The following is a 72,089-nucleotide window of genomic DNA, read 5'->3' on the forward strand; positions in this document are numbered from 1 at the left end:
TATAACTCAATTTTCCTCATATCTTCTCTGAAGATAGAATGTATGATTCACTATTTCTTTAGCAGTAAAAACTCCTGAAATTTAATTTAGCATTATCCAAAATCCATTGCGTTTCTTTATTAGGGACCTGGGCATGCAGTTTTACAGCTACATCTAAACTCTTAGGATGCTCAGTATACTGCCTTTTTTTGCTGTCTACAAGCTGCCAAGAATGAAATTGCCTGACCTCTGAAAAATGCCTTTAGAGCCTCCCATACTGAGAAATCGGAAGCTGTGTCTATGTTAACCTTTAGAAATTCTTTTCATCTGTGTGTTCCAGATATCTTTGATAAGAAGTGTTTTATTAAAGCACCATCTTGCTCTAGGGGTGGGTGTTGCTGTAAAAGTTACTGCTAAGCTGATCAGTGAATGATCTGAAAATACATTATTATTAAATATAGCAGTTTCTCCGCATGAAAACAAATGTGAGATTAAAAATAAATCTGACCACGAAGCTGTGCCATACCGTTTCGAGTAACACACAAATTGAGACGTCAAATCATTTTGTGCCTGCCATGGATCAATAAGAGCAAAGTTGCAAATAAGAGCTTGAGTGCGCAGGAAGATTTGGGCTTGTTCTGATGTTTGTTTATATGTGATGTGTCTAGCGACAAATCCTGGATTAAATTAAAGTCCCCACCTATTATTAAATGTCCCGTCTCATGTTGTAAAAGAGAATAAAGGTCATACACTGAAGAAGGTACATCCTCTATAGGGCCATAATAGCTCATACAAATATATAATTCATTTCCCATATGTATTTTACCCAAAATCCATCTAGCCCCTTGTGATGCTATTAATTGTGTTTGACCAATGACTTTGTGTTTCACCACTGCGCATATAAGTTGCTCAATGTTCACCAGTAGCACATTACATGTTGTATTCAGTTTAGCTGCCTATTGGCTTTAACATGGAGTTAGCCATTACATTCGGTATTCAGGTCAGTTGCCTATTGGCTTTAAAATGGCATTAGCCATTACATTTTGTATTCAGTTTAGCTGCCTATTGGCTTTGACATGGCATTAGACATTACATTCTGTATTCAGTTTAGCTGCCTATTGGCTTTGACATGGCATTAGCCATTACATTCTGTATTCAGTTTAGGTGCCTATTGGCTTTGACATGACGTTAGACATTACATTTGATTTTTAGGTTAGCTGCCTATTGGCTTTAACGTGGGGTTAGACATTGCAGTTGAGACATTGCAGATGAGCTGTGTTTTTCCAAGCTGTGTTTTTCCACAAGATGGACCAAGCTGTTTTCTTCACACCAGACCTTAGCTGATAAGAGCAGGTAGATTTTGTGTTTACCTCGCAATCCAGTCTGAGAGCGAGTGAGCTTGTGAGAATTGGCCACTCTCCAGGGTTCTTCGGTTCTCACACTGAGTTTGCTTTTAAGGATGACTCTGGGCTACAGCAGGGGTAAATTGAATCTCCTTGACTTCAGACAGGAATGGAGACGTCAGTTGCCTGTCTCCCGTTTGGGTAGAAAATCTCTTTCTCGCAGTTGACCGGAGTCATCAACTTGCAGACCCCAGAAAGATTAATCTGAGCTATAGGCCCTACTGTGATGAATTTTGACTTTTATGCTTTGCTTTGAAGTTATGCTATAATATAATCACATATATTTGCTAGGTACATTGCAACTGAGAAGTACTTTGATATATTTTGCTTTCATTGCTGCGACTACTTTTGAACATGTGCTTCCAATCTAATAATTTTGTCTCTCAAGAACCTTGCGGTGAAGAAATAATAATAACAATAAATGTCTTCTTTAAACTCAGAAGTGCATTCCAGAGAGGTTCTGTAAGCTCGGTTATGAGATAAGAGCATGAAATCAGAACACCCCTTGATCCCGAACTACCTTGAGAACTTCTGATTGGCCTGTATGCACAATTAAAATTGACACTCCACGATGTGAGACCTGTGAGAAGGCAAAGAATGTGTTTTGTATATTTGAAGGTATACGGGGAAAGCAACCACTTTCTTTTAGGTGTGTTTCCCACAAAAATATTATGGGGGTCATTCCGACCCTGGCGGTCCAAGACCGCCAGTGCTGGGGACCACGGAAGCACCGCCAACAGGCTGGCGGTGCTTCCCAGCCATACCGCCGCGGTCAGAAAAGGGAATCCGGCGGTTTCCCGCCGGATTTCCCCTGCATGGGCTGAATCTCCATGGCGGCGCTCCAAGCAGCGCCGCCATGGAGATTCCGACCCCCTTCCCGCCACCCTGTTTCTGGTGGTTTTTACCGCCAGGAACAGGATGGCGGGAACGGGTGTCGTGGGGCCCCTTGGGGCCCCTGCACTGCCCATGCCACTGGCATGGGCAGTGCAGGGGCCCCTAACAGGGCCCCATAAAGATTTTCACTGTCTGCATTGCAGACAGTGAAAATCGCGACGGGTGCAACTGCACCCGTCGCACCCCTGCAACTCCGCCGGCTGCATTCGGAGCCGGCTTCATTGTTGCAGGGCCTTTCCCGCTGGGCCGGCGGGCGCTCCTTTGGCGGGCGCCCGCCAGCCCAGCGGGAAAGCCAGAATGGCCGCCGCGGTCTTTTGACCGCGGAGCGGTCTTTCGGCGGTCGCCGCCCACCAAAGTCAGAATGAGGGCCTATGTCTGCTTTTAAGGATCTAAACCAAGTGAGTATACCTTGACATTTAACTCTATTGCTTAAGCCATTCACATTGCATGACACTATTCACAACTTATAGCAAGACATTGCAAACTATCTTTCCATCAGTCTACTGCAAATGTTCCTATTACCTTTGCCCCCAGACCTCCCACCACTGTGACCTACCACCCCTGCCTTCTTCCATTGAACCCTGAAGCACAACCTGTCCCAAGCTCCCTCCTCTCCTGTCACGACTGCCCACCTGAACCCCTATGCCACAAACCTCCATCCCCTTACCCTTAGCTTGGTGCATTTGACATAACATCAAGGGTCCTCTGAGGCTGCCGAAGTCACCTGAGAAAGAAAAGAAAGAAAAAAGCACAAGAAAATACCCCTCAGAGAGGGAAACAACCTAGCATACCAAATTCCATTCTCCCCCCAGTAGCAGTGGGATATTTAATTTATCACTTTCACATTGTCATATCAACTGACATAATAAATACCCCTCTAAGAGGGAAACAACCTAGCATAGAAAAAAATGTATTCTTTACTCCATCTACTATGCCCAAAGTAGCAGTACAATATCACATTATTATATCAACTGGCTTTTTATTAATTGCTGTCCCCGGTGCTGGATGTAATGCTAGTGCTCATACCCTCACTCTCTTCCCAACCTGACTGCTGAATTGGTTGTAAAAAATCCTGTGCTTGATGTACAGAATGAAAAAGTTGACAACGGCCTTTGTAAAGAACTTTCAGTTTAGATTGCTGGGCGATACCAGCAGGTTCCCCCACTTGCTGAAAAGTACCAATTAATCTTTTAAATTATTTTATGCAGCGTGCTGCCAAAGCGGACATGTCAGAAAAAATCTTGAAAGAAAAATTGCCTCAGTATCTGATACAATTGATCTTTTATGGCTTTTGAAAGGATCAGTTCCTTAATCCGATAGTCCCCAAAGTTTACTAGTATCGTCCGAGGATACTTCGCATTTGAGGGTTGTATATTAGGAACACAGTGTACTCGCGTAATAGTTACTTCCAGTTTTTGAGCCTCAGCATCTGGATAGACATTTTTTCAGTAAATCAGAAATCAGATTAACTACAGTTTATGCATTTTCTTGCCCCTCCGGAATACCAGTAAACCTTAAGTTTGTGTGGCAAGACCCATTCTTTGCATCACCAATCTTAGACTGTAAATCCATCAGTTCTGTTTGAAGCTTAGCAGTGAAGGTGCCCTGCTGTACTCTTACATCCTCTAAATCTGATACCCGTTGCTCAACCTCTGCTTTTTCTGATTAATGAGGGTGAGCTGTTGTTCAGTCTTTTTATTAGCCTCCTCCTGTAAGACCTTTGTTGTCCTTAATTCGTCTAGAATTTGAAGAAGTGCAGTATCATCCTTTCCCCTTCTACCCACTTACATTGTTGTCTGGTGACACTTCAGATCGGATATACTCATCTTAGCCCGTAGAATATCCTTGCTCGCTTCCAGTTGGTTCTTCAGCCTCTTTGGTGACTTGGGAATGAACTCCGTCAACAGTGCCTGCTGACGTTTAAGATTACAAATATATATGGGCAAAGATAGAAATTGCTCTGCGCAGGGTACCCTACTTAACTGGCACCCACCCAGTTTATACAAACACAATAAAACTTAGGATTTGTAGGGAGCCCTTGTAGGGAGCCCAACCATCAAATAATTTTCAATTCCCCTCCATCAGTTACTTAATTGCAGAAGCTGAAATATATAATTGGTTTACCAACTATTTTTATTCCAAATGTTCAAAGGACACAACTGATAAACAAACTCATTCCAGCAGATTTGCCAATACTACATCAGTACTACAAGAAGTAATTTCCATCCGTTCCTACCTTTTCTTGAAAAGTAGCAGTTGTATGCTTGAAACCAAGAAAACAAGAACTTCCAGCCAACATGTTTTGCTGCGAAAAATGGTGCTCCTTCAGGGCTGAAAACACATGGAGATCACATTTTCAACCATAAGACAAAAAATAAATTTACTCTCACATTTTAACACAATACTGTAATAGGAACAATAATTCCATTTGCAATCCACCCCTACTAAAATAAAAACAACCCTTGATGTTTGTTGCTCCTCATATACAAAGAAAAGATGACCATGTTCCTAACAAGTTATAAATAGAGCAATCATTATATACTCTTTAAGTTCACACACTTTGATGATATAATGATATAATGATACCATAATATAGTATGGCAAAACAGGATGAAAGCATACATTGAAACTATAGCAAAAGGCAACACATGTTCAACCATAATTATGATATGACCTCACATCACAAATAATTAATTCCTACTCATATTAATGAAATATGCATATTTTAATGCTACATTGTCACAAAAGATAACACCCTGACTCATTAGTTACACATCCAAATGTTATTTCATTATCATATGCTAATGTCCCATTGCACTATGGAGTTCATCCTTCCCTACTACACAGATATTTTCACTCTGTAAGCATCTCGATCCCCCCAGAATATAAAATATTCTCACCTTTAGTCAAATGACATATCTAGAACATCACAAAATCGAGTCATCCACTCTTGATGTAAAACCTCATGTGGTTTCGCAAGATCTCAACTTTTCTCTAGTGCTGGGTTACTATTTTTCGTATTACCCTTAATCACATGATCTATATGTGCATTTCTAACATTACCCTTCACATTTTAAATGGAAAGCCCATAATTTAAAAGCTATGTCAGCTTCTTTCGAAACAAAATTAATTAATTGCTCTTAGCAGCACAAAACAGAAATCTGGAAAGGGGCTCTCCCGACACAGTGGGAGAGCCGATACTACAATATTCACTGCACTCGGGGAAGTTGCCCCATAATGCTCTGCAAGAATTTTTTTCAAATCATTTTTGCCCATAACTCAGCCTATGGTGGTCCTACAACAATGGGACCTCCACCAAAATGTTCAGCATGACACACACTTTCTGTTTAGGTCATCTCCGGGTCCCCACACTAGGTTTGAGGGGACTCCAAAATAATAACCCCTCCTACCATTCAGTCCCTTTTTAAATTCTTCTATGGCTAGAATGTTTGTTTTCTGGTTTGGAGTTGTTTGTGTTTTAAGGGCCATAGTATTGCAGTAGGACTGCTAGGCCTGAAAATGTGTAAGGCACTATGCCCTGCAAGGGCTAAATATATGGTTGCACTACATTACTTTGTACCATTCTATTTTCATGTGGTTATGACCTCTAGGGGCTAATTATATGTTTACATGCCCATGTTTCTTACAAATTCTATTTTTAATGTGGTGTCCTCTAGGTGCTGTTCTTTTTAAGTTCAGAAAATATTTTTATTCTTTTATATGTTAACAGAAGGCGTAATAATAATAATAATAATAATAACTATAATAATAATAATAATAAAACTGAAACAAACAGCAGATCGAATTGGTAGGTAATATCACTGAATTACATACATAGTTTGTTTGTCTTTGTCCATGACGTAACAATGAGTAAGTCGACAATGTAATGTAAGCAGACATGGAACATCGTACTGGATATGCTAATTAAATAAAGAAGAGAAAATAAGAGAAGAGAATAGATGGTGTAGGAGAGAAGGTGAGAGTTAGAGTAAGATATATGGCTAATTTCTGTAGGGAGTAGTTGTTTTGGTTTGCTGGCAGGTAAGAGGATCGAGCTCTAGGTATTGAGGATGAATCATCCAGAAGAGATTGTTCATGGGGGTTTACTGGAAGCAAAAAAGTTATCTAGGGTGCCCCTTATGTTGTGTGACTGAGTTTTCCATGGGGAATGTTGGAGCGCTGTATTGTCGGCACCGCGTATCTGATTTAACCAGTTCAGCCAGGATTTAAAATTATTTTTGTGTGTGGTTTTCCAATTTGCGGTAACCGATTTGATTGCTGCAGTGAGTATATGGTCAAGAAGGAGGCGATCTGATTGTGATTTGATGTTGTTATCTAGGAAGCCAGATAACAACATGAAAAATCTTTCTTGGAATAATGTGGAAGAATGTGGAGAAAAAAGGAATACTTCAGACCAAAATGGTTGAACCTGTGTATTAAAAAAGATCAGATGAGGAAGATCCCCAGTCTATTTTTGGCAGTTCCAACAAGTGGGAGTATCTGTTATATGTATTGTGTGTAGGCGAGAGGGTGTCCAGAAAACATTATGTAATCGCCAAAATTTAGTCTGCGAAAGAATAGGGGTGACTCTGTGTAGAGTCACTGATCTCCAGATTTTTGTCCAGTCTGAGTCTGTAATCACCAACCCAGATTGGATATTCCAGAAGGCTAGGGTTTTCTTCAAACAGTTGGTAGTTGATGGTTGGAGGAAATGGTATAGCTTAGAAACTAACTGTCCATTTTTTAATAATTTCAGGGTTAGGGGAAGAATTGCCGGGTCTTCGTGAAGGGAGTGAGCTTCTCGACAGTTCTACTTTAAGTTTGAGGAAGTTATACAAATCCTTGTCTTCAATATGGTATATATTTTGTAGATTTTCAAATGTATGAGGGTTGGAGGGCGTACCTAGTTGCTTTGGATAGAAAATGCCCTTGTTTATCCATGATTGCCAATGGAGGGTTTGTCCTTTGTATTTGATATTTGGATTGTGCCATAGGGAAGCGGAGTTGGAGAATTTCAATTTAACTTATAGTTTATTGTTAATGGAGAGTAGTGCACGTTTCATATTCCTGAATATATATTTAGAATATGGTATATGTTTGTCAGTAGAAGAGAGTAGGGTTGCCAGGTCTAGGTTCCCTAGTATGGCTTTTTCTGCTTCAGAACCATAGAGGGGTATTATTAGAGACTGGTGAAAGCCAGTGAGATCCTTGTTTGGCAAGACATGCTGTCTGGTAAGTTCTGAAGTTAGGTAGGTTAAGACCTCCCAGATTTTGGGGGAGTTTTAGTTTGTGTAAGGCTATCCTAGGTTTCTTACATTTCCATAAAAAGTTATTGATTATTTTATCTATTTTAGGGTGGAAGTCATCAGTGAGGTATAGGGGGAGCATACTCACTAAATAGTTTACTATGGGAGATAGCATCTTTTTTATTGTTTCAATGCGACCCCACCAGGCGATGAATGTAGGAGACCATCCCTCTTGGAGTTGTTTGATTTTTTCCAGAGTTAGGTGTTCATTATGTATTAGGGTGTCTATTAGATCTGATCCAAACTCTAAACCTAAGTATTTTATGTAATTTGGTTGCCATGTTAGACCTGAATTCCCCGGTAGAGTTTGTGGGCCTAGTGGGCTTAGTGATTTTACGTCTGATTTACCTCTGTTTAATTTATAGCCGGATACATGAGAATATTGTTCAATTGTGTCCATTAAGGCCTGAATGGAGGGTTGAGGGTCATCTGATAAGATTAAGATGTTGTCAGCGTAGGCGGTCAGTTTAATTGTTTTAATATAGAAGTCTATACCTGCTATCTCTGGATTATTATTGATATGTGAGATTAATGGGTCAAGTGCTATCAGGAATAAGGAGGGTGAGAGTGGGCAACCTTGTTTTGTGCTTTTTTCGAGGTTGAAGGGCGTAGAAACCACGCCATTTACAGAGATCGCAGCTCTAGGGTTATTGTATAGTGCCATGATCATTTTTATAAAGACATCTCCAAGGTTAAAGTATTTAAGAGATTGTTCCAGAAATGTCCATTAGACCTTGTCAAAACCATTTTCTGCGTCTAATGCAATAGCCACTGAAGGCGTGGATAAGTACTTGGCTTGTTCTATGGCATGGCAGAGAAGTCGTGTATTATCATTGGCCATTCTGTTTTTTAAGAACCCTACTTGTGAGTTACTAATTAGTTGAGGTATGAAGGGATTAAGGGCCACATGTAGGTAGGTTCCGATTTGCGACTTGCAAATTGCGAGTAAGAGCGACTTGAAATTTGCGAGTCGCAAATCGGAATTTAGGATGGTGTCCCTGACACCATCTGCGATTCGTAAGGGGCTCGCAAATGCCCACCTCATGAATAATCATGGACAGCAGACCACCATGTCTGTGACTGCTTTTTAATAAAACAGTTTTTGTTTTGTAATGCAGCCATTAAAGGAAAACAAGATGCATTACAAAAACTAAAAAATGAAACGTTTTCGATTAATTTTTTCAGAGCAGGCAGCGGTCCGTAGGACCACAGCCTGCTCTGAATAAATGTTTATGTTGACATTCACAATGGGGAAGGGGTCCCATGGGGACCCCTTCCCTTTTTCGAATGGGCTAGCACCCACTTGAAATGGGTGCTAACTGCGATTGGTTTGGGACCGCGTTTGCGGTCGCAAACCAATCCTACATTGCACTGCAAGTCGCAATTAGGAAGGGAACACCCCTTCCTAATTGCGAGTCCATATCCGTTTTGCGATTCGGTAACGAGGTTACCGAATCGCAAAACTGGGTTTGTGCATCCGGATGTGCTTCTTGCACGTGGCAAACAGCAAAATTTGCTGTTTGCGACGTGCAAAGAGCTTCCTACATCTGGCCCTGTGTCTTTTGGCAAGGATTTTTGCATACATTTTGCAATCAAGGTTTATTAGCGAGATTGGTCTATAATTCTTTGGAGTAAAGTGTCTTTACCTTCTTTCGGTATGACAATAATATGTGCGTCAGCAGTTGTGCCGGTAATTTCCCCAGAGGAGGCGTATGTGTTAAATAGTTTTAAGAGAGAGGGATGGAGGGAATTTGTAAATGTTTTATAGAATTTGGCGTTGAAGCCATCTGGTCCAGGAGCCTTATTATCCTTTAGTGTGTTAATTGCATCTGCGATTTCTTTTGTGGAAGATGGTTTGGCTAGTGTCTTCTTATCCTCTTCTGATAGTCTGGATACGTTTAGTTTATGTAGGTATGTCATACATTGTTCAGGTGTAGTCTGGTTGTTTTTGGAATATAACTCTGTGTAGAATTGTCTAAAAGTGTCTATGATATTTTGCGGGTCGGTGTGGACAAAATTTTGATTATCCGTAATGGCAGATATATTCTTTTGGTTTTGTTTATGTTTTAAGTATGATGCTAACATTTTCTCTGCCTTGCTGGATTCACTTAGTTTAAGGTCCTTAAATGTATTAATCGACACTCCAGCATGTTCGCTAAGTATTCTGTTGTATTCATATTTCTTAGAGGTAAGTTTATTGAGGATCTGTTTATCTAGTGTTATGATATGGGAGGCTTCTAGGAGGCCAATTTCACGTTGTAGCTCCAAAAGGGATTTGTTCTTTGCTTTGTTGATTCTAGTTTTCAAATCTATCAAAGTGCCTCTAAGGGAAGCTTTAAGAGCATCCCAGAAGGTTTCAATATGGACATCTGTGGTAGCGTTATTTGAGCAAAAATCAGTAATGGCCCCTCAATTTGTTGTAAATTTTCTTGGTCTATTAAAATCTCGTCATTAAATCGCCATTTTTTAGTCCGGTTTCTGGGATTGGACCCAGTTATTAACATGTTGATGCATGCGTGGTCAGAGATCAGTATTGTTGAGATGTTTGTTTGATCTATGAGGTGAGTGTGGGAACCTGAAATGAGGATATCGTCTATTCTTGTATACAAGTCATGTGGGTGAGAATAGAAAGTGTAATCTCTCACAGCCGGGTGTTGGAGTCTTTAAGATCGTGTTTCAAACAAATGTCCTTTTGAATTTTTTGTGCTTTGGGAGGGCGAAAGTTACATCTGGATTGTCTGTCTAGTGTAATATCCAAGGGAAGTCACCCACAACTATTATGAGATCGTTATTTGGTATTTGATCTATTTTTCTTGAAATCATGTTCCAGAAGTCACAGTCGTCGTTATTTGGGCCAAATATATTAATTACATGTATTCTAGCTACATCACTCTTTAAAGTAGAGATGACCCATCTGCCTTCTGTATCTGCGTTGAGGACTCAGTAGTTAGACTGGTGTTTCTGGAGATCAAAGTGATCACACCTCTTTTTTTGTGGGTTGCCTCTGAACAGTGCATATCAACAATCCAATTAGTTTAAAGTTTGAGTGCCTCTGATTCAGAAATTCGCATTTCTTGAAGGAGAACAATATCGCCTTTAGATTTGTAATGATGGCTCATTATTTTCTTGTGTTTTATCCGATGATTTATGCCTTTCACATTCCAGGAAATTATATTAATATTTTCTTTATTAGGGGAGTTAGCCATCATAAAATGGGAGGAGATAAGTATGTGTAGTAGTATGTTGTAGAGTACTTTCTATCAAGGAAGGACACTTTCGTGGAAGCGGAGTCGTCTTAATATGTATTTGGAGACTGCAAGCGTGTGTGCTATACCTAAAGCTGGGTTTAGTATACCATTATTCAGTGTATGCATATTAAATTGAGGTCTTGTTAACTACGATCCTATGAGATGGATTTTTGGATAATTTCATATCATCTATATACTGTTCAATGGTGAGTTTCAAAAGGGAAATAGAATAGGAAGACGAGAAAAAAGGGAGAAGGAAGAAAAGAGATGGAAAAGATACAAGAAGAAAAAAAAGACCAAACCACCCTCACCCAAAAAACCCTATCCCCTCCCCCTTGCTTTGAAATAGTGCCATGGAGATGGCGACAAAGAAGATCAAGAACGTCTCTCGTGGCAACGCGGAGTAATAACAGCTGTAACATATATATGCCGCTAAACAATTAATATCCCTGGGGAGACTAAACAAAGGACCAACTAGTCCTCTAACTCAGGTTATGATATATTTTTGTCAACAAGTGTTAGTATTTAAACAACAGCACAAAAATATTATAATATTCTCAACATATTCATTGAGTTAAGTTATTCTAGGAGTGATAACCTAATTGTCTAGCATTATGAGTGTACCAAGAGATAGCCTCATGTATTATGTTCTACTTTTAGTCAGCAGGTTGGAGTGGGACTTCTTAGTTGATGAAGTGATACAATGAACATAGCTCTCATATTAAGCCCCGACAAAGCCTAATAGCAGGACAGATTCCAATCGTGTAATTTACATAAGTCTGTAAAACAAAATTACAAAGATTACAAGGTTTTGTCCAAGGTAAAGGAAGTTACGGTTTCCTTTTGTTTGATAATGATCTATTTACGTCCATTTCTTGTTCTGTCAAATTATCCAAATAAGATTTTAGTGCATTATGGTTGTCGAAAAGTTTGTATTTTCCTTCTACTATGATCCTGAATTTCGCTGGTCCTGCAAAAGAAAATTGGATTTTCATGTCTTCAAGTCTACTGCGTAGCACCAATAATCCTTTCCTTGTTCCAACTGTTGTTTTGGAGTAATCTTGTGAAATGTAGATTCTAGAGCCATTCCAGTTGATGTGGTTATTTTTGCCCATATAGAGTAAGATTGATTCCATATGTCGGAACCGCAGAGGTCTGCAGACTATTGGTCTGGGTTTGGATAAAGGGCCATAATGCTGTTTGAAAGATGGGACTCTGTGTGCTATTTCTAGTTCGGTTTTCTCATCACATTGAAGACCAGTAATTTTAGGTATCCATGTCTCAAGAAAGGAGATGCATTGATGTAGTGAGTCTTCTTTTGACTCAGAGTCTTCAGGAAGTCCAAAAATTCTTAGATTGCCTCTTCTGTTACGGTCTTCCAAATCAGCAATAGTCTTCCTCATAGAGGCATGGAGTAAGAGAAGTTCCTTGTCTGTTATGATTTTAGTATCTTCCAGGTCGCTGATTCTTTGTTCTGTCTCAGATATTCTATTGTTGATGTTATTGATATCCGCTCTAATGGCTGTTAGTTCAATTTGCATTGAGTCAGTGTTAGTATTGGTAGATTTGGCCAGGTCATGTACATCCAAAAGTTTTTTCAGGATCATATTCATCGAGCTGTTGATACCAGCTTTACTTTTGATTGGAGAATCCAGAAAAGTTGGTTCCGCTTTGGAACGTTTAACATGTGGATTGTTATCCTTCTCAGCCATTTTGAGTATTACGTTTGGTAGGGCTTGGTGCAGTACTTTGATAGGGCTTGGTGCAGTAGTTTATTATAGTATTTTATTGTACATGATGATAATGCCTTATAGGGGTCATTGACTGTCTTTAGGTCCTATTTGCGCACAGCCGTGAAGTTAGATGTGATCAGTGTCTGATCTGATGAGCAAGGCCCCTTTGTGACCTACAATATGGTGAATTATATTTCTGTTAGCTTTAGATTTATGACCTGGGGAACATGTAGAGCGTTTTAATTGTATGCCAGGAGCTCTTTCAGCTGTCTTTTAATATTCACATTGAGGAGCACTGTGAAACAATGAAAAATTCAACACATGTCTAAAATCTGTTCTGACTTGCATAGGCTCTCTATGTCCGGTACTATGGTGAGTTATAGATTCTGGCATCAGAATCCTATGTTGTGGAGGTCATGTAAAGCAAATTAATTGAGTTCCAGGAAATCTTAAAAGTTTTCCTTTATATCCAAGCCATGTAGCAGTATGAGTAAAACACGAAGCCGGCACATGTACGAGGTACGAGCGCCATTTTAGGGTCAGGCAGAGCTAGAACGATCCATACACTTGAGTATTTTGTGTGCTTGATGAAAACAGGTAAGGTGTGCTTAGTCAAACTATCTATTGCTATATTTTATGGGCCATTGACAGTCTATACACATTTGCCCTCTCCTCGTGTAATTTGGGATCGGTGTGCTGGCATTTGGAGCAACGGGTGATCTGAGCTATGCCAGAAAGCTAAGTTGGAAACCCATCGATTTGGCTGCTTCTGACCTTGTTCCGAGTACGTATCTTGGGGTCGGAAGCGTCACACAGCAGAAACTTCTAGTCTTCAGTCAAATGAGGGTCTGAAGGCGGCGTAATTGTTCACTTTTTCCGCCTCATCACCGGGAGAGACGGAGTTATCCACCCATGTGTCTCCTCATCCAAGCCACGCCCCCCTAGGTGCTGTTATGAGCATTACAGTCAACATACTACAATATTTGCTGCACTTGGTCATCCCATAATGCTTTGCACCTTCAAAACGTCCACCACAACCTGCTCTTTCTGTCTAGATCATCGCTGGGTCCCCCCATTAGGTTAGTGGGGACTCCAAAATAATAACCCTTCCTCCTTTCAGTGTCTTTTTAATCTCTCTCGTGGCTGGAACTTTTGTTTTACAGCAGAGAGTAGTTTGTGTTTTAAGGGTCCTGATTGTAATATCATTGCAGTAGTCCTGATAGCCCTGAAATTTTGTAATGTACTATGCCGTACAGGGGCTAAATAATGGTCGCACTGCAGTACTTTCAGTTGTTTTCTTTCTATGTGGTTAGGCCCTCTAGGAGCTAACTATATGGTATCATGACCATGTTTCTTACAAATGCTGTTTTCATTGTGGTGTCCTCTAGGGGCTGTTCTGAGCATTACAGTCTAATGCCAAACGTTTATTTCTGATAAAGGTTTTTATTGGGTTTATATGATAATAGCATATGTTTTATTAATATCTCCTTATTGCAATTATGACCATGATTCAGGCCATCTTAACATCCTTATTACACTATGACTCTTTGAACACTTTTTATGAGTTTGAATGACCCTTGTAGTTTAATTTTCTTGTTACTCCTTCGTGCCTGTCTTGTTTTAGGAATTTTGTTTTGGGAACCAGCAACTTTGATGGTGGGGTGGTAAAAGTGGTATTCTTTTTTAATTAGAATGGCAAATTTAAAGTAGGATGCTAAATGGCAACATTCTCATTTTTGGCTGCAGATAGAGGAACTGAAATTATGGCAGAAAAGACCATATTATGAGGCAGGGTTGACCAATTTATGTGGCAAGAAAAGTCCAGTTATGAATTTACAACACGAATAGCTCCAAATCAAGTAAATGCGGGACCCATTGCATTGCAAATGCTTGTTTTCTTTTTAGTTTAGTTATGCCTGTATAAGCACACTATAGAAACGTTGAGTTCCTGAGAAACCACATGAGGTTTTATATCAGGAGTGGATGACTCGATTTTGTGATAATCTGGATATGTCATTTGACTAAAGGTGAGAATAGTTTACATTCTGTGGGGATTGAGATGCTTACAGAGTGGAAATTTCTATGTAGTAGGGAAGGATAAACCTCATGGTGCAATGGGACATTAGCATATGATAATGAAATAACAATTGGATGTGTAATTAATGAGTCAGAATGTCATCTTTTGTGACAATGTGCTATCATAATATGAGTATTTAATTAATATGAATGGGAATTAATTATATGTGACGTGAGGGAAAATATTAAAATTATGGATGAACATGTGATGTCTGTTGTTATAGTTTCAATGTGTGCTTTCAGCCTGTTTTGTCATACTATATTATCGTATCATTATATCATCAAAGTGTGTGAATTTAAAGAGTTTATAATGATTGCTCTGTTTATAATTTGAGTTAGTGACATGGGCATCTTTGTATATGAGGGGCAACAAACATCAAGGGTTGTTTTTAATTTAGTGGGAGTGGATTGCAAATGGAATTATTGTTCCTATCATAGTATTGTGTTCACATATAAGAGTATGTTTATTTTTTTTCTTATGGTTGAAGTTGTGATGGCTATGTATTTTCAGCTCTGAAGAAGTGGCATTCATCGCAGTGAAACATGTTTTCCAGGCGTTCTTGGTTTCTTAGTTTCAAGCGCTCAACTACAACTGCTACTTCACAAGAAAAGTTAGGTATGCAGGGAAATGCTTTTTTGTAGTATTGATGTAGTATTGGCAAATCTGCTAGAATGAGTTAGTTAATCAGTTGTGTTCTTTGAACATGTGGAAAAAAAATAGTTGGTGAACCAATTATAAGTATGAATGTCAGTAATTTAGTAGTTGATGAATGGGAGTTGAAAATTCTTTGATGGTTGGGCTCGCTACGAATCCTAAGTCTTATAGAAGGTTAAGATTACTCCCTTTTATGACGAGCTAGGTTACTCTCGCTCCGATTTGAGATAACAGAGTTATTGGTCGCTTTCAAAAAGGCTCCCTCCTTAAAAGATTATTTTAACCCAGATCCCACGAATAGGGGATATGTTTGGCCTTTTGTTGTCTCTTTAATTGCACCCTTTTTCACCCCTGCTAAACCTGTGATATTATTAATTGTTGCCTCTACAGCAGTCTTAAGAGCAAGACTGGGTTCTGGGGGATTAGCATCAAAACCCTGTGATACCTTATCCTTTTCTGCTACATCTGGCGTGCCAAGCCCCATTTTTTAATGAGCTTGTAAGTCCACTTTATCTAGCCGCGTGTACGAGCTTTGCAAAAGGTCCAGGTAGGAGGAGGGGGATTGCATTCCTGTTGCCATAGTCTTGAGCCCCTGAACCTTCTTTGCTAAGCTGTTACGCTGTTTACAAGCTGAATTTGTAATCGCTTTGGTTCCAAACTCATTGTCAGGAACTGCTTCTTCATATAACTCCTCCTATGTGTTGAGGCACTTGGAAGGCATCTGCAACATTTCTCACAGTGTCAGTCACACTGTCCACCTTGGCCTGCATGCCATTTCTTCTGCTTCCTCTGTGCCATTCTTGTTGCCCTCTTATTCAGGTCTCCAACTGGAGTCCTGGCCCTCGATCACTCACCTGAGTCCCAAAGACCTTCTTTACTTTTTCCTTTTATCGCTCTGAACCTCTTGGTAGGAAGCTGGCTTGCTATATAGTGAACTAAGATGAAGTACACTGTGCAGAGTCCAATGGATCCCCAATTGGTATTGCCGAGGCAAAAGTAGATAGTACTAATGCTCTATTTGTGGTAGTGTGGGCGAGAAGTTAGGCCTATAAAGGAGTCATGTTAGGCATTTGCTGTACTCAGAGAGTCAATAAATGAGACCCACACTTAATTAATAAATCTGAAACCAATTTGGAAAAATAACATTTGCTTTTATATATATGCTTTGAACCAGGTAAGCAGTTTTAAAAAGATAAATACTTTGCAGTTTCAATAATCAAAACAATGCTATTTTTCCGTTCAGCAACGTTAACCTATGGGAGGAAAACAAGAATGCAGTTTTGCAGGTAAGTACTCAAATTACAAATCCAGTCTTCAGGATTTTAGGTCAACACCAGGCAAGGTTCAAATCAGTACCAAGAGTGCGCCCACAGCAGCACAGGGGTGACCTTGTGCAGAGGTTGAATTTGGAGTCGGGTGCCCAGTGTTAACCAATGGAGACTGGGGGTGAATGAAGGTACGCTGCTCACGGGTGAGTAAAGCGTGGCCAGGGGTCAATCTCCTGGTCCTGGGGTTGAGATAAGCACAGGGGGGGCCACAACGCACCACCAAACTTCCACCATCAGTGGCACAGTGGCGGATGGGTGCAGAGTACCAACACAGCATTGGGCACTCAGTGCAATACAATGGGGAGATCAGTTTTGGAAAAAGTCTGCAGGCTTGGGCCAGGAGGCTGAACAAGGAAAACCCACAGCTGCGCAGGTAAGTTCTGATGTTAGGGGACGTAGGGACATCAACGGTCCGGTGCCCCAAAACCCAGGGGCTCCAGGTCCAGGGGTGTCCTTTGGCATCAGGAATAGCTTACCGGGCAGGTCACAGTAAGGGGGAGTCTTCGGTCTGAGGCTGCAGGCTTTGAGGCAGAGTCTGGCAGGGGTCAGCCCACAGTTTTGCTGGGGAACCTTTGCAGGACCGGTGGGTCACTTGGACTCGGGCCGTGGGCCTCAAGTGCAGAGGTGGTTCCGGAGATGGTTTCTTGGTTCCTCAGGGCAGAGTTCTTTTCTTTTAAAGTTGGTTTCTACTTGAACAGGTCCGCTGTTGTTGGGAGATCTTGATCTTTGCCGAAGGCAGGCAGTCCTTCCAAAGCTTTGAAGGTCGCTGGGCTGCAGGACGGGTCGTCTTTTGGTGCAGGATCGTCGAGGGCTGCAGACAGGCCGGTAGGGCAGGGGCCAAGTCAGTTGCTGTTACAGTCTTCTCTGCTGAAGCGACTCTGTAGCATTCGGTTCTTATTATGTTATCATGAATCTGAGTTCTAAGGCTCAGGGGTGCCACCTAAATACTCAATTTAGGGGCATTACAGTGCCAGGCGGTAGCCAATGGACTGACCACTTTCAGGGTGACTACACACTCCTTATGACTACTTCCTCTGGGAAGTGGGCATACCATCAACCCTTGTGGCCTAATTCCTTCAAAACATAATGGAGAAATTTAAAAAGTAGTGTCCAGCTCAGCTCATCCACCTTAGGCATGGGACTGGCATGTACTGGGCATTCCTCCTAATTTACCTAATTTTCCAGCCTGTGCTGCTGCCAAAAGTGGGGTCAGGGTAGGAAGGATGGTCATCTCCACCATCTGGAGAGACCAGAGTTGCATTACAAAGGCGGCAAGGCCTTTGAAGTTGCCCCCCTTGGAATATCCATCCTGCCTGGGGGAGGAGGTGACACATCTGCCCAGTGCAGGCTTTTGTTTCTGGGCCTTGAGAGCACTGGCATTGACTGTGGGGTTCCAGAAATGCATCTGTGGTGGCTGAACTGGTCAGGACCAGTCATTCAACACACTAGTAGCTGGTAGATTTTTCAGGTGGCACCTCTAAGGTGCCCTCTGTTTGCATTTCTTAATAAATCCATCACTGGAATCAGTGAGAGTTTATTATTCTGAGATGTTTGATACCAAACATCCCAGGGTTCAGAGAAGCCATCATGTAGCTGGGGAACTCGTAGTGACCAGTGTCCAGTACATGCCTTTAAAATACCTTCCCTGTACACTTACTATGTCTAGGAACTGACAAATACATAATAGGGGCATAGTTGCTAATGCATATATGTCCTCACATGTAATATAATGCACCCTGCCTTAGGGCTGTAAGGCCTGCTAGACGGACATATATTGCATGCAGTGTTAGGAGATATGGCACACAAGCTGTGTGCCATGTTGTGTTTTCAATTATGGGAGCACCTTGTCACACAGCCCGCAATGGCAGTCTGCATAAGGTTGGTACTGGGTCCCTCAGAGTGGCACAAGTTGTGATGCAGCTCTGAGGGTCTGTCTTCAGTACCTGTGCCCTAGGTACCAGGGGTACATTTACTAGGGACTTATAGGGGACTAAATGGCCAGGTCACTTGGGGATCAAATGACCAGATGTCCTGTTTTAGGGAAGGAACACTGGCATTGGGGACCTGGTTAGCAGGAGACCAGTGCACTTCAATCCAAGTTGCAGCTAAAAACCAGGCAAAAAGTGAGGGCGTAATGCAACCAGATCCAGCTCCCTACACTCACCCTCTTCCTGTTTACCTTTTTCCTTTGCTTCCCTGTTGTCTTTCCTCTCATTTCACTCTCTCCTCCATAAGTCATTTCTACCTTTTCATTATGTTTGTTTTCTCCTTTAGGTCGGATATGAGAGGAGCCGACATGGCCCCTTACCTCCTGTCATGATAATCAGTTAAGTGCCTCCCAGTACCTATCCCACAACCATGCCCCAATACAATTTGAGTAACTGCTCTTTCTCAGGGGATCCATTCACCAATCAGTAGTGGGTCATTCAAGCGTCATAGCTTTAATGTGCATGCAGATAGGGAATCGCCTTGTAGTCCAGTTCGTAGATATCAAAATAGAGAGCACATTTAAGGCCAACCAGCCAGTGCAATGTGTCATATAAAATCTTTAAAATGTTATATTTCCAAATTGCCTAGTGACAGTACCTAAGTTAATGTAACTTTGTGAAGATGTGGCTGCGAGTGCTTCTTACTGGTATTACAGAGGACCTCTTTGGAAGAGCTCAATTGGAGTACTTATGAAAGAAATATATGGAAAAGGAGGATCAGCTGTGTTTATATTAACCACAGTTTGCATGCTACAGCAGTGTAAATGCTAACAGATGTGAGATTTGCAGCTCCCCATTTCATAAGAATTACTAAATAAAAGCGAAGCCAGTTTTTAGAGCTATTGGGAAGCATCCTCAGAAGATCACAACCTATGGTCAACTGCACTGTTAAGTCCCAAAAAAGAAACACCTGAAAATGGTGTTACTGGTCCAGATAATTAATTCTGACACTTTTTTATGGTGCAAGATTGCATTTAATGAAAATATACAATTTATCCTAAAATTAACATTTCAACAGATTAGTATTATCTTTCCATAGTTGTTTGTTGCCGTTTATTTTCTCTAGAATGAGTACTATGCATTTATACTTCATAGGATGATGGTAGCAACCTCATGTTACGAATTCTTTAATTATCACATAAAACATTCGTTTTTCTGAACTAAAATATGACACAATTGTCTAATCTTTTATTTAGGGGTAGAGTGCATTTTCAGCCTGTGAACAAGAAGGGTACATAAACACACACACTATACATACACACACAAATACGTCCACCAACTCATAACCTTTAAACTTAATATGCCTTCTCCAAACTCAGCTTGAAATCAAGCACCCACCGTACATTCTAACCTCTCTAATTTTAGCTTCTGTCTATCAAGAAGATACATCAAAAAACTTACTTGTGATACCTCTCTCGTGTCCTCAGTTATAACCCAAAGCTGGTCCAAAAGTACATAATCATGGTGAAGTAACTTTTACTCCTGTATCTTTTTCAGCCATAGTGCCATGTTGTATATCAAACACTCACGTATGTCTCTTTTAGGTAACAGCACTTCTGGAACTTGCAGTGCTTAATTTGAGTCGGTGGTTTCCGGTGCAGGGCACCAGCACTTATTTTTGAGGGCTGCCACTTATTTTTCTGCATCGGTCATTTACTGCGAGCAAAAGACACATATGAGAAAAGATGGAGGAAGAGAAAAACGAAAAAGAACGACAAAGAGAGAAAGCAGAAAGCTGCAAGAGTGAGCTGAAGGTGCGGGTCCTGGCTGTGAATGGATTAAAGAAACCCGAGATGGCTTTAGGATTACCCTGCCTCAGTATTCTGTGCTCACACATTTAATTGCAGCATCCGTGTGTTTCAGAGGAGAGCTTTGAGCACATGCACGATTTTATTTATAAATTAAGCACTGGGAACTTGTAATGTAAGACGGCAAAGAAAGGCGTAGTGTGGTTGACTTAAAAGCCTAGATTAATTGAAGGGGTTATAAACTAATATGAAGCACTTAGTCAGGTCTGGACACAGACTAACATCCATTTCAAGACCTCGAAATTAGGCATGAGATTCCCGTTTTTAGAGCCAAATATTGCTTCCTTTCAGCTTTCTCCTGCATAGGAAATCTTCTGTTTCAATGAAAGTCAATTGTAACATTAATTTCCCCTTCTTGTCTTTTCTAAGCTTCCCTTTTTTCTGTTTATAGATGTTGGTATGTATGGTGTAACCGCCAGAGAGGCTGTTATGTTTATTATTGAACGCGTTCCACAGTTGCTATGCGCTGTGTGGAACGCGTGTGTGTAAAACGAACGGGAAAGCAGTTGGAGAGTCGCTTTCCCCAGTGGCTCCAGGCAATAAAGTGTTTTACACCAAATACCTTGTGGTGTTGTCACTACAATTTGGCGACGAGCGCCTGGAGCCTAGGACTACGTGTGCTGTGGCGTTAGGAGTTCTGGGGTGCAGCACAGCATTCCTTTTGGGCTGACGACGGAGTGATTCATCGCGTTTTGAGCTGCGCTTTGCCGATTTCCTGGTGGGCTTGACGTTTTGAGCTGCGCATTGCCGATTTCCTGGTGGGCTTGAGTGTGTGTTTTTACTGTCTCTTTCTCACTGGACTGCACAACGGAGGTTGTGTTGGTTGTGGGCAACAGTAGCTTGACACGACGTTTTCGCGCCAATGTTGTCATGACAATCTGAATGCCGGCTGTGTATTTTGTACTGGCGGCCACTTTGAAGGATCCTGAGGCATTCTGGAGTTTCTTAGCAACGAATAATATCTGGATGTGAACCTTTTGAGGCTATCCTGCCACTTGTAACGATTCCATTGTGCTGCAAAACGTGCTGGAATTCATACATTCAACTTAACAAGTGCGTTTAACGGTCATCTTTATCTGTTTGAAAAATCTCCATGGATTACTAGCTGCATTTGGACTTTTCTTCATAATATTGTTTTTTTTTTTGGTTTTCAATTTAAGATTGAGAGTAGTTATTTATAATGGCAACGCAGAATTTCAGCATTTCTCCACCACAAGCATTTTGGCCAACAGGTTCTGAACCATCTATTAAGTGGTTAGAGTGGAAGGAGTACTTTATAAATTACATTGATGCAGTGGATGATTCTGGCAACATGTCAGCAGACCAAAAAAAACATATTTTGTTACATTCTTTGGGTCCTTATGGGTTAAGAGTGTACAACCAAATGTTAAAAGCTCCAGTAGTTGGGGATCAGAACGTTTTTGAGGCAGCATTGAAAGATCTTGACACTTATTTTGCACCAAAGGTTTGTATAGGTATTACTAGATATAAATTTTTCCAACGTAAGCAAAATGAGAATGAGTCAGTAGATAATTATGTCGCTGAACTTAAAAAATTAGCTATTGATTGCAAATTTGGAGCATTACAAACTGAGTTAATTAGGGACCAATTAGTTATGCATGTTCATAATCAGAGTATTCAAGAACGTTTGTGGGTGAATGGTGATTCATCACTTGAGTAGGTTATGAACATTGTGCGTAAAGCAGAGATGTCGGGTAGATGTGCCAAGGAATTATTGTCAAAAGTTAAGGAGTCTGAGTTTGTCTGTAAAATAAACTCCAAACCTGCCAGTAAGTCTTACAATGCCACCCAAACTTCCAGTAAGTCTTTCAATGCCCAATCAAAATTGTTTTCTAAAGAGAAAAATAGATGCTATAGGTGTGGTAGTAAGGATCACCTAGCATATAGCAAGACATGTCCAGCTATCCAAAGAAAGTGTGGAAATTGTGGTTTAATTGGTCTTTTTTCGAAGGTTTGCAGGAAAAAAGATAATGTCAAGTGTGTGTTGGAAAATTCTGAACAGGATGATGAAGAGGAGGGAAAGGGTCATGGGTTTGGTAACAATAGTGTCATATGCTCTACAACAAATTTGATTCTGAATGTCAATGGGGAGCCAGGGAAAAACAAGCCTGAGTGTCAAATAAGCATTGGTGGAGTTATAATGAAAATTTTTGCTGATTCTGGATCACCTTATACTATTGTGAATGAAGAGGTATGGAGAGATAAATTCATAGGGAAATTTGGTATGGAGTTATGTGAACCTGATATACAATCACAAGGGTATAGTGGTGATAAAATTGATATGTTAGGTTATAGATGGTTAACCTTTAGATTTAAAAACAGATCCTCTCGAGCTAAGCTGTATATAAGTAGAAAGGACCACCAGTTCTTGGCTGGATTGATCAGGGTAAATTGCAAATTTTCCTGGATCCAAACAGTGAAGAACAAGTGAAGGTGGTGGATGAAGAGTTAGACTTTGCAAGGGATCTGTTACGAAAATTTCCTTCAGTGTTTGACACAAACCTGGGAAATTTAAGGGGTTTTGAACACCGCATAATTTTAAAAGCTAATGCAGTCCCGAAGGTACACAAGGTTAGGAATGTTCCTATATTGATTAGAGACGAAGTTTCAAAGGAATTGGAAAGATTGGTGACTTTAGGAGTAATACAACCTATCGAAGCGTCAGAATGGATTTCTCCATTGGTGGTTACCAGACGCAGTAATGGAAAGATTTGTTTATGTGTGGACCTACGCCATTTGAACAATAATATTGTTATTGATCGTTTTCCTTTACCTAGGATTAATGAAATGGTTCTCTCTTTAAAGGATGCAAAAATATTCTCCACTATAGATTTATCTGCTGCGTATCATCAGATTTCCCTTACGACTGATTCCAGAAAGTACACAGCATTTATTTCACCTTTTGGGTGTTTCCAATTTAACAGGATGCCTTTTGGCTTAGCGTCTGCTGCTGCAGTGTTCCAAAGACTTATGTTTCAGTTATTTGGAAATAAATCTGGTGTAAAATTCTTCTAGGATGACATTCTAATCTATGGGAAGAACAACATTGAACATGATTCAAGACTGAAGGAGGTAATGAACATATTGGAGAAAAGTGGTTTAACTGTGGAACTTTCAAAATGTAAATTTGCAAGGGACAGCGTCACTTATTTGGGTCATGACATTGGAGCCCAAGGTGTCAGACCAAAAGAGTCTCTTGTGAATGCTATCAAAGATGCTTCACTTCCAAGTTCTAAGGATTATGTTAGATCTTTTTTAGGTCTAGTTGAATACTGTGCTAAAATTATTCCACGATTTGCTGACAAAAGTTTCCATTTGAGACAGCTATTGAAAAACAAAGTCAAATTTGAATGGTCTAAGGAATGCCAGGAAGAATTCAATCGCATCACTTCTGAAATTGATAAAGTCCAAGGCTTACACTGTTTTGATCCTAACCTGGATAAGGTTTGGGTGCGGTATTAAGCCAGAAGGATAAGGATGGGAAGGAATTTATAATATCCTTTGCCTCTAGAGCCTTGTCGCCAACAGAGGAAAAGTATCCCACAATTGAGAGGGAAGCTTTGGCATGTGCGTGGGCTCTGGATCACTTCAGGGTTTTTGTGTGGGGAAAACCTGTAACAATTTTTTGTGATCACAAACCGTTGGTGAAATTATTGACAACGGGGGGAACTGTTAATGCTTCTGCGAGGATTGCAAGATTGTCAATAAGAATGCAGGATTATGTGTATAAACGTATATATTTACCGGGCAAGGATAATCTAGTAGCAGACTTCTTATCAAGAATGCCTACTAAATTGGAAGAGTGTGTGGATGAATGTTGGCATAATTTCCAAGTAGCTTTTGTTCATGCAGATGGTAGTCATGCTGTGTGCAGGGAAGAGTGGATATCTGAATATGATAAGGATACAGTACTAGTTGATGTAAAGAACTTTTTGCAAGGAAATTGGCCTGATAAAAACAAATTGCAGGAAGAGGTTAGGCCTTTTTGGGAAGTGAGATCGCAGTTGTCCATGGAGAATGGTACAATCATGAGGGGTGAGCGGATTATTCCTCCCAAGAGCTTGAGGGAAGTAATTGTGGATCTATGTCACGAAGGACATTTTGGCATTGTAAAAACAGAGTGTGGTAAGAAGTTTATTTTGGTGGCCAAATGTGGATGTTGAGGTTGAAAGATTTGTGAGGAATTGTTCCAAGTGTTCAAATGCCGACAAGACGTTACAAACATTCAGACCGCCAATGAATGAACATTTTTTGCCGAAACAACCATGGGAATGTGTGGCAATTGACTTTGCGGGACCGTTTGGTGATGAACAAAAATACGTAATAGTGTTGATGGATCTGTTTTCTAGGTGGCCTGTTGTAGAAATTTTTGAGAGGGTAGACACGAGATGTATTTTGGAACTTTTAGATAAAGTTTTTGTGTCTGAAGGTTTACCTACGGTGGTGCTAAGCGACAATGGTGTTCAGTTCTTGTCCAAGGCATCAAAAGATTACTTCAAAAGAATTGGCATACAACATAAAACTATTTCCCTTTATAATCCTAGTTGCAATGGCATGGTGGAAAGGTTCAACAGGGTGGTTAAGGGAGTTATTCAATCAGCCTATGCTAGTGGTACGGATTGGGAGGTATAATTACACAAGACTGTTTGGGCATACAGAGTGATGAAGAATGAGGTAACAAAATGATCGCCTTTTGTAATAATGAGAGGGCGGGAGCCTAGGACCAAACACAGTTTAAACTGGTTGCATCACCGTAATGTGGTACAATGGTCTTTAGAATCAGTTCAGAATAGGATGAAGGAAAAACATGCTGTTATGAAAAAACGGTACAAAACCAGTTGACATTGTGGTTGGCGATTGGGTTTGTGTTAAGAAACCGGTTAAGGTCAGGAAAGGACATAGTCAGTTTTATGAACCAGAAGAAGTTGTAGAGGTTTTGAACAATGCAGTCAGGTTGAGCAATGGAAAGGTATGGAATCTTAAACGGGTGGCCAAGGTGCGTAGGGAAGTTAGGAGTCACAATTCATCTACGTCCAATTTTAGATGGTTGGAAGGGGATGAAGGTGATACTGTAAGTAGTGAAGGACTATGTATGGAGAGTGTTGAATGTGAGAATAATGCAGAGGTTTGTACTGGTGAAAGTGAGAATAGTGCTGAGGTGAATGAGGAGATTGGTGGATATGAGGTTAGTGATGAAGCGAACAAGGATGTTGAAGGCGTGGTTAGTGAGGCTTTGGATGGAGGGAGAGGAAGAGTGAGGAAACCACCCGGTTGGCTTAAGGATTTTGTGTGGGGGGAGAAGGTTGTTGAGTTCATTAAGTAACTTATAGGAATTGTATGTACTCATAGGAGTTGTATGTATATAGTATATTTTTAGTACAGCTGCTAGAACTTCTTTAGCACTTCTGTTAAATTTCAATGTTTGGTTTATGTTCATTTCAATCATTTATTTTCTTATTTGTATTCATTATTTAATTATTTTTTCTCTGTATTGAAAGGAAGGGGATGTGATATGTTTATTAATGAACGCGTTCCACAGTTGCTATGCGCTGTGTGGAACGCGTGTGTGTAAAACGAACGGGAAAGCAGTTGGAGGAGTCGCTTTCCCCAGTGGCTCCAGGCAATAAAGTGTTTTACACCAAATACCTTGTGGTGTTGTCACTACAGAGGCCCCTAAATTTCCATCCGCAGTTTAGCATTTACACATAGCGCCTGATTTAGATCTGGACAGAGGGGTTACTCTAGTGACCATTTGAAAACAATGGTATTTAGATTTTGGTGGACTGGATATCCCTTACAGTTGCAATGGAGTAACCCCTCCGCCCTGATCTAAATCAGGCCCATAATATGTATTTGTGAACTACAGGCTCACCCATGAGTGCTTTGCCGTTGAATCACGGTGGTCAGTGCTACCCAACTCTGTGGTGCTCATGTTATTCATTTCTCTGAGATGAATATATGATAGGGCTTTTCAGGCTTAAACCCTGTGTTATGCAGGCGACGCATTGGTATACCCGTCTTTCATACCCATCCAGTAGGTCCCACAGCCAGGAAAAGGGGAGGGCCAGAAAGGTGCAAAGGGGTAAAGCAGCCAACCACAGCTAAGGCGTTTCATTATCCTCTCATCTCTACTTCGAAACAAAGTGAGACATAACCGACAGCCCTGATTATGCTGGTTGTCATTAATTTTCATTATTGTCAAGCTCTAAAGATGCGGACTGAGAAGCCGGGGTGCTCTGCAGCTTGGCCTGCTGTAATTATATCAAATATACCTTCATCAAATCAGGGTGTATCTATGGAGCATCTTCTCCTCGGAAAGTGTTCCATCATTGTTTCCACACAAAGTTGCCTAGTTCCTGCAGAGTGGACCCTTTGATAACCCCTGTCGTCCCTGCAACAGTAAAAAGGCATATCAATGTAACAACACAACTACAATAGAAACTGGGGGAAGAAGAGTAAAAAGGGTGATAGCGACTCACTAGACTGGAATTTGCCCTCTGGAAAGATTCATCTAAGGCTTGACGTGGTACAGATTTCTCTCTCCTGTGAGGAGTTGGCAGGTCACCAGCTCAGCCCAGCCATAACTAGAAAACGCAAGTGAGCTCAAAGTATTATCTAGTATAGAACAGCTTGGTGCAAGGTTAAATCAGGCTTCTTAGCGCGTCTGACCTTAATAAGTAAACTTTCCAGGCGGTTCGCAAATAGGTCACCTTTTGATTCGCAATTAAGATGTTCCCACCATAACTCCAGTACATGCAGTTCAATAATCAATCAATGATAATCAATAACATTAGTAATCAATGGAGTCAGTAATTGTCACACACCATGACCTGAAATGTCATGAATACCCACACCTTTTAGTAAAAGTAAGAATATTTATTTCCCTATATAAACAACGCTAATGTCATGTAAAATAATCTCAAAATCAAATGATAAATGTACAGAAACAATACTGGCTGTCCAAATCTGCGAAAGAAACGCAATCTAATCATAGCTTGAACTACTACACATTCTAGAGTTACAGTGAAAGTCAATAACAAGAATAATTACACAAACGATATCACATACATTTAGATTCAGCAAAGAAATACATCAACGTTATTCACTATGGCAAAGTCTCATTGGTAAGGGTTCTTCAACTAGCAACAGATTAGCATCAGCATGTTGGTCTTTATGCAAAATAATTTAGCAAACACAAATTTGAAAACCATCTAACTACAGTTCTATCAAACAGTGCAGTTGGTACCTAGAAAGAAAAAGCATATAGGCATAACAAACACATGGGTACAAGGATACCTCTCCTCAATTTGGATTGGCAAGCTAAGATAGTCATTAGGGAAATCAGTTCGGTCAGCAAGGCATCAGGATTCAGCATCAAAGTTCAGAAAAGGCAAAGACTTTAAGCATTAAAGTTAAGCACGTCTCTCACACAAGCAAATATTGACCTTTCGGCCAGCAAGAAAATGGGCAATGGGCTAATAGCAGCTTCTTCTCAGTGCAGTCCAGTTAAGTTAAATTCCCAAAAACTACTTCCGAAGTCCCTATTGGTCAGGGGATCGCATGTTCATACTTGGTCAAATAAAACTAAAACGTCAAATCTATGAATTCTACTAGTATTCCGTTCACATGTCGCTGATTGGCTTCTCTTGTAATGTCCTCACTATCTGGCTTGTCAGGTAACAGTATTTTTGCAGCGTATACTCCAGTCAGTGTCTCCATTGTTCTTCTAATAAGAAAGTCAGTCTTACACACATTACACTTACATTGTTACATTTAGCAAGAACAGCATCTTCTAGAAATCGGTTCTCATGAGAAAGACTTAGCTACAAACATATTTGGACAGTACAGTGGAAAATCACAGTTTAATTCTCTAAGATAGCCATTTTATTAAATGTTAAGAAATACAGCTTGACATGAGGTCTGCAACTAGGCCAAGACCTCCGCTAAGTTAAGCCTACAGTTAATAAAGCTAATACATAATGCATAACCCATAATGTGACATATTACTACATTAATCAAACATATGCTCAACATTTCATATTAATAAGCCATTAATAAGTATACTTCATGAATATTGGTGGTCACTCATCGTGATCACATTTTCAAATGTGTGCATTATTTTTCTGATATTAAATTTTCTACACAAATCCATTACTCAAAATACATGAACACTCATTGATATTTTTATTAAAAGACCTGCGCTAGCAGGCTTACCAGTCTTATCAACAAAGATTACTGAGATGTGCTCCCAACAGGTTCCAGCAGAGAACCCCAGGACCCAACCACGACTACTAGGACCGTAGATAAAGAGGAAAGCAATAGATAGCATAGCCAAAGCTATCCTGTACAAAGAATTTGACCAAAGTCTGTTGTGTGGTGTAACGTTCACAATTTGAGCTGATGATTTTCATGAGTGATTTTTGGGTACCAGCACTTATTTTTCTGCATGACACATTTTCCGCAAGGAAGGCTAAGAAAAACAAACAAAATGGAAACACAAAGTAAGAGGAAGATGGAAAAACCATCACAAAAATGGAATGCAGAGACAGGTTAAAGTGATATATATAGGCAGGGAGTGTCTGGTAGTGGATTAATTAGGCATAACGTGAATTCAGCACTAAGCAGCATTGGCATTCAGGCAGGCCAACATTTAATTGCATTGGGCCCGGGCTTCTGAGTAGTGCTTTGGGCGCAGGCGCAGGTGCAGACACTCATTCTTTTACGAATTAGGCACTGAACAATCATGCCCTTCAATTGCCACTGTCCCATTTTCCAACGTTTCCACTTTCTTTCAGCCCAATGCTTAATCCAGTGCTTGTGTTTTACCTGAATCCTGGCAAAAATTAACCCTCATTATACCTGCTAATTTATAAATTAACTTCTCTGTGTGAAGAGGCTGCTGGGCTTTGGAGGGAGCAGGTCCACGTGCGAGAGCTACCTAAGAGGTACTCTGACACTCACCAAGCCTCCACCACCTTAAAAATAAACGCAAACATTTGCGATGCAATAGGTCTCGCATTTACTTGAGTTGGAGCTATTTGCATTGTAAATTCATAACTGGACTTTTTTTGCCACATTAATTGGTCAACCCTGCCACATATTTTGGTCCTTTCTGCCACACAATTCCAGTGGCCCTGCATATAACTAAAGGGCCAGTAGACCTACTGGAATATGTTTTAAACAAGGCCCTTAAAACACAAACTACTCCCAGGTGAAAAACATATTTACTCAGCGGTTGGTACAGGCGACATTCCCCGTGGGGCAGTGAATAAATAATATTACTCGTAAAATGCTTGCTTACTGGATCACTGTCCCTTTACTTCAGTCTGAGGAGTCGAACAAAACACCCATGATTTTTCACACGCTTGAGAAGAGCCATCTCACATGATATTAATGATTCTCAGTCAGTCTTGAACTGAAATATTAGTTATAAAATATTGACCACTGTACAGCATAATCAACTGTAAGCTCTCCACGAGGTTAGTTTTATAAATACACGTACATACAGCTCAAGTTTCACAGACACAAATGTGTGTAGCTCATCTAGTCAGGTTTCTGCTTCGTATTTGCAGCTTGTCTCACATTATAAAAATAAAACTGAAAGTCCCAGAATACAAAGCAGAAACATAAATTAAATGAGGGACTCTCGCATCAAACTAGGGATCTGGACAACTCTACTAATACTACTCCAAGGGCTGGTTTCCAGCTTGTATCACGGTATAAAAATAAAACTACAAGCCCTAGAATGCAAAGCAGAAAAATAAACTAAATGAGCGAATCATGTTTTGAACTAGGGAGCTGGACAGCTCTATGAACACTACTCCAAGGGCTGGCTTCCAAATTTACAATATTATAGATGGAATGCCCTCTTGAATAGAAGTATTTCACAGTAAAAACACGACAAAGCCAGGATTTCAGCACCTTTCCTGACTGTTTTCATCATGGACTGCAGCAACAGCTCATGAGCTGGGTTGGCTGCTTGCACAGGGTTGGGAAGCGGCTACAGTGCACACATTTCAAAGGTATTTTTTAAGGATTTTAGCAATGTAATATTGTGTTCAAACCAATAAATCATTATTTTTGGAGGCCAAAAAAGCCAAACATCTTCAAAGCAGAAATTAGCTTTAAAGTGCTATGCAGTAACACGGCTGCTGCATATAAATGTTAAAGCACTAAATATGGAGGAAACATAATTTTGAAGCTATATTGGGCCGCCAACAAAGATGGCTGCCTGATTACGGAGCTCCGCGCATTGTCAGGCGAGTTTCTACCGCCTGAGCTGTTTTTTTTGCATCTTTTTAATGTTGTTTCACTACGAACAACTATGGGATGTTTTGGTGAGCATTTTTATCGTTTTTTGGGCTGCCTAGCTTATTTCCTGACTCTGTAATTACTTTTTCTTACTTCTCCTCATGAGGGCGGCCATTTTGACTAACTTTGCTCACCATTACATTATACTTTTTTGAATATTTGACTTTCTTTTTTGCGCAAGCCTGGTTATTTATTTTTGCTGTTTCGTTAACACATTTTTGGAATTCCTGTGTCACTTGCTTCCTTATTGAAGGCTTTTTATTTTTATATGGGCAAACTAAAGAAAATAAAATCTCTGTCGCATTAGTCCTCCTCAGCTGACAAACTTTCGCACTTTTTACAACTGGACACTTCTGCTGCAGCGTCTTCTTCTTCCATATCAAAGATGTCTTCCTCATCTTCTTCTTCGCCTAAAGTTCCTCAGAACATTTCTACATCCACTTATAAGAGGGTCAAACGGGACCCACCTTCACCAGTAAAATCTCCCTCATGATCTCTCTTGAACTTGTGCTTGACGAAATACACGCATTGCGTCCTTTTATCGAAGAAACTAATTCTCGGATACAAAATCTTGATTCTAGGTGGTCTCAAATGGAAGTGAGAGTCTCTGCTTTGGAACAAAGAGTCAGCGACGTGCAGGATGAAACACGTAAAATTATTAGTTTGGAGAAGAAAGTGGCAACCTTGAAGACTCTTATGGAGGATTTGAAAAACAGAAATAGACGCACTAATCTTCGCCTTTATGGATTACCGGAGGGTCTTGAAGGGAGTGACCCAATTTCATTTTTTACCTCATTCTTTCCACAGTTGGTGGGTCTACCATCTTTTACAGTACTGAACATCCAAAGAGCACACCGCATTGGTCATCGTTCTCCGCATTCCTCCACATCTAAACCAAGAGGCGTGATTATTTTCTTTCTTGAATTTCCTGACTTATTGAAAATTCTTAACGCTGCAAAAGCCAAAAAACAAATTTCTTGGCAGGGAAGTAAAATCTTCATCTCACAGGATGTGTCCAAAGCTACAGCAGACAGGAGGAAAGAGTTTTTGGATCTTCGTCCACAGCTTCGTGACTTGGGAGCTCGTTTTGGATGATTCCATCCGTGTTTGTTCAAAGTGACATATCAAAACAAGACCACTTAATTTACCTCTCCTGCAGTTCTTCATGATTTTCTTCGACTACACTCTACACATTCTATGGAAATAGCTGGTCCTCCTACACGTTGACTATATACATTTCTTAATTTATTATGCCCTTTCATTACTACTGCGTTATAATTGATGGTCCTTCATATGCAGTTTATACAGTATATTATATTGCTGTGACTACAGACCCTTTTTTGTTAATGTATTGTTTTCTTTTCACAGGTTCCTGGTGTTCTATAATCATTATTTTTGCTCGTAACCGTTGTCCGTTGATGCGTTCCGTTCCCTTGCTCTGCCGTCTTCAGTCTGTGCCGTCACCACCCCTACCCTATTGTTCATTCATCTCAGGTATGTTTTTGCAGTCTTCTTTATTTGACATGTACTGTCTCTTCTTTTTTTCTTGACTATTTTCCATCCTTTTTCCTGCTGTTTTCCCTTTACTCTTCTCTCCTTTTGTTTTTACTGTTTTCTTTTCGCGTATGTGTATTTTCAGTTATTTATGGTACAAGTCCTTTCGTGTATATATGTGGTTATGTAACGTAAATTCAGGGTTGTTACTTGGAATGTCAAAGGTTTCATTAATCCAATCAAAATGCAGAGAATCTTATCCCACTTATCTAAATATAATCCAGACTCGGTTCTTCTACAAGAGACCCATTTGATGGATTCTGAAGCTCTGAAACTCAAAAAAGGCTGGGTGGGCAATGTTTTTACTTCACCTTCGTCTACAAAGACAAATGGTGTAATTGTGCTTTGCCATAAAAAATTATCAGTTAATGTTATTTTGCAAGATTCGGATTCTGATAGCAGGTGGCTCTTTGTGAGGCTCAGTATTAATGGGATTACAATGACTATTGGCAATATTTATGGTCCAAATAATTCAGATTATCTTTTCTGGCCCAATATTACTAAACAATGTTTGCATTATAATGATGATTTTCTTCTTATTGGAGGGGATTGCAATCAAATTCTTGATCCCTTTATAGATAGGCAATCTGTAATTAGATTTTCTCCCCATATAATGCATGAACAATTTAAGGCATTTTTCTCACAATGTAATTTAATTGACTCATGGAGAACTTGTAGTCCTGATAATAGCGATTTTTTGTTTTATTCTCCACCACATGGCTCATTATCTAGACTTGACCATATTTTTGTTTCTAAATCATTATCCCAAAACCTTATTAACTCCTCCATTGAACCAATGCTAAAATCTGATCATGCCCCAGTCATTACAGATTTTGACTTGCTCCTGGTGCATCCCAAGTCCAATAGGTGGCATTTTAATAATTCTTTATTACTTGATTCTAAATTTTCCAATTCCTTTGTTGCCTTTGCGGACAATTTTTTTCGATTTAATGAAGATTCTCACGTTTCTCCACAATTGTTATGGGATTCGTTTAAGGCTGCGGCTCGTGGTAAATTAAATTAAATTAAAATAAATTTTGTTTCTAATAAAAAGAAAACTTTCAATGTCCAGCATCAGGCACTGCTTCTCAAAATTAAACGCTTAGAACATCAGTATTATTCTTCCTCCTCCAATTTTAATATACAAGAACTTATTCAAGCAAAACTGCAATTTAACAAAATTGCAACGGATAATGCTTCCTCTTTTCTTCTACGTAGTACTGCCCGTTATTATGGAGGTCGAAATAGAGCGGGGAAGCTTCTGGCTAATTATTTAAAAGTTCGAAAGCAACGCAATAATGTGAAGTCTATAGTTTCAGATACTGGTGAGTCCCTTTTAAAGGATGAAGATATTTTAGCTGGATTTGATAATTATTATCAGGCACTTTATACTCCTGAGTCAGTCCCGACCCCCTTACAGATTGATGATTATTTAAAGAATATTCCAAACCCTAATAAGACACTGATTGATGCTGCTTCACTTGAAGCAGATATTACTTTGTTAGAAATTTTTAGAGCCCTTCAATCTCTAAAAAAAAAAAAAACTCCTGGTCCAGATGGATTTACAGTGGATTTTTTTTAAACATTTTTCTGACATGTTACTTCCCAAACTTTTTCAGCTTTTCCAATTCTTCATGGGTTCTGGCTCTACAGGGGGCACATTTCAGGAAGCTTCGATTTGCCTAATTCCAAAGGACGGTAAGGATCATACTTTCTGTAAACATTTTAGACCAATCTCTCTTCTCAATACAGATTATAAAATCTTTGCTAAATTATTAGCCCTACGTCTTGATAACCTTTTACATGCGCTGATAAGTAAGGAACAAACGGGTTTTGTCAAAGGTAGACTTGCTTCTGACAATTCTAGAACATTCTTTAATGTACTCAGCAAAGCTCCCGCTCTGTTGTATTCTTTAGCGGCAATTTCCATAGATGCTGAGAAAGCGTTTGACCGGTTAGACTGGTCTTTTCTATTAAAAGCTTTAGCCTGGTATGGTTTAGGGCCTCATTTCATTTCATTTATCTCTTTGCTTTATCAATCTCCAATGGCATCAATATTGGTAAATGGGAAATTGTCTCAATATTTTGTATTACGCCGAGGTGTACGTCAAGGGTGTCCGCTCTCTCCTATTTATTCTAGCTCTTGTGCCCTTTTTATCCAGTATTAGAAATAACATTAAAATCGAAGGTTTCCAGTATGGCGAGAAACATTTAAAATTAACGGCGTATGCAGATGATATACTTTTCCATATCTCAAACGCTGAGCTCTCGATTCCGTCTCTACTTCGGGAAATTGAGGATTTTTCCTTGATTTCAGGTTATAAGATAAATTCGGATAAAACTGAAATCCTTCCTCTAACAAAATTTTGTTTTAAAGCATCGTTTAGTATCACTGGTTTTCACTGGAATTCTTCCAAGATTATATATATAGGCATTTGGTTCACTTCATCCATTAAAAAGTCTATTGAAGTAAATATTTCAGAGGCTTTAGAGAAAGTTGATAGATCGATTCTGGCTTGGAATCCCTTATTTTTATCATGGCGGGGTCGTCTTGACTCCATTAAAATGATGATTTCTCCTAACATTTTATATATCGTATCCATGATTCCGCTTCCTTTACCTGGTACCTTTTTTACACAATTGGACTCCAGATTGTCTAAATTCCTCTGGACTAATAAGAAATCTAGAATTTCTCTTAGTCATCTTCGCCATTCTAAACAGGAGGGAGGAGTCAATTTTCCTGATTTTAGATTGTATCACAAATCCTTTTGTTTGCGTCAGGCTTCTAGGTGGGTCTCCCTGTCAGAATCTAGGTTTACTCCATTATGGTTGGATATTGAGTGTTCTTTTCTTTTGCCTTTTTCCCCTAGTGAGGTGGTATCCTTTTCCTATAATATTTCACTTATCTCCTCTCTGCTTCTTAAACATACTTGTTCTCTTCTGCGTTCTCATTATTTACCTCCATCTGTTTCTCATTCCTCTTTTCTGAATTCCCCTATTTGGCATAATTGTCTTATCACTATTAATAAAAAACCCATATTTTGGAAATCCTGGCAACAAAGAAATATAGTTTGGGTCAAAGATTTATTCTCCAATAATACTCCACTTTATTTTTCACAATTCCAACTTCTATTTCATTCTCCCATTTCATTTATGCCTAAATATCTTCTTCTTATTAATATTATTCTTGATGTACTTCTTTCCTTGCCTTCCCCTTCTTCTTTTTAGGAATTACCCTTTTCTTTGTCCTCCTTTCTTATCTCGTATCCTAAGGCATCAAATATCTATAAACTTTTTCAGTCTCCTGTTTTGACGCGTCCTAAATCTAAAATTGAATCTCAATGGGAATTGGATTTGGGATCTACATGGACTGTTTCTTTTTGGAATAAGGTGTGGCATCGATCTTATAAAATATCCAGATCAGCTTCTACCACACAGTCACTTTTCTTTCTTTATCACAGACTTTATTTGACCCCTTCTACTATAGCAAAAGGTTCTGTATCCTCCACTTCAAGTTGCTGGTCCTGCGATAGCCCAAAGGGAGATCTTATGCATATCCTTTTTGAATGTCCTCCTACTGTCTCTTTTTGGAGAAAAGTTTGGTGTCAGCTTTCCTGCATTTTTCATTTGCAATCCCAATTATCTCTGCTGGTGCTTTTTTTAGGTAGTCTCTCTGCGGACATTGTTTCAGATGATGATAATTTAAAATTGTTGGATCTCATGTTAGCTCTGGCCTTTCAACAAATTACTCTCAATTGGAAAAATTCATCCAATATTTCCTATAAAGCTTGGTGGAATAATGTTTGTCACTACCATAGACTAGATATTGCTTTTACCTCTTTATGCTGCCCTCCCATAAATAGAGATTTGTACTGGTTACCTTTGACTGATTATCTTAATGCGGTTGCTTGTAATTCTACTAATTGTACATTATCTGAGAACTTTAAGCCACCATGAATTCTTTATTTTCTCTGTTCTTGAGTGAATTTTAATTTAGCTTACATTTATGCCTTTTTGAATATTACTTTTTTTCTTTTATTTAACTGTTGAAGATCCAATGCATCTTTTGCATTGTAAATGGTCTTTTTCCGTTTTCATTGTTTCTTCCCCTTTTTATACTTTTAAAATGTTAAACAGCTTTTATAATTCTTTTTTAAAATTATATCATTATCAGTGTGACAGATATCTTGTATTGTTAGTATGTAACCCATATGTATTTTGATTTTAATAAAGCTGATTTACCTTTAAAAAAAGCTATATTGGGCTATATGTAGCTCAGAGGGTTAATATGCCTGCTGCAAAGAACGTGTACCAGGCAGATCACACAGTGTATATAATGTAAAAATGTCAAAATAACTCTGGTGAATAATGTTCTGTCTGGAGAGAGAACATAGTTTTATCTAGTGGAAGCTTGGACTCATTATAAGGTAGCACAGAGGGTTACTATGCCTGCTGCAAAAACATCACAGAGTGCATATAATGTAAAAATGTTAAAGTAACTCTGATGAATAATGTTCGTTTTGGAGAGAGAATATATTTTTGTCTAGAGGAAGCTTGGATTCATCATAAGGTAGGGGAGAGGGTTAATGTGCCTGCTGTAAAGAACATGTATTAGGCAGATCACAAAGTGCATATAATATAAAAATGTCAAAATAACTCTGGTGATTAATGTTCTTTCTGGAGAGAGAACTTGTTTTAGCTAGTGGAACCTGGAGTCATAATAAGGCAGCGCAGAGGGTTAACGTGTCTGCTGCAAAGAACGTGTACTAGGCAAATCACAAAGTGCATAGAATGTAAAAATGTCAAAGTACCTCTGGTGATTAATGTTCTTCCTGGAGAGAGACTGTAATTTTGTCTAGTGTAAGCCTGGTTTCATAATAAGGAAGCCCAAATGGATAATATGCCTGATGCAAATAATGTGTGCTAGGCAAATCACAAAGTGCTTCGAATGTAAAAATGTCAAAATAACTCTGATGATTTATATTATTTCTGGAGAGAGAATGTGCTTTTGTCTAGTGGAAGTTTGGACTCCTGAACTATAAAATAGTAAACCATAAAGTAATGCCATGGACATTTGTAAATCCTAGTTATTGCATATTGAAAAAGGAACAGCATTCTTCTTTCAATTCTGCTGTGTTATTAAGGTCCCATGGCACTGAGATCGTGGGAAAGATAACATCAACTTGCCAAACCACAGCAGTCAGTAACTTTGACTTGAAGGGTTGTTCCAAATACCTCTGTCCTGGATTCCATTTAAACTTAGTAAATCTGAGTCTTTACACAGCTCAAGTAGTCAGTCTTTAGGGCAATGAATACCGTCACAAGACCAGGTTTAACATAATAATATGATCAACATTTAAGTCCTCACTTCCTGAGTCTGCTCTTTACAAAGCAATGAATTGCATTCACCAGTTGAGTTAAGACCCTGGATGGTAACATATGAGCATTCATTATAGAAGGTGTCTGTTCTGTTGTAAGCCAACTTCCCTATTGGCTATTCAAAACCTGCAGAATTGTGAAAAGATCCTAGTGGGCCATGCAAGCTATTTTGACATAGCATGCCCATGGACAGAGCTTTTATCCATTCAACTTCCCTCATTGAGATCCAAAAGTCAAAAGTGATTGAAAAGGGACCCTACGTGCCAATTAAAGGCAGTGCTTGCAGAACACTGAATTCCTCAAACAGAGGGATTGTTAGCTGAAAAGATGTGTGATGCATTTCTCACTGGGGTAAAGTAGAAACTAATGTGTTTAATGCCCCATGCTTTTTTCCTTTCAAGACGATTTCTAATGTTCCTCTACAGTAAATACACATATTGCGAGTGTTTCGTCATGCTAGCTGTCATCTTCGAGAGGCATGAACGACAGTCAAAAATATGTGTAAATCGTCGAAAGCCATGGAGCGCAGACAAAAGAAATTAAAGGTAGCTCCCTCACACTGAAGTATATCGGCAGTCGTGCAATAATTCATGTAACAGGGTCAGTCTGCAAGGCGTGACAAAACAGTCTCAAAGCAGTAGAAACGTATAGCATTTACCAATGACATCAAGTGATTTTTGAAAGGCAAGCCCAGGTAGGAATGAAAGTGATGGACATTAGCTGGGTGTGGTTAAAAGCCCACAATACTTACTAGGGGTCAAAGCGCTTGCTAAAAAAAGAGTCATTGAGACTGTCAGTGATGTCATAGGATGATTTCACTCCTCTCGATGGACATTGGCTGCTTACAGCCTCCAAGAAGGAGTTGCATATCCACTATTTGCATTGGTTTTCAGTTTGTTTTCCTTGCCACTGTGTGATTTTGGCTCCTCGTTGGTGACAATGTGAAGGGAGCCAAAACTGTGTAATAAACGGTTTGCATTGTGTTAGTTGGCAGTTCTGCGGTCAGTTTTGAATGGCGCATCGGTCTCTTCTGTCCACAGAAAAAAAGTGGAGACTGGTGCATGGCATGTTCTGCTTTTTGTGCCCTGTGGTTCTACAGCAGGGTAGGCTAGGCCTCTATGGTACACCGTATATACTATTTCAAACAGAATGACCGCTCGGGCCATGAGTTGTGCACATGAGATGTCATTTGGACGAAGCCTCGGGCCTCCCATTGCTTTTTCACATGGGAATATATAACTTAGGCCCTCATTACAACCCGGTGGTAAATGCTGCCTACAGCAATGCTGGCGGCCGCAACATACCGTGACCGCGGCGGTATTTCGCTACGGGTATTATGACCCACACTAAGAAATCTGCCACTACACAGACACCCACACAAGTCTGCCAGACCAAAGGTCAGTGATAAATTGGTGATAGCAAAACCCACACCGTTACGCCAACAGGAATACGCCCACAGTATCACGACCCACGAATCACCGCGGCGGTCTTTCAACCGTGGTAAACCATTGGCGGTACACACCGCCGCGCTCAAAATACACACACACTTACAAAACTATACCACATTGGACAATTCAAACTACACACACCTGACACACATACAAAAACCACACCTACACAGCCAATCCAATATAAAACACCCACCCACAACACCATACAGCGAAAAAAAAGATATCAAGCAGAGAGATACAAGCCAGGAGCACCCTCTCAATCAGAGGCACAAAACATCATCACCCATACACCGTCCACGCACCTCACACCACAATACATCATGCCACACACCCTCACACACATCACTCACACCACATCCATGGCACCCCAAAGACACCCCAGGTTTTCAGAGGAGGAGCTAATGGTCATGGTGGAGGAAATCATCCGGGTAGAGCCACAGCTATTCGGATCACAGTTGCAGCAGACGTCCATTGCAAGGAAGATGGAGCTATGGCAGAGACTTGTGGACAGGGTCAGCGCCGTGGAACAGCACCCCAGAATAAAGGATGACATCAGGAAGAGGTGGAACGACCTACAGGGATGGTGCATTCCGTGGTTGCAAGACACCAGGTAGCCGTACAGAGGACTGGCGGTGGACCCCCACCTCCTCCCCCACAACTAACAACATGGGAGGAGTAAGTCTTGGCGATCATGCCTCCTGAGGGCCTGGCAGGATTAGCAGGAGGACTGGACTCTGGACAGTCAAACCTTTACTACTATCCCCCCAACCTGCATGCCAACACATACCCCCACCCTCACCCTTACTCCCAACACTCCACCATCTCACACATACCCCACTATCACAACCCACCCATCCCAATACCAAGCCCTGCATACCACAACAATCCATGGACCCCCCTCACAGACCTGCATGGACACCCATCTCCACAGCATGCCCAGTAGAGAGAATCACCCAGCCCACAAAATCACCAGGCACACAAGGCAAAGCTGACAGGGAAATCACAACCATACAGAGAAACACACCCATGCACAAGATGGCACACGCAGATACAATAACACTGCATTTGCATCCCCACAGGACACTTCAATCAGCAGTGTGTCCACCACTACAGGGACCCCAGGCAACCCCACAAAATTAGGACGATTAGGGACCTGGGGTCAGTGGCAGTGGGCTCACGGTTCAGGGGACAGAGGCACAGGATGACAGGGAAGCTGGGAGGACTGCTGTGTGACAGGGGGAGGACAGGCCCAGGAAACCCACTCTCCAGGAGGCACTCACCAACATCCTGGGAGCATACCACCATTCCCAGGAGACGATGAGCCAGATACTGGTCAAGTTGCAGGAGACCCAGAGGCTGCAGGATGGACAGTGCCTGGGGATCAGGGAGGACCTCAAACACATCTACACCATCCTGGTCACCATTGCAGGGGTGCTGGCCAACACCATTAGGGAGGCAGTGGCACACAAACGGGCCCCTGACATAAGCCACACCGAAGAACAGCCCTCCACCTCCGCCGGCGCTAGTGGACAGGAGGCCCCGCCACAGGAACAACAAGCCACCAGCACCTCAGCCCCTGCAGAAGGAGAACCACCCCACAAACGGTCCCTGCGATCCAGGCAGAATCCAGAGAACATTGCCAAGTCCCCCGCCAGGAAATAAGACTCTCCTGATTGTCACCCTTCTGTCCCACTCTGTCGTCCTGTCCACCTTGAACTGCCATTGTCCCCCTTCCTATGCCCCCTTGGACAATGCACCTGTGATACCAAAAGACTGGACTCTAACTGGACATTCCTCCACCATCACCCCAGCCCATTTCACATCCCCCTCTACTTATGAGCACTTAAATAAACACCCTTGGAACAAATACAAATCTGGAGTCTGTCAAATGATTCAAATATGTATTAGTACAACATTATCAAAGCATTGCAAGTCATTTGTACAGTTAAACTTACATTGGAATGACCTTTAGTGGGCAGCAGTGAACATACCAGGAGCCAGAGTGGGCCACAGAGATCTGAAAATAGATATGCCAAAGGGTACAGTAAGTGGCCATAGACATAGGGAAATCAGGCTGCCATGTTCAATGTCCAACACTAAACTGAAAAGTAAAGGGAAGTTACAGTGCCTTACCTGTGTGTCACTGGAAGTACTGCTGTATTATATGACTTCTGTTGTCAACATCTTCTTCCTCTGCCTCCTCTTCTTCACTGTCCACAGGCTCCACCGCTGCCACAAGACCATCTCTAGGCTCATCCTCCTGCAGAAAAGGCACCTGGCGTCTCAAGGCCAGGTTGTGCAACATTCAACATGCAACGATGATCTGGCACACCTTCTTGGGTGAGTAGTACAGGGATCCACCTGTCAGATGGAGGCACCGGAACCTGGCCTTCAGAAGGCCAAAGGTTCTTTCAATTATCCTCCTCGTTCGCCCATGTGCCTCATTGTAACGTTCCTCTGCCCTTGTCCTGGCATTCCTCACTAGGGTCAGTAGCCATGAGAGGTTGGGGTAACCAGAGTCACCTGCAAATAACGAGGGACAACTGTTAGACACACACTAACCCTTAGGGACAACCCCATACCCAGACACCTACTTATACTGCATGGCGACCTTGGGCTCACCTATTAGCCACACCCGGCCCCTCTGGAGTTGGCCCATCACATATGGGATGCTGCTATTCCTCAAGATAAATTTGTCATGCACAGAGCCTAGGATACTTGGCATCCACATGGGAGATGTACTGGTCCGCCAAACACACCATCTGCACATTCATAGAGTGATAGCTTTTTCTATTCTTGAACACTTGTTCATTTCTCCGGGGGGGGGAGAGAGACAAATGCCACATGTGTACCATCAATGGCACCAATGATGGGGATATGTCCCAGGGCATAAAAGTCAGCTTTCACTGTGGCCAAATCCTCCACCTGTGGGAATACGATGTAGCTGCGCATGTGTTCAGCAGGGCTGACAACACTCTGGTCAACATGTTGGAGAACATTGGCTGAGACATCCCTGATGGCATGGCCACTGTTGTTTGGAAGGAACCACTTTCCAGGAAATGGAGCACTGACAGGACCTGCACTAGAGGGGGGATACCTGTGGGTTGGCGGATAGCTGACATCAGGTATGGCTCCAATTGGGTGCACAGTTCTTGGATTATGGCCTGATCAAGTCTGTATGTAATGATAATGTGTCTGTCCTCCATTGCCGCAAGGTCCACCAGGGGTCTGTACACCGGAGAATGTCGCCATCTCATATTCAGCCTCAGCGGTTGAAGCCTATGGAAGAAAATGGTGAGCTGAGGGTCATATTCACACATCTATTGCAATAATGATGCATTTTTTCCTTTCCAGAACCAGTATGTGAATCCGAGAGTCAGTTGCTGTGCCAACGCCTGCTGTGACGCAGTTAGGTGCCATGCCCTGTGCCCTCCTGAAATGGCAGATGCCTGACCTGTGAGGAGGGACAAGTGGAAATGAGGTAATTCCGCTGGCGTTGTGCGCTGTTGCGGTAGGCGGTCGACGACTGCCGCGCAACTTCGAATTGGTTATCATTGGGCCCTATGGGTTCCAGGAGCCAATGGCGATGTACGCCGGCGGTGACGGTACGCACCGCCGCGGACGTGACCGCCATTTTCTATCTGTTCACTCACTTGCTACCTGACCTTCAACAGGAAGGGACATACACTGCAAGTGCTGCTGTGACCTGTATCTGGAAGCGACAATGGCTCATGTGTCTGGGGAAAGGGCCCCTGCCTTCACTGCGGAGGAGTTGGAGAAACTGGTGTATGGGGTCCTACCCCAGTACACGTTACTCTACGGTCCTCCAGACAAACAGGTGAGTACACTGTGAGCATGATGCGTGGGACATGAATGTATGGATTGCTGTGTGTGTAAGCCACATGTAGGTGGGGCTGAGGCATCCTGGCCAGAGTGCTGCATGTATGGTGGTCAATGTATGTGCATCAGGGGATGGGAGGGATCTGGTAGGCCATGAGTGTGATGGTCCAGACAGCTGACTAATTCCCTTTTCTGTTGTCTTTTCAATGCAGGTCAGCGCCCACCAGAAAATGGGTATCACCAAGGAGGTGAGGACACTGGGGGTCTTTGACAGGCAGAGCACCCACTGCCCCAAACGGTGGGAGGACCTGCGCCGCTGAGCAAGGAAGATGATGGATGCCCAGCTGGGGCTGGCTTCCCAATGAGGAAGGAGTGCCTGTCGTGCCCTGACCCCCTGATGTTCCGCATCCTGGCGGTGGCCTATCCAGAGTTGGATGGGCGCTTAAAGGCATCACAGCAGCCACAAGGGGAGGGAGTACAGATTCAGAATCATGACTGTGTGCGCGATAAGGTTTACCTGGGTGGAGGATGTGGGCTGTGGGTGCCCCTAGGCCAGGGCAAACATGGCAGGATAGGTTCTTTGTTGGGCAGGCTCTGAAGCACTCCTACCCCAATAGTGTTAGTGGGCATCTACTACTGGGCAGGGTCCTGAGGGTTTCAGGTGTGCAGCTAATGGCAGTAGGCATTGTACCCCATGGGCTGGTGACTATCTTAGTAACTGGTAGTGCATGGCCTAGTGCATAGGGCTGCTCCCTGTGTGTTGTGTACGCCAACGGTAGTGGTGTTGCTGGCATTGACCAAGTGTATCCTCTGTCTCTCCCCCCCTTTTTGTTTTGTCACCCTGTCTTTGTGTGCATTAGCATCACCTGGCGGAGGAGCAGAGGCACCGGCGACGGAGGGAGCTGCATCCCACATGGGCCTGGAGGCCGAATCCACCGACAGTGAGGGCACCAGTGGGACTGAGGGTGAGGGGAGCACCACAACGGGGACAGGAGGGGAGACCACAGACAGCGACTCCTCCTCCAATGGAAGCTCCCTTGCGGTGGCGGACACCTCTGTGCCCCCCCAACAACAGGTACGGCCACCACCCCCTACCAGCACCACCCTCCCAGCAGCCCCTCAGCGTGTTTCACGTGCCTGCTCACCCAGGAGGGTGGGCATCTCCTTCGCCCCAGGCACCTCAGGCCCTGCCTCAGTGAGCCCTGCTGCCCTCAGTGAGGAGGCTATTGACCTCCTAAGTTCGCTCACTGTTGGACAGTCAACCATTCTGAATGCCATCCAGGGTGTCGAGAGGTATTTGCAACAAAAAAATGCATACCTGGAGGGCATTCACTCTGGCGTGGCGGCCCAACAGAGAGCATTTCAGGCTCTGACCTCCGCACTGATGGCAGCCATTGTCCCTGTCTCTAGCCTCCCCCCTCCAACTTCCTCTACCCAGCCCCAATCCCCTCAACCCCAGCCTATCCCAAGCACACCTTCAGACCAGCATTCACCCAAATCAACACACAAAAGTGGCTCAGGCAAACACAAGCACCACACTTCATCTCACAGGCACTCACACAAGCACATCCCCATGCAGACACACCAACATCCACTGCCTCCACTGTGTCCCCTTCCCTCCCAGTAGTGTCTCCACTCACACCTGAATGCACTACATCCTCATCCACTACCTCCACCACCAGCACGCCCATCACAACACACCCCTCACTGGCAGTCACTACCCCCACATCCATGCACACATCCCCTATGTCCTCTCCCACTGTTTCTGTGACCCCCTCCTCCCAAAGTACACAAACGCAGCACCCACCCACCCAACAGCCATCCACTTCACAGCATCCAGCCCATGCACCTGCACCCAAACTCAGCAGACAGACACCTCCTACAACCACTCCCTCTTCCTCCACTCCCAAACCCTCTCCCTCTCCCCCCCAGTGTCTCTAAGAAGCTTTCCTGACAAACATTGACCTCTTCCCTACCCCTCCCCCCATCCCTCCCCTCGGGCCAGGGTGGCCAGAACCCAGGCCAGCACCTCAGCCACCAAGTCGACGTCCGCTGTGGTTCCTGCATCTATCAGAGGCTCAAAGGGGGCACCCGTCAGCCCAGCCAGTGTGCCACCAACCCCTGCACCGGTGGAGAAAGGCATCCACTCACCCTATCTTTGGCAGGATGAAGCAGACTGGGCACAAAGCCCCCTCCAGAACCAGTGGAAGAAGGCATCCACTCACCCTATCCTTGGCAGGATGAAGCACACTGGGCACCAGACCCCCTCCAGAACCAGTGGGCAGATCACTCACTTGAGAGACTGTGGCTTTGCACTCCCTAGGACCAAGCAGTGGGCAAACCACCCACTTGAGAGACTTGAGAGACTTGAGAGACTGTGGGTTTGCACTCCCCAGGACCAGGCAGTGGGCAAACCACCCACTTGAGAGACTGTGGCCTTGTACTCCCCAGGACATCGCTGTGGGTATGGAGCTGAGGTGTCCCCCTTTCCTGTCACCCTGAGGTGCCTGTGTGTTTTCCACCTGATGCCCCTGCAGTGTTCTCTCCGTTTTGAGGCAGGAGTCAAGTGTGGACTTGGCCCATGAGTTTTGGCCCAGTGGCCCACGGACATTTTGAATGGACAATGTACCGCCTTATGTATATATTATAAATACTGTTTTTCAATTTATTATGTATATCTGTCTATTTCGAAAATATCACTGATTTGACTCAATTCCTTTTGTTCTTGCGTTCTTCTAGTGGGTTACGGGATGTACATGTAATGTTGATGCATGTGTTTGTGTGTATGGTGTTGTGGGTGAGGGTGGGTGTGGGGGTGTTGCGTGTTGCGCGTGTGTGTCACTCTCTTTTTCCTCTCCCCTCCCCTGTGTACTAGGTGCAGTACTCACCGTGGTCGTCGCTGCCGCCGTTCGTACTCCTGGTAGATGAGGAGGTAGATCAGCATGGGCAGGATCTGCAGTTCGGGCTCCATGGTCATTTTTTTTGTGCTTAGTTTGTGCCGGTGGTTGCTGGTGGAGGGCACCAGCACTCATTTTTGGGTTCTGGAGATTATTTTTCATCATCACAGTTGGTTCCAGAGCAAGAGGGCAAGATAGAAAACGGTGAAAGGAAAAGGAAGAGAAAGGTTTAAAAGGTGGCAAATGGAGAAAGCAGGAATGAAAAAGGAACCTCCAAGAGTGTGATAAAGAGGTGGGAAGTATATGGTGGTGGGAGAAAGATGCATGAAGGGGAATCCAAATGAGATAACCTTGAAAACTAGGCAACTCTGATATTCAGCATCTATGGTGAACTAAAAAAATCTTTCAGCCCCTGCACTTTTTATTATCTCTGTTTGCAGCGTATGTGATATGACGTGTGTTTATCTATTCTTTTTATTTTGTGTTAGGGCCATACATTATGAGCAACTGAAAGGAGGGATAAAACAGAAAGAGGGGTGAAAGCGTGCTGTTCTGGGAATGGCATTGGGGAAGCAAAGGAGGTTTGAAGAGGAAGAGCCCAGAGAGACAAATGCTGTTAGCGCTGTATGTCTTAAAGCTTCAATAACTAGGAAAGTGCAGGTTCAGCTCCACTGCTATCTGCAGTGCCCTGGGCGGTGCTACAAGTGATCAGAGCTACCAGACCTTGTGCTGATTATTCAAGGAGCTACTGCAAGCACCATTCTATGAGCTAGAAATTCACAGTGTGTGTGTACACATGCCTGCTGCATCCCGGAGATGCTTCACAGCACTGCCCAGCTAACTTGCCTTCCCCTGAGAAGCACATCCACCATTCCTACTCCTCTGTGGTGCCAGTGGACTACCCCGACCTCTGACAGCATGGTTCACGGCCATCTCAATCTGTACAGAAACTCAAGGGACCTTTCCCTTAGAGTTGGCTCTTCTGAAATCATGTGACAACAGAGGGATAAATTATGTTGCTGTCATAAATTATGTTATGACTATGTTGTCATAATTTATGACAAATTATTTCCTAAGGAAAGGCAGATTATATGACCATTGTGCTGCACCTCTTTTCATTAAACTGCAAATCTGCAAAACACTATGGCACATTTCATTTTGTTATGTACAAGCATCATTAGAAGATACATAGGATTCAAGACGCGAGCTGCCATATTGCGCAAAGTGTGCATGGAAAGTGCAAATTTAAGAACGGTCTCTTCCACAGTTTTGGGATGACAGGTGTCTTAAATAGTTGAAGAGCTGGAATAGTGCTATTTTAAATATGTTGCTACCTTATAATGTGTCATTGGTTGTTTGCCATTGGAACTTTAAAGAAAGGTGGTGCTTTTGGAACTAAATTTAGCAGGATTTGTTGACACCATTAAAGAAATTACAGAGCACAATGGAACACAACACTATACCATAACTCAAAGTAAAATACATCACAAAAATATAAGAAGTGCACAACACAACAAAACCTTAAAAACAGAATGTACTACAACAAGCAGAGCACAAAACAATAACACAATACAATAATGATCCACTAGCAGTACCCCTTTCTGCCTTTGAAGTAGGGATACTTCAAAGGAAAGTCTCTGTTGTTCACAAGATCCTGCCTTGCCCAGGCCTGGCCCCAGACACACTCCAGGAGGTCAGAGACTGCATTATGTGAGGGCAGGCACAGCCCTTTCAGGTGTAAGTGACCACTCCTCCCTCCACTCCAGCTCAGATGGCTCATCTGGATATTCAGGCTACACCCCAGCTCCCTTTGTGTCACTGTCTAGAGGAGAGGTGCAAACAGCCCAACTGTTAAACTGACCCAGACAAGAAATCTTCAAACAGGCAGAGTCACGGAATGGTTTAAGCAAGAAAGGGCCATATGTACTAAAGCTTTTTCCCACACACACAGAATGGGTAAAACCCTTTGATACATCTGGCTCAAAATGCCTATTTTCTAAAAGTGGCACTTTCAAACTAACAATCTAAAAACCAACTTCACTGAAAGGGGTATTTTTAAATTGTGAGTTAGGGACCACAAACCCCATATCTCTATCTGCTGTCAAAAGGAAACTGCACTTTAAGGTTATTTAAAAGCAGACCCCATGCTAACCTATGAGAGAGATAGGCCTTGCAACAGTGAAAAACGAATTTGGCAGTATTTCACTGTTAGGATATGTAAAACACAACAGTACATGCCCTACCTTCTAAATACACTGCACCTTGCCCATTGGGCTACCTAGGGCCTACCTTAGGGGTGCCTTACATGCAGTAAAAGGGAAGGTTTGGGTCTGGCAAGTGGGTACACTTGCCCGGTCGAATTGCCAGTTTAAAACTGCACACACAGACACTGCAGTGGCAAGTCTGAGCCATGTTCACAGGGCTACTCTGTGGGTGGCACAATCAGTGCTGCAGGCCCACTACTAGCATTTGATTTACAGGCCCTGGGCACCTCTAGTGCACTTTACTGGGGACTTACCAGTAAATCAAATATGCCAATCATGGATAAACCAATCAACAATACAATTTATATAGGGAGCACTTGCACTTTAGCACTGATTAGCAGTGCCGGCTCCTCCGCTAGGGCGGAGGAGCATCGCCTCCTTCCCCCACCAGCAGCAACCACTGCAATTCTTTTCCCAAGAAAAGGATAATAAACCAGGTTTATTATCCTTTCCTTGCGAAAGGGGTGGGGCATTGGGGGTCACAAGCAGTGAGGGGAGTGCACACAGCACTCCCCTCAGAGCGCATGTGTGTTTGACCGGCTGTCTTGGGCTGGCCAAACACATATGCACAATAGGCTGTCTTTAGCCCAGCAACAGTGTTGCTGAACTGGAGAGAGCCTGCACAGGCTCCCAGTCTGCCTGGGAGAGCGCTGGCTGGGCGATCCCAGCCAATCCTGACACTGCTCTGAGCGTCAGGATTGGCGCAGGGCAGGCTGGGAGCCTGTGCCTGCAGTGATGACGAGGGAGAGGAGCGCCGCAGCGAGACGGAGGAGGTAAGTGTTATTTTTTTTAATATATTTTAGGAATCCCCCCCTGTGCTCCCCCCTCCTGCACGTTACCCCTCCCCTGTTACACCCATGAGCTGTGACTGCTGATTAGCAGTGGTAAAGTGCGCAGAGACAATAAACCAGCAAAAACAGATCAGAATAAATAGGAGAAAGAAGGCAAAAATTTCAGGGATGACCCTGCAAAAAGGGCCATTTGCAACACAACCCCCACCCAATCTAAAGCCAGGGTAGGCCAATCAATACTTTGCTGGAGTTCCCTCAGCCCAAACAACACAAAAACGACATATCACCATTACACAAAATCCAACACAACAATCATATGCAAATACTTTTGTCTCGTAATACCACCTCCAGAAATCTGCTTTTATGATGTGATCGTTTATGGTGTTTGCACCAAGCACTGCCTTGCTTACAACTAAGGGCATATAATAGTTCCAGAAAAATGTTTTGTGATCTTGCTCTAGATGCAACATGGTTGCTTTGAGGGGGGGGGCAGCATATTTGATGCTCTTTTGATAAATATATCACTCCCCTAAAGATTTTCTATGCTAAGAACCAAAATCCGCTTTTTCTGAGGCACCAAATGTATTCACACTGAAATTTTGAAAAATTAAACACTGAACTACCTGCATTGATCCCATTTAGGATGCTGGTATTTTATTTAAAACTTCTGAGCAAAACCTTTTTCTGATATAGTGTACATGACAACACTCGTTTTACAGTTTTTAGCATGCTACTTTTTTGTGGTTGCAATGCATTTTCGCAGAATATCATTACCTGCTACAGACACAACATTGTCACCTCTTTAAATGCCTAATTACAACAATCATATGTTGAAAGTGACCCGTTTGCTGTCCTAAATTGTCCAGGATGGCATCATACCCAGAATGCAGCAATTGTAGTAACTTTTGGTCCGTTTTATAATGAAACCTTAATCTTTTGTTGAAATGTGCAAATTATGCAGCAGATAATGGATTGCGTAAGTAGATTGTTTGGGCCTGATTATAGTGCAGGCTGAGCTCACACTCTGCTTTGAGCACTCCTGAGCTCAGGCACTGGCCTGTCCGCAGTGTAAAATGCCTGCCTCAGAAACCAGTGGAGCTCTCATTTACATCTCCGGCACAGCTCTCACCCCACACTGAGACACTCCATTATGGCAGAAGGGACACAATCTGGAAAGCTTTCACGCTGCTCCATAGTGGTCAGCATATTTCTTTATGTGAAGTTCACATTCACATATTTTGCGAAGGCTCTTCCTTACCTCTGGAAATGGGCAAAGCACACAAGCTAAATTTTCTCTAAAGCTCTGAAACAAATGTAGCAGAATTGCTCTCCTTGGTCAAACTTTTCCATGTGGAAAAAATGGGGAAAATAATGCAGTAACACCTAATCTGTGTGGCGTATCTTCACTGTAGTGAATGTGCAGAAGTAAGGCTTAAGGGAGTTGTTGAAGTAAGAAGGCAGGGTCTTCATACAAAAGTCTGGACAGCTCGTGTTTGAGGTAAGTCCTTTATTTCATGTTAGGCCCTCAGTTTAAAGCTGCTGCAGGAGGTGCACCACCCTCCTTCAACTGACTCTCTTTTACCTTAACTTGTGCTCTTACAGAACGTATGCTGTCCTCCTCAAACACAATCAGGCCTCATGCACTCACTGGGTTCTTGCTTGTCACCCAGCACACACCTCTCGAGAGATGTAGGCAGTGCTTGTGCCTCTTGACAGAGCAGAGGCCAGACTTGTGAGTGACAAATGAGCACAGCACATGTGACACCTGAATTCAAATAGTGATGTGCAACTTTCACTGTACGCTTACACAAACCAGGCATACAAAACCTTCCAGGGCACAGGTTAGCATGTGATATCACCTTAATTGGCAAATCATACTGGACACTCATCCGAGTTTACCTTTATATGACTTTCACCTTTGAATGCATCATTCCCTGAAGTTCCCTGGGTCATTTTAGAGTTTTGTTTACTGTAAAGGGGATTTGTAATTGTTACCTCATTGTCTCCACAGCGCTGTTTTTATAACACTGCCCCCCTAGGATTGCCCTTAAGCTAAGCATGATACACACCTCAGTTTATAACTCCCCTCAGCTGTCCTTGACATCCCTTGCTCTCAGTCGGCATGGTGGCGGGGCAGGGGCAGTGGGATGCAAACTAAATATATATATATATATATATATATATATATATATATATATATATATATATATATATATATATTTTTTTTTTTTAAATCTACTTATCTCTTTGCTGCGCTGCTCCTGCGTTGCCGCCATCGCACTCCAGGCACAGACTCCCAGCCTGCCCTGCCCAATCATGATGCTGCTCACAGCATCATATGATTGGCTGGAGCGCCCCGGCTGGGTGCTCCAGCGCAGACTGTGAACCTTTGCAGGCTCTCTCCAACTCGGCAACACAGTGCCGGGTTGGAGAGAGCCCTGGTTTGCATTTTTGCCGCCTACGATGGCCGGCCAAACATACATGCGCACTGAGGAGAGTGCTCTGTGCACTCCCCTCCATGCTTGTCACCCGCATGGCCCCGCCCATTTAGAAACAAAAGGACAATAAACAGCGTTTATTGTCCTTTTGTTTCTAAAGGTTTGCAGCTCCTGTTGCTGCTGGCGCGGGGGCGACGCTCCTCCACCCTAACGGATGAGCCGCCCCTGCTTGCTCTCCTTTCTCACTGGGCCCCTCCTGTCCATTACGTTGAGCTAACTCTACCTACTGGTGGATTTGAATGTGAGCAGCGGTAAACCAGCCCTCCGTTGTCATAGAGTCACCTTCCTTCTCATGACAGGCCTACTCCTCCTCTGCCAGAAATGTCTCCCATCTGTCACCAGAGTCTTACTGTATTTTCACACAAGTCCTTAATAAGTCATCGCCAAAATGTTGAAGTTGGAGGGTAGGGTCTTCATACAAAAGTATGGAGCAACTCAGGTAGGAGGTAAGTTCTTTATTTCATATTGGGCCCTTAGGTTACAGCAACAGCAGGTGGGTCCTGTCAAGAATCCTTCTTCCCTCCAACTGTCCCTCTCCTAGCTTCCACTCCAGACCACACAGGAATTAGAAAATTGTAGGAAGAGTATGAAACTGGGTTACTGGTTACGGGGGTGAAACCCTACTCAAGCAGCAACCACAAACCCTGTCTGGGTGAAATCACAAGCAAACCCCATATTAACCTATGCTTAAACTTCTAGTAACTTGGCACATGCAGTCAGGCTTACCCTAGAGGGAGTTTACAAAGTATGTATGCATCACTTCAAACAGTAATAAAGTGGATACACAATGCAAGAAAAATCTATAAACAAATGTACAAGGATAGAGTAAAATGTAATAAATTATTTGAGACCAAAACGAATGTAAGAGTTTTTCACTACTAGGACATGTGAAAGTTGAAAGTACATACTCTGCTTTTTAAATACACTGCGCCCTGTCCTATGGGGTGTTTAGGGCCTACCATAGGGAGACATGTGTGTTTAAAAAGGAAGGTTTAGGCCTGGCGAAAGGTCTATTTTGCCAGGTCAAAATGGCAGTTAAAAACTGCACACACAGGATGCTATGGCAGGCATGAGACATGTTTAAATAGCTGCTTAAGTGGGTGGCACTATCAATGCTGCAGGGTAACTAGTATAATTTAATGTACAGACCCTGGGTAATGGTATTACTACTTTACTAGGGACTTTTAAGTAAATTAAATGTGCTAATTGAGGTTAAGCCAATTTCACCCTATTTAAAGGAGGAAGGACATGCACTTTAGCACTGGTTAGCAGTGGTAAAGTGTGCTTAGTCTTACAGCCAACAAAAGCAAGATCAGCAAACAATGGAGTAGTAAGTCAAAAGGTTTGGGGGAGACCACCCTAAGGCTGAGAGGTCTAACAGAAATATTATATCACATCATTCAGTCTTAGCATTCCAGACACCAGCTCAGACATAGAGCGAATAGGGACACACAGGATACTTACTATAGGGTTGTACTGAAATGTACAATGTTTCCAGACTTTAAATGTTCTCCTTTGGATTTTGTGAATTACAAAATAAATTAATTTATGCAAAGTGTAGACATACATTTTTAAAGTGTAGATGTACTAATTTATCAGCCAGTAGTCTTGGCCTTTGTGCTAGAACTTCATCCACTTGTATTGAAGATGTGAAAGAAATTGAATAAATTGACAAGTACTGTTAAACTTAGTCCAAGGGAACTACAAATGCTTGTGAACCTACATGATCCACGTCATTTAACTGCATTTTAATAACCCCCTCCCCGCTCAAAAACATGAAAAACTCCTATTGTAGGTCTCACGGAAATATTCAAAAATCCAGAGGAATATTCTGCACGAATAAACAACAATACCAACGCAACAAGAGTTGAGTGAATCAGATGCTACTTCCATATGTACATCTGATGTACGCAGGCAAAAGACTCTGTGGAACTAGGGCAGATTTAAAAAAATAGATTAATAACCCAAATATCCGGTCGTGATAGGTTTAGTTCAATTATATATGTATATTTTCAATTTGTGGGGCATTCGCAAAATTTTATAGAATTGATCATGGACATCTATGCAAGTCATGAAATTATGTGAGAACTCCTCTCACAATAACGTCACTTGTGAAAATGTTACTAAAACGCGAGCACTTTCTTTTTTCACGGGTATTCCGACATCAAGACACATTGAGTCAGTGAGTAATTGTTTACAGGGGCCATTCGGTGAATGACGTAACAATGGATTTCAAAATCAAAACTCGATCAGGCGTCATTATTTAAAAGGAATATTCTAGAAAGCATATTGGTAATTGTTAGCAACATTTCACTCTAAATGGGAAAAACTTTTGGTTTGCATTTCATAGTTTGCAAGTTCTGCGATGTGTATTTACATCACATAAGTGCGGTATAGCTATATATAAAAATTTGTAACAGCACGTTATATTTGGCAAATATATTTCCAAAATTAATTTAGTCCTGCATCTCCTCTAAAATCCTTATTTTCCTAAAAGCAAGACAAAATGTGCTATAAAAATACGATTATTCTTTATCTTAAAATCCTGGAGGACGCCCCTTGAGTGCTACATTTAATTGTTGACGGTTACCATCACGATGTCATCAAACAAAATGGAAAATGTGTTTTTCATAAAGGCTATTTTGTGATGTTTAAAACTATCGGAGTGACTACTTCCTGTCTTTATTTAGTAATGCGTCTGATTTTATTTTTTTCTTTACTAAGTTATGTCTTCATTATGCGAGCCGTGAGATTGTTGACGTGGTAATACGTCACATGGAAATTCCAGTAGTGGGGTTCAGTCATTTTCAGGTGTGATATACTACACTTTTCTATGTCATTTTTTCTCAGTCACAATTTGTTCGCCGAGGATCATGAAGGTGCAGTATTATTCGTATCTGGAAATCTCAAATCAAGAGAAAAAAAAGACTCCCATTTCCATCTATAAAAGGATTTGCGAGAATCTCGAAATGAAGTCCTAAGAAAGCTAAACGTGGTCACAGAATGCATAAACTTACTTTTCAAAAATTGATCATTGACCTCCAAGCCGTCAGACGGAAGTCACCAGGACATCTTATAATGACCTATTAACAGTGTAAAATGTTCTGTAAAGTGTACAGATTATCCAAAGGTTTGAAAATGTACTTGGTATGGAGATGGCGGTATCTCCACGAAAGTCCACTGTCCATCGCCTGCCTTCCAATTAATTGTGTCTTACTGCTCCTTTGCTCCAGCTTTCACTTGTGTGAGGTGATCGTTATATGTGCATATATTATAAGCCACAGCAGGAAGGCAAGGAGCAGAGACACGCTCTTATGGGACAGCAGGTGTCGCTATTGTGGCGGGAACACAAGACTAGATCCAGGGAGCTTTGCTTGTTTTTCGTTTCAGGCCACTACCCACAAATGATCTGTCATCACTTAAATCTCGTTGCTTACCCGCGCTCACTGTTCAGATTATGACTTTCAATGACAGAGACTACACCTATTATGGGGAGCTTTTTTCAAAAAAGACTTTATTTACAGTAAATCTATTCGTTTGACAAGCTTATCCATCAAGTATTCACGGCAAAAAAGAGCTTCGGTGGCGCGTTCGTTCTATTTGTTCTGCCAACTGATGTTAACCAGTTAAGTGTTTGTATTGACGTTGGCCAATAACTTCAGTACCATGATGTGAGATGGTTACTTGGGAAACAGACATTCATTTTAGGGTTCCAGTTGGTGAGGCAGTCACCCTCAGATCCTTAGCAATCATTATATATAGCCATTTACTATAAGGAAAAAAACAAAGATGATAAAACGATGCTGATATATACCGATTTAGAAATATTATCCTTATTCACTGAATAAACATGCCCCCCGCTTTCCAGTCGCTGCCAGGTCACGTGCTATCGGTAAATATAATCTACTCGACCTTCTACAATAAGTGGACCGCATCACATAAACCAACTTTTTTTTTGATGACTAGTGTCTTAAGTTGTTAAAAAACTGGAGCAGTAACACAGTAATATACACAAAACAACAAAACAACACAATTAAAACATACTCGCCAGCACTGCCAATAATAGTACCAGTAAAACTACTAACATCACACTGCTACAACTGTAACAATCCAGACTATTCCAGGCCACTGATAGTCATAAGAAAGGTGTGGATCAGTCTGAATTGTCATTTTTAATATATATTGAATTATTACACGGTTGTTGTGTTCCTCTCAAGTTAGACAAGCAGTGCCACCATGCAGTGAACTGCCATTAGGGCGGTTATTCAGAATTAAGGGTTGGTACAGAGCACCGGCTCAAGTTAAGCACTGCTAGGGACGTGAGATAGCACCTGTCAAAAATGTTTTGTGATCCATCCCAGTATCTCCATTGCTCTGTCTCATTGTTAATTCTTCAATGAACCTTCATATTAACTCTACATAGCAACATCTCTTTCAGATGGTATTTCATCTCCTGTCCTTGAGGATGACCGAAAGTGGAAGTGTTGTATCTGAAAGCAGGTCACAAACAATGGGGATCTCTGGATTAGTCCCCTAGAAACAGAGGTCTCTACATTCAAGGAGGATTCTATACCCTTCATGGGCGATCTAATCTGCTTGTATAATAACACCTAATCAGTGCAGTACTCACTTTGTGAAAAAAAGAAAGAAAACAATTGCAGGGGCTGTACGTTGTTCTTTATGGGGGTGCCCCTGCTCAGCTGGTCAAGACCTTGGTTGCTGAATGCCAAGACAGCCTAGTTTTCCTTACGTCTCATGACTATTTCTTCTATCACCCTTCACTTCCTGCCTCCTTATCTCACTCTTGAAGGTTCTTACTCACGGTTACTTACTCCAGCTTTCTCCTCATCACTGTTTCCTATCGTTCTCCTCTTTCCTGTTCTCTCTCCTCCTCTGGGTCAAAGTCTGATTATGAAATACTGAGGGATGTGAAAGATAGCTGCTTACTTGTGGCAAGTCATTAACGAGGGCACATGAACCCAGTGCAGGGCAATAATGTCAGCTTGGACAGTCGCCATGTTTTACTTGTCGTTATTACTTAAAAAGCTGCATGAAGTGGCGGTGATCACCAAGTCCTGCAGGAATAAGCTGGTCGGCTTCTCTGCAGGCTCACAAACATACACACAGGGACCAACCAGGACCAGCGTGCCACCGTGCCACAGTTATCTCAAAGAGAAGGAACGGCGGTGGCAGCCACAATGAGCCATTAGTCATTCCTGTCTCTATGTTCACTTGCCAATATATCAAAGCCACTATTTACCTGTCTTTGTATTGTGTTGCAACAAACGCCCTACATGCTTGTCATAGATCACGGCTACGGTGTATTGTCTTTCAGACAAATTATCTCAATTACTTCTTGTTTTATAAGAGGACCAAGAAAGTGTACACATGTTCTGATCTGTTAACCCAGCCTCCTACTTAACCAACCCCGGAGGCAGTGCTCAGTTTGCACAGCCCGCGTCTCATACCCAGTGATGCTGAGTGGAGAAGCTTCCAACCACAGGACCTGTGTGTCTGATGGGATTTTCTCATTCGCCCACCACCTGTGGGAATGGATGTTTTCAGCAGTCTGACCTGTCTTTCTGCTTCATTTATCATGCTCCAGTCATTGTCTGCGGCTCTGGTTGAAAGACAAGCAATTAGTGAGACCTACAAGCCGTTGAAAGATGCGGTTTTGGCTAGAAAAGAAGGTGGTATGCGAGAATCCTGGAGAAATTGTGTAATGACGAACATCAGCACTGTTTTCTGACAAGAGGTCTTGTTCCCTTCCTTTTAAAAATGAGAGTTGTGATAATGTATATCTTTGAGTTTAGTTCATTCCAGTAATCAACAATTTTTCTCAAGCAAACTGGTTTCAGTCAAGCTCCTAGGAGTGGCTAGCATATCTAACAAGCAATGGCAAATTCAAATGTCTGCTCTTAGCAAGCTGGCACAATGGTTATTTTATCTTATTCTTATTGCAAAAATAAGAAGAATAAAATATGCTGCCACCTAAATGTGGTTGTCATATTCTTGCAATAAAACATCTAAGTTTTTAAAAAAACTACTGACGTGGCCATTTTACTAGTGATGTTATTTAAATAACGCCTTTCAGTTGTTCCATACAATTTATTATTATTTGTAATAGACATAAAAAGGCAACAACTCACATTGCATGCCGCTTCAATGTTACAGTGCCACATACATACTTTATAACGGCTACTTTAAAAATGCGACGGAAAATAAATCACTCAGAGTGCAGGCAACATAAATAGCAGTTATTTAAAGATAATGAATGAATTAATTAATTGAAGTGAAAATAACTGTTTTTCGACGGATGTGAGCAATGGTCACAGGCACTGTGTAGTCACTGAAAGTGAAGGCAGTCAGTGGGTAAAGTGGGCTAACCTAGTTGCCCCTTGCTGTAGTTTGTGGTGGGTGGAAGCAAACTGTGAATGGCAGTTTAAAAGAGCATGAGATGAAACGTTCCGAATTTAAGCTAAAGCTGTCTTCACGGCCAGGCCATGCGTACCGGATTTTCCGGGACAGTCCCGGGTTTTCACTTCCTGTCCCGGCAGATTTTGGTAAATTTGGCTTATGTCCCGGTTTTTAGAGGGGGGCGAGTGAAAACAGTGAAAGGCACTTTTTTGATGTTCTAAAGATGTGGTAGTTAGCAGATGTTATAAGTAAGCAATGTAATTAACAGGTATGATGCTGGTTTCCAAAATTACTTATTATTTATTTTCCTAGTGCCTCTTCTGTGTTCTTAAGTTGATGAGAGCTGTCATTCAGGGGTGCTCCCTTGACGTAAAATTGTAGTCCTTCTTCGATTTTTTGCAAAATTTCCCGTTTTTTTGTTCTCAAGATCTGGTCACCCTAGCCAGGCCTACTATGCATGCTATTTGTAACGTTCTGGGAAATTTGATCTTGCATAGCGATATGCACATGTATGTGTGTATGTATTCATTCTAGACGAATTTCCAAACTAATCAACCATAACCACTTCTATTTAAACTCCACAATTCTATTGTTCAGAAACCCAGTGATCGTGAACATTTTGGTGAAAGCTCGGTGTAAGCCATTTCTTTATTTTCTTTAGAATATTGTTTATTTTCTACAATGCCTAGTGATCACACTTTACCAGATTCAACAAAGCCTCACCTAAAAACATTGTTAGTTTCCACAATTTCCTAGTTTTGCACATGTTCACAATTATCAGTGATACCACTAAGACTTCACTTTGCCATTTTTCAGAAGTTCCACTGGCACCAGAAAAGTGCACCCTACCCGGTTTCCACTTTCCCTCAATAAACATACAGTGATAGATTTCACTCTGCCCTGTGTTGTACATATTGCCCATTTCCGATACACCATCTGTGAACACTACCATTTCCAACTAGAAGCATAACGTGTTTCCACAATGTTCCAATAATGTCATATTGACACACACACACACGTGTGCGCACAAAAGTGGATTGAGAAGCATGAAGACATGCTTTCGAAGGTATGCATACACAGAGTTGCTCACCAACTTAAACGACGTGTTATGAACACGAAGGCATCGAGAAAAAGAAGCATAAAGGAACAACCACTCACAAAGGCACTATTATACTTGGGCCCAGATTCTCAAAGGTTTAGCATCCGTTTAGCTTTACCTTTTAACGCGAAACTTTTTTTGCATTCACAAAGCAACGCAAATAGGTATTTGCACTGGTTTGTGTGGCAAAGTAACGCAAAGCAGATGAAACGCTGCTTTGCGTTACTTTGCGTCAAAGGGGCGTTACTTGGGTGGTACATGGGTGTACCTGTGCTACCACCCATGCATTTTGACACTAAACCCAATTCTGAAACATCATAAGAAAGGGTGTAGTGCCAAAATATTAAAGCCTGTGAAAAGCATGCACAAAACGGAGAAATGTTTTAATTTCTCTCAGATTTTCCAAATTTGCATGTGTGCTGCACGGTACAGCACACATAGAAAGTGGGAAAATTATTTGCACTTGTCTAGGCATAGAATTGTGTACAGGAAGGATACCCTTCCTGTTCAAAACCTATGCTAGTCTCACACACACACCCTAGCACTATGGCACTAAGGTGTGTGTGTGTGTGTGGCTCACGTCAGCTGAAATCAGCGCCGGCGCTAGGGAGAGGGGAGTAGCGTGCCATTTCTATGAGAATATGGTGCTCTCCTGCTCTCTCCTTGTCACGCAACGCAGCACAGAAACTTTGGCTGCTGTGCTGCGTTGCATGTCAACTACCAGAATCTGGGCCTTGGAGTTACAAACACGCCCACACACATACAGAGGCAAGCAGACATATGGAGAAGGATACAAACACATATGCAAGTAAATCAAGAGCTTCCGGCCTATCTCCCTGCTCCTGGCAAAAGTAATCGAGAAGGCCATCAACGGACAACTAACCAGCTTCCTAGAGGAGAACCGCACCCTGGGCCCTTCCCAATCCAGATTCCACAGCAACCACAGCACCGAAACCGCCCTCATAGCCGCCACCAATGACATCAGAACCATACTAGACAGTGGCAAAACTGCGGCCCTCATCCTCCTGGACCTCTCAGCCACGTTTGACACTGTCTGCCACCACACCCTGTGCTCACGCCTCAGCAATACTGGAATCCACGACAGAGCCCTGGACTGGGTCACCTCCTTTCTCACCGGCAGAACCCAGAGAGTCCGCCTTACCCCATTCCTCTCGGAGGCCAGCGAAATCATCTGCGGTGTACCCCAGGGTTCAGCCCTCAGCCCGACCCTCTTCAACGTCTACATGGCCCCGCTTACTAACATCGCCCGATCCCACAACCTCAACATTATCTCATACGCCTGCGACACCCAGCTGATCCTCTCCCTCACCAAGGACTCCCCCAAGACCTAACTCCATGAAGGAATGAAGGCCATCGCCGAATGGATGAACAGCAGCTGCCTCAAACTAAATTCCGACAAGACGGAAGTCCTCATCTTTGGCTCCGCCCTCTCCACATGGGATGACTCCTGGTGGCCTGCCACTCTCGGAACCGCTCCGACTACCACTGACCTTGCACGCAACCTAGGATTCATCATGGACCTCTCACTATCCATGACCCAGCAAGTCAACGCCATCTCCTACTCCTGCTTCAACACCCTCTGCATGCTCCGAAAGATCTACAAATGGATACCCACTGCAACCAGAAGAACAGTCACCCAAGCCCTTGTAAGCAGCAAACTGGACTACGGCAAATCTCTCTACACAGGAACCACGGGCAAACTCCAGAAAAGGCTGCAATGCATCTAGAACACGTCCGCACGCCTCATCCTGGACATCCCCTGCCACTGCCACATCACAGACCACCTGAAAAACCTGCACTGGCTCTCAGTCAACAATAGAATCACCTTCAAACTCTTCACCCACGCTCACAAAGCACTGCACAGCACCGGACCAGAATACCTCAACAGACGGCTCTCCTTCTGCACCCCGACCCGGCATCTCCGCTCCGCCGACCTCGCCCTCGCAACCGTCCCACGTGTCTGCAGAACTACAATTGGTGGTAGATCATTATCGCACCTTGCCGCAAAATCGTGGAACACTCTTCCCATTCACCTGCACCAGACCAAAGACCTCCTTACCTTCAGGAAACTTCTCAAGACCTGGCTGTTCGAGCAGTAGCAGCATCTCTCCCCCACCTTCTCCTCCTCCCCTCCCTAGCGCATTGAGACACTCACGGGTGAGTAGTGTGCTTTACAAGTCCCTGATTGATTGATTGAACAGGTTTACAGAGAAACTCATACGCACACTGATAACCACATGGACAAACGCACACACTCTCCCGATGTGGCCAAGTCAAATCATTCACTTATGGGCCCTTTGTACCCACAGCCTTCTCCACCCGCTGGCAGTGCTTCTTTTACCAGCTCCAGGCAAGTATGGGGCAACTCCTGTCGGTGCTGAGCATTGGCAGTTTTGAAAACAGGGCATCAAAATGGGTCCCTATCGGGCTCTGTTTTTAAGCCCTGGCTTTTTTGTGCTTTGCCGTGGCAATATAGACTAGTAAGGTCAAGCTTAACAAAGATGGCTCACGAATCATTACACGAATCACACGTAATACCTCCGTTATGACTCTGGAACCTAGAAAGTAATTGTAAAGGGGGGTTGTTCTTTTAAAGGTATCCTGGGCCTCAGTGCCTCCTTTCTCTGCTAGAATGCAGCAGCATGACTAGAGTTACTTTGACAAGGGCGGCTTGTAACTTTAAAAAGTGGTGGGGCGGACAAAGTGCCCCAACACTTCCAAAACAAAACAAAATAAAGCACCCATCCCTCCTAAAGCCCTTAATAAAACACCCACTCAAAAACCTGAAATAAAACATCCCCTTCCTCCAAAAAGCCATAATAAAACAACCCCTCCCTCGAAAACCCCATAATAAAACTGCATTGTTAATTAAAATAAAAGGTACTTACCAACTGCAGCACATCCACCTTGGTGTTCTGCAAACTGCAGTCTACTGTGGAGGTCCCCTGACCAATCCAGACGCTGCTCTCATGCTATTAACTAGCATGAGAGAAGTGCCTGGATTGGATAGAGCAGGCTGGCTAGACACTCCATCAGGCCCTGGAGTCCTGTGCTTTTTCTCTACCTAGCTGTCTAAGACAGTTGAGCTGGAGAGCTTCAAAGTGCACATGTCAGGCTGGCCATCACAAGGCAGACAACCAAACTGACATGCACACTTTGGAGCATCCAACCAGCCGCTGCTCCTGTCCTGTATCCTGCCAATCAGCAGCAGAGGAAACGCCCTGCATGTGTTTTGCCTCCGGGGCACTGCAGTGCGCACATCAGGAAAAAAACCTGTGGCTTACAGTGGACGGGGGCGGTGCTTCCCTGCTCTCATGGAGAAAACGCTGATGCACTCTGAAGCCTCTTGCAGCTGGCCTGTGTTTTATTTGTTGACCAGACCTCTCCTCTTATATGCTATGACCTCCTTTGCTTTTCTGCTGGATATGTTGGTGTTTGAAACCGAAAGGGAATCATCCTCTCGACTGTACTGCATTCTATGTGGCATGGAGGAGTGTAGGAAAGTACCTTCTTTTTTGGAATGGTTACCCCCTTTTTCTGCCTGATCTCAGTGTCTTTGACTGTGTTTAATGGGATCCAGCTAACCAGGACCCCAGTGATTATGCTCTCTCTCCCAAAACTCTGTATTCATCCCACAATTGGCATACTGGTGCCCCATTTAAGCCCCTAGTATATGGTACCTAGGTACCCAGGGCATTGGTGTTCTAGGGGATCCCTATGGACTACAACAATTATTCTGCTACCCATAGGGAGACCATGCAAAGGGTTCTGCAGGCCTGCCATTGCAGTGTGCATGAATTTTCACTATAGGTCACTGAATCAGGTCACTGTAAGTCACCCCTACGGAAGCCCTCTTATCCCAGATGGCAGGGTGCATGTACCTGTGCGTGCGGACACCCCTGCACTAGCAGAGGTACCCCCACAAACTCCAGACCCATTTTCCTTGACTTTGTGAGTGCGGAGACACCATTTTACGTGTGTACTGGACATCTGTCACTACCTATGTCCAGCTACATCATGGTAACTCCGAACCTAGGCATGTTTGATATCAAACATGTTGGAATCCTACCCCAATACTTTTGCAAGTATTGGTTGTATGATTCCATGCACCCTAGGGGCTCCTTTAGAGGACCCCCAGCATTGCTTCCACAGCCTTCTGAGGTTTTCCAGGCAGCCCCAGCTGCTGCCACCTCACAGACAGGTTTCTGCCCTCCTGTTGCTTGAGCAGCTCAAGCACAGGAAGGCAGAACAAAGGATTGCCTTTGGGAGAGGGGTGTTACACCCTCCCCTTTTGGAAATAGGTGTTACATGGCTTGGGAGGGGAGGATCCCCAGGCCACTGGTATGCTTTCAACGGCACATTTGGTGCCCTCCGTGCATAAACCAGTCTACACCAGTTTGGGGATCTGCAGTCCCTGCTCTAGCATGAAACTGGACAATGGAAAGGGGAGTGACCACTCCCCTCTCCATCACTATCCCAGGGGTGGTGACCAGAGCTCCTCCAGAGGGTCGCTGGGTTTTGCCATCTTGGATCCAAGGTTGGCAGGGAACTCTGGGAGCATCTGAGTGGCCAGGTCAGGCAAGTGACGTCAGTCTCCTCCTGATAGGTGGTCACCCAACTAGGTGACCAATTCCCCTTTCAGGGGTATTTAGGGTCTCTATTTTGGGTGGTTCCTCAGATTCAGCTTGCAAGATTCCAGCAGGATTCCTCTGCATCCATTACTTAAACTTCTGACCAAAAAAACTGCACCTGGACTCTCTAGGACCCGACAATCTGCAACAAAGATGAAGTTTTCGTCTGCAACATGGTTTCCACTGCTCCTTCCAGCTTCTGCAACATTTTCTCAGTCATGCATCCTCTGTGGACAGCCCGTCTCCAGTCTGCACAGGAAAGAAGAAGGAATCTCCCTTGGAGTGAAGGAGTCACTCCCCTGCATCTGCCGGCACCAACAGCAATGACGACTGGCTGCGTGGATCGCCTCTCCTGCTGAGCTGCATGGATCCTGCATCACAGGTGGTGGTCGGAAGTGGTCCAGACGGTCCTCTCTACCAGCTGTCCAATTTGGGTGGAGGTAAACCCTTGCCTTCCCACACAGGACTGTATCCACTCACACTGCATCTTTTGCAGCTGCCAAGGCTTGTTGGCACTTCTTCCAATGGGTCTTCATTCTTTGTGTAGCCCCCAGCACTCTTTTCTGCAAAGCACAGCTCCCTGAGTGGCTCTCCTGTGGCTTGGGACTCCTTTTCGTAGTGCTTAATGGGCTCCATTTGCACCTTCTTTGTCCCCGTCCTGTGGGACTCCTGTGCATGCAACCTGTGTTTCTGTGGGCTGTCTGCAATGCTCCCTCTGACTCTCCCTCCTGGGTTGAGTCCTCTTGGGCCTTGCTGGTCCACGGCAGCACCACTTTCTGCCAGCCAAGAGCTTTGCCTGTGCCAAGACTTGTTGGTGGAATCCGGACACGCAAACCTGACTACAATCTTCCTTCTGGTGTTGGGCATCACCTGCATCATCCAGGAACTCGACTCCAACTCCAGGGCTACAGTGCTGACTCTTCTTCCTCACTGTCGACCAACTCCTGCTGTCCTCAGCTTGGTGGGTAGGAGCTCCTGCCCAGCTGGACTCTGCAGTGTCTTCTGGACTTGGTCCCCTCTTTCCACACATCTTCCTCTTCAGGAATCCACCAATGGTTTCTTGCAGGTTTCTCTGGGTTTTGCAAGTCTCTTCTTTCCTTCTAAGTGGGTGTTCTTGGGAAACTCTAGTAATTTACTCCTGCTTTCCTGGTTGCTGGGGTGTGTTGTGGTACTTACCTTTGTGCTTTCCCGGTACCCCCAGCAACCCTCTATACCTTCCACTTACCTAGGTGGGAGTGACACTCTCACATTCCATTTTTTTAGTATATGGTTTGTGCTCCCCCTAGGGCCACTATTCTCTAATGTGGTTTACACTGTTTGCACTGTTTTCTAGCTATTCCTATGCCTGTTTCTGACTAGTGTATATATCTTTGTATTACTTACCTTCTAAGGGAGTATTGCCTCTGTAGTATTTTTGGTGTTCTGTAACCATAATAAAGTACCTTTAGTTTTGCAACACAGAGTGTATTCTTTCATGTGTGTAAGTGCTGAGTGACTATACTGGTATTGCATGAGCTTTCATTGTCTCCTAGATAAGCCTTGTCTGCTCATCCACAGCTACCTCTAGCGAGCCTGGCTTCTAGACACTGCCTACACTACACTAATAGGTGATACCTGGACGTGGTATAAGGTGTGAGTACCTTAAGTACCCACCACACACTAGGCCAGCTTCCTACAATGAAAGACTCGTCTGAGGGCATTTATTATCAACATGTCATGTTTATTTATTCATTGACTGACACTTGTATTGCTCAAAGGTGGGCTTGTAAGATTGGAGTGTGTCAGGCACCACCACCATACATTCAACAATGAGAAGGAGGCTTGCATTCAAGACACAGCACACTGATGCACGCACATTATTTATAGCAATTGCACATGGTGTTAAGTAAATTTAAGAATTTAAGGCATTACATATCTTACTAATCTCCCCCTTGGATTCCTCTTGCTTTCTGCATGCAAGTCCAGGGACAATGTGTACTTAGTATCTGCTTTGATCAGGATCAGAACGTAAATGTAAAAGGTGCAACAAACATCATGTTAGAACATGATCATTAAAACATTGTATTTCTTTAACATGTAGTAGTGTCCCTTTTAAAGGTTGCCATGCTACATCCATTTAACCTCTGTAGTTTGTGCCATTTTCTGCCTCCATGTCTGTCTTGCTTCTCTCACTTGTTGATTAAAGGAGTGTAGCTTCTATTAGTGCAGCAAGTGCAGTGGCACTAGGGCCAATAGACCTGAGGGGCCCACTGAACCTTGTTTATTTCTTGATTTTACAGGACAACCAGCAGCCTGGGTACCCATGTCCTTCTTTGTACTAGTGCAAAAAGAACAGTTGATGGATGGAATGTAGACCAAATAAAACATTCACCCACAATCACAGATCTGGTGTTAATCCATCTGTTTTTTTGCTCACCATGCCATTCCAGTTTGGACCCAGACATATGCAAATCAGTCTTAACCCTGCTCCCCATGGGAACAGTCCAGCCTGAACTACCAGGCCAGGTCCTTCTTGGACCAGAAACAAGCATCCTGGAACCGGTTTCACCCCTCTTCAGCCAGGCTAGCTTGAATCTGGTGGAATAGTGAGCACAGGACCCACGTCTGGGCACTTCCTTCCCACTTAGGGTGACAAATGCAAAAAGATCAGTTGATGGACAGAATGTAGACCAAATCAAACATTCACCCCCAGCCACAGAGCTGGGTTTAATCCATCAGTTTTCTTGCTCACCATGCCATTCCAGTTTTCACCCAGCCATATGCAAATCAGTCTTAACCCTGCTCCCCATGGGAACAGTCCAGCCCGAACTGCCAGGCCAGGTCCTCCCTGGACCAGAAACAAGCATCCTGGGACCGTTTTCGGGGTATCACCCCTCTTCAGCCAAGCTAGCTTGAATCTGGTGGCATAGTGAGCATGGGACCCACGTCTGAGCATACCCTTCCCACCTTGGGATGAAAAATGCATAAAGAACAGTTGATGAACGGAACTTTAGACCAAAGCAACATTCACCCCCAGTCCCAATCTTGGTTTAATCCATCCGTTTTTTTGCTCACCATGCCATTCCAGTTTGGACCCAGACATATGCAAATCAGTCTTAACCCTGCTCCCCATGGGAACAGTCCAGCCCGAACTGCCAGGCCAGGTCCTGCCAGGACCAGAAACAAGCATCCTGGGGCCTGTTTCAGGGTATCTCCCCTCTTCAGCCAGGCTAGCTTGAATCTGGGGTCATAGTGAGCACGGGACCCACGTCTGGGCATACCCTTCCCACTTGGGGTGACAAATGCAAAAAGAACAGTTGATGGAGGGAATGTAGACCAAATCAAACCTTCACCCCCAGTCACAGATCTGGGTTTAATCCATCAGTTTTTTTGCTCACTGTGCCATTCCAGTTTGGACCCAGCCGTGTGCAAATCAGTCTTAACCCTATTCTCCATAAGAACGGTCCAGCCTGAACTACGAGGCAAATGTCCTGCCTGGAACAGAAACAAGCATCCTGGGACCAGTTTCATGGTATCACCCATCTTCAGCCAGGCTAGCTTAAATCTGGTGGCATAGTGAGCACAGGACCCACATCTGGGCACACCCTTCCTTCATGGGGTGAAAAATGCAAAAAGAACAGTTGATGGACGGAATGTAGACCAAATCAAACATTCACCCCCAGTCACAGATCTGGGTTTAGTCCATCAGTTGTTTTTGCTCACCATGCCATTTCAGTTTGGACCCAGCCATATGCAAATCAGTCTTAACCCTGCTCCCCATGGGAACAGTCCAGCCCGAACCGCCAGGCCAGGTCCTCCCTGGACCAGAAACAAGCATCCTGGGACCGGTTTCGGGGTACCACCCCTCTCCAGCCAGGCTATCTTGAATCTGTTCTTTTTGCATTTGTGCCCCAAGTAGGAAGGGTAGGCCCAGACGTGGGTCCCATGCTCACTGTGCTAAATGTATGTAAGTGAGTCACAAAACATGCTAATCAATTACAAGATTACTAAAGGTGAATTAAAATATTGAATGAAATTGAAACACACTAACATAAGATGCACTAAAACCTCGGTAGCCACAATAGAGAAAATAAGGAATAGCATTTGATGCTCTGAGTTCAAGCTTTGAATCTCCTGCCTAACCATCGGACCTATAAATATCTAACTACTCTGAGAAGCTATAGAAACCCCTAAAACAGTGGTCTCCAAACTTTTTAGTGCCACGCCCCCAGTTGGAAAATAAAAATTCTTGGCCCCCCCTCAGAGTTTTTCACAATTATTTAATAAGGATTGCAATGTTTAAATATGTCTAGGCCTATTTGAACATTGCAGTTAAGTACTGTTACCTTTTTAAAAATGCAATAACATGCTTCTACTTAAAACAAAGGTCTGTTATCTGTATAAGGCTTCTTTTGGCCAGAGTCTGGTGCCCCCCTAGGATCAGTTGGGGCCCCCCCTAGAGTGGACCACCCCCCAGTTTAAAGACCTCTGCCCTAAAATGTTGTAGCCTAAAATATTAGAAATGAAACAAGGTGCCATCACTACAGAAACCCAGGCAGGAGTTCCTGCAAGAGAGATGTCTGTAGCATAAAGCCACATCAGCCAAGCAAAAGAAAATAGAGGTCCGTACCTCCTTTGGGTCCTGAAGGTCTGATCTAGTCAAAGGGCAAAAGGGCTCTGAGTCTCTTACTAGCTAAAACACTCTTATCTCCTCAAACCTCAGACAAGCAACGTCACTGTCAGTAACTTTTCATAGTCCGTGCACAGTCATGAATGGTATTCTTTTTAATTAGGCTTTCATCTCTTGGTACAGCCATCAGGTATACCTTGGATCTTTCTCGTTTTCAGGAATCTGACAGGGGAGTTCTCCTATACAACTTCTCGTAACACTCCTATCTTTGGCAACCCTACTTCTATACCCCCCTTCTCTATAATGTAACAATAAGCTTTTCATTAAAAGAAGGCTTTTGTTGATGTACCTGCAAATAAAGAAATACACAGCAAGAGCATGCTTTCACATTGAAGATTAAGCACAGCAAAACGCTCCAGGCCTTATTTCCAGCCAATTTAACATCAATGGACATTCAGATACATGGTCATACGCACATTTCACTTGAAAAACATAAATGAGGAATAACAATAAAAATGTTGATTAACTAGGAAATCATAATATTCATACATGGGATAATACTGCATCCCTGTGATTTGTATATGATCATTACATTTTTCTACTTATAAATGCATTTCAGTTCAAGACTTTCAGTCCACCGTTTTTACGTGAACACATTTAAACATACATTATCTATGTTGTCGAGTGCATTTCATTGCACTTTCAGGAACGCATAATGGCACAGCCAAGTTATGCTCTCTCACCACTATTGTTTTAAGCATGATAATCTGTATCTCTTGACTGGCTGTGTCAACACCAGGGCAGTGTGCGCTCTATTGGCGACTAGAATGCAAAAACCCAGCACTCTCAAAACAACGTAATTTATGCATTGTGCTGATTTGTTGTTATTTAACCTTTTGCATTGCAGAGTTCAATCCTGAAGACTTATTTTTAATGTGCTTACAAATGCTGTTCATTTGCAATGTATTGCTGCAGGCTTTCAGAGTGTGTTAGGGTGTGGTTCCTTTCCACGGTTTCCTTTTCCGTTCCTTCTAGAGACTTTCCCTGCAACATGCCTGGGTGTGGTTGTGGGCTGGGCCAAGACTCTATAAAAAGGAGCCAGCCCAGCTCCAAGTGCTCACTATTCAGAGGTCCCGGTGCAGAGCAGCAGCTACTTCCTGAGCTCCTGTCCCGGTGGCCTATTTGATCGTCCAGACATCTGACTTTCATTCTTCATTTGGAGATCCTTGTTCTGGGCGGTAAGACGGTGGTTGGGCTGGCCTCCCGACGCCGTTATTGAGAACTCTCATGTTCTTGGGCCTAATTCTTTTATGATTTGACAGAGTACTTTGCGTGTGTGAAATATGCGCTTGAGTGTTTGTGACATTTGCAGGGTGACTTGCGAATCGGCAAGATGCGCGATTCGTTTCATGATAATTTAATCTTGTTATTCATTGCACGCTACCATTTCTTGACATTTATATGGTGGCTTAAGAATCGGCAAGACGCGCAATTCGTTTTATGGTGTTTTAACTTTGTTGTTCATTGCGCGCTACCATTTCTTGACATTTACATGGTGGCTTAAGAATCGGCAAAAGACGCGTGATTCGTTTCATTGTACTTTGATCTTGTTATTCATTGTGAGCTGTTATTTCTTGGCATTTACATTGTGGTTTACGAATCGGCAAGACTCGCGATTCGTTTAATGATGATTTGACTTTGATATTCATTGCGTACTACCATTTCTTGGCTTTTTACATGGTGACACCCGAATCGGCAAGACGCACGATTCTCTCCTCGACTTTACTTCATGTTGTTTATTGTATGCCACTATTCTAAGATATTTATCATGTAATATTCGAGTTGACAAGTTATGTGATTTGTTTTTCCTGAATCCATATTGTGTTATTCATGGTGCACAATCCTTTTATGGTGTTTACTATATATATATATATATATATATTTATATATATATATATAAATCTACAATATGCACAATTTGTGTTGAAACATTTTAAGAGTACACAGAAGATCAGAGTTTCTAGATGCAATATTGTATGGTCCTAGTATGCATTCTCAAAAAAGGATTTATATGACTGGTTTAAAATTTAGTCAATGTTTTTCTGATTCTCATGTAAAGGAAAGTACTTGAATAAGACAGTTTTCATTTAATCCATCTTGATTACCTTACAGGTATTCTGCCATCTTGAAACTTAGTCATTTTAAACTTAATTCTTAGATTGTTCATGTTTTCAGAATGACTATGCTTAGAATCATAGTCTAATATTGATTTCAGGAGATATAGGGGGTCATTACAACCCTGGCGGACGGTGTTAAAGGCGCGGTAATACAGCAAACAGGCCGGCAGAGAAAAAAGGGAATCATGATCCTGGCGGAAACCGCCAACAAAGACAGCCACTTTAACACACCGCCCGCCACGGCGGTACAGACAAGCAGCGCGGCGGTCACCGCCAACAGACAGGCGGAAGACAATGTACCGCCCATAGTATCACAACCCGCCAATCCGCCACCTTTTCCTGGGCGGTTTCACCGTGGATAAAAACACGGCGGAAACAGTTACTGCAATGGAAAAACGCTCACCTGAACACATCCCACGAGGAAGGAGGACTCCATGGAGCCGGAATTACAAATCCTACCGGCCCTTCTCTCCTACGCAACTACGAAGAGCAACGCCGGCGCCGGCGAAGACAACGGTGAGTACTGCACCTACGACATAGGGAAGGCAAATGTTATGGGGACACACACGAAACACCCCCACACCCACCCTCGCATATTACAACACACACACCAATGCATTCACAAAAATCACAGTAACAACCCACAACCCCCCCGGAAGAATGCAAAGACAAAACAAAATCAGTTCAAACATTGTAATGTATCAAATACATGTCTCAAAAATATACAGATATATTATAAAATCATTCAAAAGTATATACATTACGAGAAGTAGTGCAGATATGCACATATCAATGTCCGTGCACCACTAGTCCAAAAATGCATGGGCGAGGCCCACAAAAGATACCTGTCCACAAACGGAGAGAACACCTCAGGGGGAACGGAAGGGGGGGCACCTCAGCCGGATGAGTGCAAAGCCAGATCCACGACGGGGCTCCATGCCCATTGATGTATCCTGGGGAGTGCAAAGCCACAGTCTCTCAAGTCTCTACAGTGGGTGGGTTGCCCACTGGACCATCCTGGGGAGTGCAAAGCCACAGTCTCTCAAGTCTCTACAGTGGGTGGTTTGCCCACTGTACCATCCTGGGGAGTGCAAAGCCACAGTCTCTCAATTCTCTACAGTGGGTGGTTTGCCCACTGTACCATCCTGGGGAGTGCAAAGCCACAGTCTCTCAAGTCTCTACAGTGGGTGGGTTGCCCACTGTACCATCCTGGGGAGTGCAAAGCCACAGTCTCTCAAGTCTCACAAGTGGGTGGGTTGCCCACTGGACCATCCTGGGGATTGCAAAGCCACAGTTTCGCAAGTAGATAACATCCTCCACTGGTTCTGGAGGGGGACTGGTGCCCAGACTGGATTAGTCTCCCTGTGACAGTTCCTGTCCCGTCACTGTCCCAGCTGCACATGGAATAACGATGCTTGATGTGGTGGCCTTTTCATTCTTCCCTGGTGCATGCCCTGTTCAGCGGTGCTTTGCCATGGCGGTTCTGGACTGTTCAGCTGTGCTTTGCCATTGCGTTTCTGGACTGTTCAGCGGTGCTTTGCCATGGCGGTTCTGGACTGTTCAGCGCTGCTTTGCCATTGCGGTTCTGGACTGTTCAGCCGTGCTTTGCCATGGTGGTCCTGGACTGTTCAGCGGTGCTTTGCCATGGCGGTTCTGGACTGTTCAGCGGTGCTTTGCCATGGCGGTCCTGGACTGTTCAGCGGTGCTTTGC

Source organism: Pleurodeles waltl, chromosome 1_2 (genome assembly GCF_031143425.1).
Source record: "Pleurodeles waltl isolate 20211129_DDA chromosome 1_2, aPleWal1.hap1.20221129, whole genome shotgun sequence".
Taxonomy (NCBI): Eukaryota; Metazoa; Chordata; class Amphibia; order Caudata; family Salamandridae; genus Pleurodeles; species Pleurodeles waltl.